The sequence below is a fragment of the Cavia porcellus genome, unplaced genomic scaffold (genome assembly GCF_034190915.1).
Source record: "Cavia porcellus strain 051 isolate PalLab524CR breed Dunkin Hartley unplaced genomic scaffold, mCavPor4.1 scaffold_7, whole genome shotgun sequence".
In the NCBI taxonomy this organism is placed as follows: Eukaryota; Metazoa; Chordata; class Mammalia; order Rodentia; family Caviidae; genus Cavia; species Cavia porcellus.
In genome coordinates this window covers 55,366,151-55,438,239 of record NW_026947490.1, presented here as the reverse complement: position 1 = coordinate 55,438,239, position 72,089 = coordinate 55,366,151, and the positions used below count along the sequence as shown (strand labels likewise).

At 42.1% G+C, this 72,089-nt stretch overlaps 2 protein-coding genes across 4 annotated transcripts; one reads left to right on the top strand and one right to left on the bottom strand.

Moving 5' to 3' along the window:
* Positions 1–9,691: 9,691 nt before the first annotated feature.
* Positions 9,692–12,067, top strand: LOC100714756 (lymphotactin). Its single transcript, XM_003468683.4, has 3 exons — positions 9,692–9,841; positions 10,810–10,924; positions 11,708–12,067. The coding sequence occupies exons 1-3, from the start codon at positions 9,781–9,783 to the stop codon at positions 11,874–11,876; spliced, it is 345 nt and encodes a 114-aa protein (XP_003468731.1). The 5' UTR covers positions 9,692–9,780; the 3' UTR covers positions 11,877–12,067.
* An 18,462-nt stretch (positions 12,068–30,529) lies between these two features.
* On the bottom strand, positions 30,530–54,678 carry Tbx19 (T-box transcription factor 19). 3 transcript variants are annotated; one of them, XM_003468709.4, is made up of 8 exons: positions 53,586–54,677; positions 43,815–44,079; positions 42,397–42,531; positions 40,480–40,541; positions 39,080–39,141; positions 36,234–36,422; positions 32,453–32,588; positions 30,530–31,818 (listed from the first exon to the last, which is right to left on the bottom strand). In XM_003468709.4, the coding sequence occupies exons 1-8, from the start codon at positions 53,786–53,788 to the stop codon at positions 31,524–31,526; spliced, it is 1,347 nt and encodes a 448-aa protein (XP_003468757.1). In that variant the 5' UTR covers positions 53,789–54,677; the 3' UTR covers positions 30,530–31,523. The 3 variants fall into 3 exon arrangements, with proteins under 3 accessions (XP_003468757.1, XP_063109695.1, XP_063109694.1); XM_063253625.1 differs by lacking the exon at positions 53,586–54,677 and adding an exon at positions 52,765–53,549; XM_063253624.1 differs by lacking the exon at positions 36,234–36,422 and having other exon boundaries at positions 53,586–54,678.
* Positions 54,679–72,089: the final 17,411 nt, after the last annotated feature.

Below are 72,089 nucleotides of genomic sequence, written 5' to 3'. Positions count from 1 at the left end.
CATGATGGAGTTGCGAATTACAGCATAGAAGGGAACTAGAAACTTCAGGAGCTAGGAGGGGCTGACGTTTGAGAGGCAGCAGTGATGGCAGGCCTCTCAGAAGGCAACATTTGATTAATTTGACTCCACAGTCAACGTAGGGTCTCTTTCAGATATCGTGGTACACCCTGTGGGGAGCCGCAGAGCTAGTGACCATTCACATGTGCAAAGCCCAAAGCCCAAGTGCCCAAACAGGAGTGCCCCAGGGCATGGAGTGCCTGAGAAACACACTGAGGCTGCCGAGTGCTGGAGGGGAATGAATGGTCCAGCCCCCTGAACAGGGGAAGAATCAAGCTAGTTAAGCACAGGGGTGTCATAAGACGAGTGTATAAACAAATGCACTGCAGTGGTTGAGCGTTCTCTTCCATCCAGAGCAAGGGCTCCACCTGACCCCAGCTTCCTGTCTCTGTCTTTATTTTCTCCATCCTCTCATCACTCTCCCCCTCTACCCTCCCTGGGAACTTAGCTCTCACAGCTGCGACAGCATCCTTCAAATTGATACATGTGCTCTAAGAATCCAAGGGTCTGGATACTCTATGATTGACCCAAGACATTAAAACTAAGGAAGCATCCGCCATCCAAGATTTCCATTTTTTCAGTTCTGTTCTACCGCAAAAAATAAATATTGAAAAACATCTGTAACAATTAAAAATTTTAAAGCCTGATTTTAGTCCATCTGAAAATTGGGTAGGCCACAATATTCTGTACCTTCATTACTCTGCAGTCAGGAGACATCGCCTTTGTGACTGGTCATTTCACTGGGAAGATGGGAATGTCTTCCAAATGCAGATTAAAGGTGTCCAGTGAGTTGCCTGTCTCATTCTCCTGCTGCGTCAGGTATGCACAGGAAGCCAGGGAGGGGAAGCAGAGAGTCAGGCTTCGCTGGCTCCCAAATCATCAGTAATTATTCATAAAAATACCATCAAAGCCCTGAGGAAAACTACACGTTGCTCCTTTTACCCCAGCTTCACTGGCTGTTTGGGTCTGATGGTTGCAGTGTCTGTGGTTTGATTACAATCACTGCCATTTCCCGAGTCCCTCCTGCCATGCTGCTATTCTGACTCTAATTTGGAGACTGTGAGGCAACAATGCTTGCGATTCTCCTTCATGCCATCTGTCCTTTCGTGGATGAGTCAGGAGAGGGGTCTGGCTGACCTGGTCCCACAGCTCCTGGGTCCCAGTGCAGTTCATGGCTTCTCCAGAACAGGCCCCTTGCACAGCTCTCAGCCACTAATGTGATGACTTTGTGTCTTTCAAGACAGCTTGAGTCTCACTGGTACCAGAAATCAAAAAATATACCTTGCACCACAGGCATTTCAAGTTTATGGTAGACTGTGGTAAAAATGGAAGTCCTGTAAAAAAAGTATTTCTCTACTTACAGTATTAATGTTTTGATGTGACTGGTTGGACATGAAGACATTAACCCTCACCAACCTAATCTTCCATGAAGTGTGCATTCCTCAGACTCTATCACCTGTTCAGATTCTCCACTGCTGGTGAGCTGTGTAACTAAGACTATTTTTAAGCAACATCTCTGTAGTGGTCAGCACATAGCATTTCTGCCATTTCCTGAGTCTGTGTATTCCTGGCCCTGTTTTCAACATTTTGATAACCACAGACCCTTTTAGAAATTTCTTTGAGTTCTATGTTAGTGATCGCACACCTTTTATGAAGACACCTAATAAGAAGATGCCTTCAATACTTTCACTCCCAAGAAATAAGTCACTAAGACTGCTAATACATGATGTGAGAAGCTAGCTTTGACTGGGCTTCCCCTACCCCCCCAAGCCTCACCTTGGGCATTTCCTAAGGGAGTTCTTAGTTATAAATGTTTTTGTGTATTTGTTTAAATCCTTCTCTTTTCTCTGCATCTTTTACATAGCTGATTTGCTATTGAACATAACAAGAATCAGCAAACTTTTTCTATATGAACCAGATGGCAGAAATTTTAGGCCCTAGAAACCATGCAACTAATCATCTTTGTTATAGTGTACAAGCCATAGTTGATCAGTAAGCTAATGGATTTATGGCGTTCTAATAAAATTTTATTTGCAAAAATTTGGGACTAAAACTTATTTAAGTATGAGCTTATTATAGCTATCTATCAGATACAGATATTATCCCTTGATTTAAACAAACCCAGTGACACAACTCATTAAAAGTAAATTTATAGATTGGACTCTTGGAAGTCAACGTCTATGACAACAAAATTGTTTTTTGGGTTTTTGCTTTTTGTTTTTTGTTTTTCTGTCTATACAGCTCTTGATTCTTCTTTTGGTGAAAAAGTTCATTATCTTTTCATGGTATCTTCTGCAAAAGTAAAATAAAAATCAAAGTATAAAATGCAATCATTTATTAATATCAATTTCTGGAACTAAACAGTCTCAGTTACTATTATAACTGCATACAAAGTAAAATTAAACATTTGTTCCTAAACTGTGAGATAAGAAGTACAAATACACTTTACCTAGCATTAGAAAAATGAAAAGCAGAATAATAATAATGGAGAAAAGTACCTCGGAATTAAGATTCATCCTTGGCCTGGGGAATTCCACTGAAAAATATATAGTGCAGCTGAATTTCTCCCAGATAACAAGCCATCTCTGCTGGTGCTGAGTTCACCATCAGGCTGTCTCTAATTTCCATTGCTCCAGGCAGGCCCTGCGGGACACTACTGTGGTTAGCGCCCCACTCCATCCCACGCAGACTTTTAGAGCCACCATCCTTAGACAGAGCCCACACTCCAAATAGGTGTGTCTGAGATGTGTCTCCAGTTGACGTCGTCCATGTAAACAGGCTCTGTCATCAATAACATTTAGGAGATGCAGGGTTAGCCAAAGTTTGATACATAACTTCCCAGGGCTTTGAACACGCTTACTTCTGCCATGCGTTCATTCATAACATACATGTCCTAAATTTCTCAGAAATGAACTCAACCCACTGCTTTTTCATCAGACAACTTGTAGAACTGGTCTGTGGTATAAAACACCTAGGAAAGGCTGACAGACCCACACTCGCCACTTCTTCCTGCAGACCTTGGCTTTCCCACGTCTGTCCTTAGGTACCGTCTCTGTTTCACAGAGTGGCAGTCTATTTTTTTTTTATTTTATTTAAAGAAAGACTAAACAAAACAGAAAACAGGTAGAAATAATACATACGTTCAGAGAAAAAAGTAAACAGTAAGAAATCACTAGTTGATGTTTACATATTGTTTTACAAATAGTTGTTCAAGATACAAAAATGGAACATGTAAAGTGGGAATTCAAACGGCGAGACTGCAAACAGTTCTGTTCAGCTTCCAACAAAAACTTAGAAATATGGTTATCAATCCTATACACTTAAACACATATGCAGTTATCGATATCTTCATTTATGTTTAGATTAAACAAACTAAAGTAGGTTAAAATCGTTCTGAACAAAGAATAATAGTATTGCTGGATTTCACATCATGACAGAGTGGCAGTCTATTATCCAAGTGTTAACCATAGCCCAGTGTCAGTGCCCAGAAGTGAGCCTATGCTTTGTCATCCCAGAACCACTTGTGCTTCACTGAGATTCAGTGTTTCATTTCAAGTAATCAATGAGCTACCAAAGCATTTATCACTTTACCATAAACATACATGCATATAAATATTATTATATGTTTGTGATCTATATTATAGCATATGTTAATATATGAGATATGTATGTATGTATATATGTGTGTATGTATGTGTACACCCCTCACCAGAGCATGAGTCATGCCATATTTTTTACTCTAAGACAGTATCTTACATATATTTCACGGGCCCCTTGCTCAATTCTTATCAGATCATATTCTCTTCCCTTCCCTCCCCTCCTCTCCCCCTGTCACCTTTCCTTTTTTATCCTGAAATTGAAAATAAAAATGAATCCACGAACCACCCAATTTTCTTACTTTCATTTCATCATCTACCTGATACAGTCTGTGGTCTACTTTACACGGCAAAAGTGAAAGAGCATGGTTATAAATTAAATGTATTTATGTGTTATCTTACTACTGAGTATTGTGCAGACACAACATTATGAGCTTTCACTTTCCATGAGATTGACAAATGCTGTTCCCAATGTAAACATGGGACCATGAAACCAGTGAAAGCCAACTGATTGGCTGATTCCTCAAAGCCAGATTACGGTAGAACTTTCCTGGTATCCGTGGCAGAGTTTCTTACCCTCCCTCTACGATGGTATTTCTTTGTGATGGGCCATCTAATGACACACAGGAAAAGGGCCTTAGTAAATAAGTAACTTTCTATTTGTTAGTGATTACATGAGAGTCCTCCCTGAAGTGTCAGAGATGCAGGATACTTTTCTGATTTACAGAATTCTCTAGTCTAGATCTGAGGCCAGAAATAAGAAAATGAAAATATTTCATCTATTTTTTTAAGGTTGAAGTTCTCAGAACAGACATTCTTGAAAATAAGCCTAGTGTGTGTTTACAGTATGTAAGACTTTGTGCTAATTACCAATAGATATCAACCTGTTTTGTTCTTAAAACCACATAAGAAATTAAGTAGAATTACTGTCCACATTTGGTAAATGAGAAAGCTGAGGCTTGATGGGGTAAAGAGATCAGGTACTTCACTCACACTCACAAAGCTTAGTGAAGACAGAGTGCTAGACAGTGAGGGTAGAGTGAAGATTTGAACTCAGGACTGCCAGACCCCAAGGCCAACATTTCCTGTTTGCAGGACATGTTTGCCTCTCCTGGTGAAGGTCAGAACTCCATAAGCGTGTTAATGCCTAGACCTTTCCTTTTATGTACTGCTAGCACTGCTGCTGTTGAAAATTTAATAGAAAAATAGTTATCGTGAAAAAGAAGAAAGGACAAACATTACAATGAAAATGGAATTCATAATACACTTTCAAAATTATCTACTTTACCAGTAGCCAAAGCTTTTAAAATTGAACAACAATGAGATGCATGTTATGACTTAGCACCCAGACACTGGCAGTGGGTTCAATGATTGTCAAAACCATGTATTGGTAAAGATTTGGGGAAACAGCTTCTTTTATTTCTTACTGGGCAGACTGGAAAGTAGGTCCTATTTGACCTACTGTAAACTACAATTTTTTTCAGAATGTACAGCCAGCCAGCTTCATTCTTACACATTCAACCTTTTCACACTTTTTTTAAGAAAGCAATATTGTGCAGGAAATAGATACCCTGAACAGACTTCCTGTAGACAATTTACAACAAAGATATGTACAGATAAGTATGAAAAGTTCAAAGAAATGGTATGCTAAGTGCTGTGTGGTTAGGACTGACAAAAGGACAGAACATGAGGATTCATCGTTAGGGGATTAGACGTGGACCAGAATACACGCTAGTACAGGGCTTCTTGGTTCGGCCTTGGTGTGTGCACTCCTAGTTCAAATCTTCACTGCAATTCACTAAACTTCATGAGCGCGAGTTATTAAAATCTCATAACTGTGTCAAGCCTCAGGTTTCTCATCTACCAAAAGTAGATGACAATTCTACTTAATTTTTACATCGTTTTAAGGATAACGCCCATTCGTCATTAGTGCAAAGCCTCAGGCACTACATACACACAACTATGCCCACAACCATAAGATGCTGGAGAAAAGCACAGGATGAAAGATGCACAGAGAGGTATTTGGGAGAAGAGCCATCAACAGTGGGTTTGGAACTGGAGAACAGGACTTAGGTGAATGCCACGTTTTAAAAAATGTTTTGTATGGTGTCTAAACTTCTTTACAATAATCACACTGTCAGAAAAAAAGCACAATAAATCTTTTCATTTATGGATAAAAACTAACATATTACCTTACTAAGATGTACTATATTGAGGCATGCCTCAGAGAACAAACCAGTCACAGTAATCTTTCTCTCATATTCATTCTTTTAAAATTGAACCCCCAGAACATAATTGAATTAATTATAAATATTCAGCCATGGTAGGGCATGGGGAACCTTATTTACTCCTTGCATGAGACACAGATCTAGATTACATTTCCCTGCTTCCTATCCTCCCATTCTGTCCTTGCTCCTCAGCTACAGCCCTAGCACCCTGCACCCACCCCGTCTCATCTGTCCTTGCTTGTCGATGGACCTAGATCATTGTTTCTCAATCATAAAATGTTACCAAAGAACACATCCCACCTCTGGGTAGTAAATAGAGGGAGAGTTGGCAAGTTGGAAGTTTTGGACTAAAGCAAAGAGAACCTCAGGAAGGAGGCTGGTCACCAAATACTGGGAAGGGATTGCTGTAATTCCTGTGCTTCACTAGATCAGCCTAGGAGGAGAGGAAAAAGCTACAGAGAAAAATGATCCAGCAAGCTGATTAATCCAGGCGCTACAGGTGTGAGCTAGGAACTGACAGGGCTCAGAGGAGATGCCATGATGTGCAGTCGTTTAATCAAGTGCTTAAAATCAGGAAATTTATTAGGGTTGAAGAGCTAAATATATAATTAAACCTCAGTACCCCATGTGCACTAATTTAAATTGAATACAATCTTCTTTATTTGTACTGACAAACTAAAAGTGAAGAATTCACACTGAGAAGTTATAAAATTTTCTTTCAATATGCTAAGTAAAATCTCAGCATTTAGTCAAATTGTTTACTTGATTGAAAGCCTGAGGAGCCAAAGGCATTATCTCTTCATTTTATGTTTCTTTTTACCATTTATGTTATTTATTATTTAAATAAATGGACAAGATTGTGTTCACCAGGGGCTGGGGATTTAGCTCAGCGGCATAAACTCCTGCCTTACAAGCAGGCAGTCGTGAGTTCGATCCCCGGTACCGATAAAAAAAAAAAAAAGGATTGTATTCACCATGAACAGCATAATGTTTTAAAGCATATGTACACGGCATTTGTAGAAAGACTGTATTTAGTTAATTAACACACTCATTGACTCATTTCTTTTTGTGCTGAGAACACTTTATATCTCTTAGCAGTTTTTAAGAACACAATATGGGGGCTGGGGATTTAGCTCAGCGGCATAGGCGCCTGCCTTGCAAGCAGGCAGTCGTGAGTTCGATCCCCGGTACCGATAAAAACGAAAAAAGACAAAAAAAAAAAAAAAAAGAAGAACACAATATATTGTTAAGGTTTTGAAGGCCTATAATGCCTTCATTATTCTGTTTTGATCAGTTTTATACCACTTTGTTTTGTACAAATTCATTGTGTGTGAAGATATAGACAATTATGTAGAAGAAAACAAGACATTATGGTAGCCACCTATTGATCTCCTGTTGTCTTGCTTTGAAATCTGTGTCACTTACATTTTTTTCTTCTGATCTGCTTTGTTATGTTTAGTCTTACCCTCTTTAAAATAAAAAAAATTGTTAACATAGTTACCTTTTGTACAACAGATCTCTTGAACTTACTTCTGTCCTAGCTGAGGGTGGTATTCCTTGACTAATATCATCACCCTATTGCCTTCTCCCTGCCTGGCACAACCCCTGGAAAGTACTATTTTCTCCTGTGCTTCTGGAAGAATCACTCTTTCATGTTCCACATCTGAGTGAGAATATGTGGCATTTGTCTCTGTTTGTCTGTGTTACTTCACTTTACACAGTGCCCTAATTGTTCAATCACAACATTGCAAAAGTCAGGATTTTCTACTTTGTATGGAGGAACGTGTTCCATTGTGTACATAGACCACATTTTCTTTATCCATTCATGTATGTGAATGTATATTTAATCCATTAATATGTATGTGAATGTGTTTGCTGCTAATACTTAGGTGGATTTCACTTTTGTCAGTTATGAATAGCAACACAGTAAGACTGGTCAGACTGGCAACTCTTTAGTGCATTTTCTTTGCTTTGAAGATATACCCAGTAGATCACATGGGTATATGGATCACATGATAGTTCTATTTCTAACTTAATGGGTTTTTTTTTTGAGAAAATTCCATGTTGTCCTTCATACTGGCTATAATAACTTCCATTCCTAACGGCAGTATACCAAAGTCCTATTCTTCAACAAGTCTAAGATGACTCCCATGTAAAATCAGATTTAGAAATTGGATGGAAGAGAGAACATTATGTCAAAGAGAAGCAGCAGTTTGCAAGAAAGATGTTTAGAGATTAAAACTCAATGCCACAGAGGTAGGAGTACTTTAATTCTAAAGTTCAGGGTAAAGACTGGTTGGAAAAAATCTCTGTATTTATCATGGAAAAAAGAATTCGTATATTCATACTAGCAATGGCAAATCCTTTAACTATACCTATATTCAATAAATAGATTTATTAATATTTATGTGTAGTGGAAACAGAAAAAAATGAGTGCCAGGAAGGTTGTGGTGCACCTGATGTACTGAAATCCTGCTGGAGAATTGCAAATTCTACAAAACTATATGTTGGCCAGACTCTATAGCAAACAGAGGAATTACAGAGATAATTATTTGATTTAACCCAGGACTCCTGATTATTATTAAAGGGATATAATCCAGTACATAATAATGAAAATTGATCCCACAACTGTGATGCTTATTATAACAACAAGATAGTTTAATATGTATGTGGATATATTTGCGCTAAGTGGAAATATAAAGGCTGAAAAAACATGGAAAGATTTAAATTGTTGTTAAAACATTTGTAATGATCATAATAATGTAAGTGTAATAATAGATAAATCTGGAAAAGTATTAAAAAGGAAATTGTCAAAATAGCATAGCTTTCTCTTTTTTAAAAAAAGTCAAGCACTTCCCCTCCCTGGTAAGCAGTGGCAGTGTGGCAGACTGCGGCCCTTCCAGGGGGAGAACCAGCAGCAGCTCCTGAGATCCACACCATGTTGGAACTTAGGACGCTGTGAAACCAAACAAGCAGCCTGCCTCCCTGCTAAGAATAGTGAACCTACTGATGCACGGCCTAGAGTCAAACATCCCACTTCCTCTGCCCCCCTTCTCCCCCCCCCCCCGCCCCCAGCCGCTCAATAGTAAATGGGAACCAGAAATCTGAGTGTCTCCTGGGAGGTTGACCATAGCAAATAAGGGGACTTCCTTCTACCATCTCTTTGAAGGTAAATATTTTTATTACTATTTTGCTCTTTTCTGATTAATGGTACTGCTCTATTCAATATTCTGTTTTGATAAGTTCTATAGTGTTCTATATTTCATCTCATTTTGATATATGTGATTGAAAGAACAACTATTATAAGGATAACAAAATATACTGTGATACCTATTGCTGTTATCCCGGTAACTTGCTGTGAAGTTTTGTACCAATTTCACTGTACGATCTTAGTTGGCTTTATTCTGTCTTGTTCTGTTGTATACTTTCAAAATAAAATTTTAAAAAAAGTTACAGTGCAAGGACAACTTTTAATAGTGCCCTTAAAGAGGCAGAGGAGATGGGCCACAGTGACCACTTCTCTTCATGTCCTTTACGCTGTCCCCACGCTGGGCAGTGGCACTGACAGAGCTGTGGGGCACATCTACAGTGGAAGGTCTGACTCTGGTGGCTGGAGATGAGACTATCACGTTTTCTTTATGTATAAATTTGGTTTCGTTGACAGGTTCACCACAGAAGAGGAAAAGACCATAGTGTGGTGGGGTTAGCACGAACAGGGCAAAGGAACTTTTTTTTTCTAAGAAAAAAGCATCAGTGTTGCAAAGACTTTCCACTATTCCACGCCCACCCCAAAAGCCCCCTCTCTCCCCAGGAAGTGTATTGACCACTGCAGGAATAAAAGAGTCTGTCGAGGAGGCCGACGATCACTCTCTCCTGACAGAACTCAGCAAGACCCCAACATGAGACTTCTCCTCCTGGCCATCCTGGGCGCCTGCTGCCTGGCCGCATGCACTGTGGAAGGTAAGTGGAGAAGCTGCTTGGGAGACCAGGAGCAGGGGTGCAGGCGGGTGGGCACACAGGTTTGGGGTCTAAACAGGGTTTTGACTGCAGGAAACTGCAGCCCCAAGCTGAGCACAGACTCCCTATATGCAAACGGAGAGGCGATTTAACCCCAGGGCAGTTGGTAGACTCCCCAGACAGGGAGAACTGGGTTAGTATCTGACTTCAGTTCTTCCTAATTGGATGGTCTGGGGTAAATTTCCAAACTATTCTGGGCCTATGTCCATCAGTGCTTAGAAACTTGGATCTTTGTTTACCACACCCTTAATATTATTAACTCTCCCAAGTTACTTTTCCCTTCTGCAAAGTAACATGGTTCTCTAAACTGAACAATTTAATTTCTCTTGGCCCATTCCTTTGAGGATGACATTCAGGAAACCCACCCTTCATACAGTTCACATTTTATTTACCATTAAAATGAAAAGACTAGTCAAAAACGAGCTGCTTCTTCCATTGAATTGTCCCTCTCCTAAATTTCTCTCCATCACGTTATCTCTTTTACTACAGCATGGTGACACTTACACTATGTGAAATTGTTCCCTCTTTTCTCCTGTTTGTTGCCCTGACTCCCACTAGAAGATGTGATTCAGGAAAGCAGGGTCTGTGTCTGTCCTCTTGAGAGCCTTCAGCACTAGGGTCACAACAGGCAGGGGACAAATAGCTGCTGTAGAAATGGATAAGTGTCTAAGGCACAGATAATGCTTTGCTATGTTGTCTCACTATGATCAGGTGCCTGAATCTATATGCTTGATTTAAATTTTTAAAATTAGTTAAATATTTACTAAGACTACACAATGTACAGGAGACTAAAGTTGCCAGTAAGGACCATCTCCTCCCAAAAGGAACAGTGGCCATATGTTCCTAACGCATTCTTGGAGTAATTCAACAGGTGATTATTGACTTACAGTTTTATTCATTTTTTTAACCAGGGGTGGGGAGTGAAGTCCCCGAAAGCAGTGTCTGTATGAGTCTAAGAGTCCACCCACTGCCACTGAACAGAATCAAGACCTACACCATCAAGGAGGGCCCCATGAGGGCAGTGATGTGAGTGTCTCCCCGTGGCAGGCTTGGTGTAGAGAAACAGAACCGTCAGGAAATACAGGTCGGAGTGGAGGGAAGCCCCCACTTCACCCTCAGCCCCCTCATTGTCCGTATTTACCATGTCTTCATGCAGCCCTTGTAAATAATGATCATTGCCAAAATTCAGCCTCCAAATAAAGAATGTAAGTCGTCTTACAGAAGAGTCTGGCTGGAAACCACATGAGTGCTGAACCCAGCTGTACAATTGAGGGTTAGACATGACGGCCCTGGGCCAGGACTTGCCTGCAGAGCCCGAGTAAGCATGGAACCAGGCAGAGGACCGAGCACACAGTGTCAGTGAGTGGCATCGAAGGTCACTCTCTCTCCAGATCTCATTTTTCAGAGTAGCAGTTCCCCTCCCCCAACACATATTTATAGGCTTTACTCTAAGAAATTAAAGAAATCACCTTCAATCCAAAAAATAAGTGTGTCTAGGTTTGAAAAAGAATAGGAGATGTAATAACTGAACTAAAGGGGATTTAACTAGGGGATTTTAATTGTCCAGTTTAATTATAACATTTGACCGAACTGGTGGCAAAAAGTCTGTACATTATGGGGGGCAAAGGATCCAGGATCTACCTAGAGACATTCCTCCTTTATGTTAAAGCAATGACAAGAGAACAGTGTGCCTTGCAGTCTGTGAGTTCTTAGTTTATTTCTTTGGTTAATGTCTAGGTAAGCTTCCTTTGTTTGGTCTGGGGCTTGGAGACTGCGGCTAATATCATCTCTGTTTTCCTTACATTGCAGTTTTATTACCAAACGTGAATTGAAAGTCTGTGCTCACCCAGAAGCCACGTGGGTGAAAAAGGCACTCAAAAGCATTCACAGCAAGTCCAGCACCAGAAGAAACGTGACCCAGATCCACCCAACAGGAGCCCAGCAGTCCACCTATACGACAGTGACCCTGCCCCAATAAAGGGCTTCCAGTACCCTGTCCCCTCCATAGCTGGCCAGCTCATGTCCTTCCACAAGCTCAAGGACTTGTTAGGTTAGACTCATCTTTTTGAAAGTGCTGCATGAGTAAAATTATATTATTGTATTTTAATTTTCATGTCTTTCGTGTTCATTTAGATGCCATAATTAATAAATGTTTATTGTTCAAAATTATTCTGAGGCCTATTCATTAAACATAGGGAACAGTAATATATTCCTGATGCTGTGTTCATGACCTCACAGGGTCTCTCTTCAAAGATGACCAAGGTGGGAGAGGTTCTGGCCCGTGTCCATCACAGATGAAAGCTATGTTCATCGCTCTGAGGTTCCAGGTTGTAATGATTCTCTAAACTTGAGTTAAAGGAGACACAAGATCTATGTCAACCTGTTATGTTGTCCTCATAACAGAACAAAGTTCTACTTACATAATAAAGAAGGAAATCATCCAATTGTCATTGCCTTCCTATTATGAGGGTCCACTGCTCAAAAAGTGACTTTACTCAAGTTCGATCGCAAGGAAATAATTCTCTTACTTGTTTATTTCTTGTGATCTCCTAGCCAAGGAGAGGAAGACAAGACTTGTCATTTCTTTCACTTTTCAGTTAGTTAAAGTCAGACTTTTGGTGTAAAAGTATGTATATGTATTCAGACAAAAATCAATGATTTTTGAATTAGGCAATACCTTACCATCTTATGATTGTTTCTGTGATTGTCACTACAATGTAATTATCAAGGAAGTTAGGGTTTTAACACTCCCCAGATACATTCAAGTGGAATATTTCTTGATATAATCGCAATTTTCTTCACATTTCTAATTAAATTTTCTTTCAGTCACTCAACACCTCAGAGTCTTGTTGTCTTGTATTCTCACTAAACTACTGGCATGCTTCATGTTTATAGTTCTGCTTTCCAGGAAGCTAAAGAGACAAACGCTAATCTATCTGCCTCTGAGTGGGAAGAGCTGGCCTTCTCTTGATAGTTCCAACAGCAGAGACATCCCAGCCATTCTCTACACCTGAGGAGCTCTCAGCAATAGCCACAGCCATTGTGGGGTGAGTGAGGGGGACCTGTTGGAACCAACTCACTTCTAGTCAAATAACTAAGAAGTCAGGGTGCATTCAATTAAAAAGTTGTCCCCTTGACAAAGATGGGGTCACCTACCCCATCTCATTGCCATTTGTCCACAATAACTTTCAAAGATGTTTTAAAGAAAATAAGCTCTTAGCAAGACTATAACTCGTGCTCTACCGGGCTGACAGTGAACCAGGTCACCAATAAGGAGTAAAGGGTTTCCCGACTGGCTTTCTCTTCCCAAGTATCTCCCTGACCCCTGGGTTCCCATGATGTAACAGTAACCAGCCTGCAGGAGAAGTGGGTAGCACATACTTCTCATTTTGTAGCACCTCAACTTTTTGGTAGTAAATACCTAGTTTTTATTATGCAACCAGAATTATTTTGTGGCTTAACAGTATTAGCTCATTTAATAGCATTCATACTTCAATTTTGGACAAAACAACTGAGGCATGAAAAAGTTAATTGATTTTCTTAAGATCCCTGGTTTGGCCAGGGGTAGAGCTCAGATCTGAGCCCACAGAAGCACAGCCCCCAGTTAAGGCTGTCAGTAGTCATGTCCTGAGCCTTCCTCTCAGAAGACAGGACCCTTCAGACCAAAGCAGATCGAAAGACTCATAAAGAGACCACTCAGGTTGGCAGAGTATCCCCCTCGCTGATTTCATTTCTTCTTTGGTAAATGTGCACTGCAGGCCTACTACATGCCAGAAGCTGGAGATGCAGCAGTAAACATAAAAAAAAAAATCCCTTCTTCGTTCTGAAAATCTCCCCCTTCCCCTTTTCCCTGTGGACCTGACAGTTCCCTTCCATCTTCACCTGGCTCACATGGTACAGGTGCTCGCTGTGTGTCTGCACCGCCCAGGTGCTGTGCTGGGGAATGCAGGGTAAGCAGACCCCTAGCCTTCATGTCCTCCAGCAAGCTCACACTGGGGCAGAAGCAAAAGCAGAAGCAGAAGCAGAAGCAGAAGCAGAAGCAGAAGTAGGCAGACAGCAGATGCTTCAGCAGAGTAGAATATGAGAAAGGATGGGGCTACAGAACATTGGGCACACAGAGCAAATCTGTGCCCATTGCATGTGTAGCAGGGATCAGGACAACTTCCCCTCAAAATTGACCTGAAGGATGAATCAGAGTCACCCTATGCCCATGCATCCCAGGCAAAGGCGGCAAGCAGCGCATACGGAGGCCTGTAGGTGAGAAAAACCGAGGTGCTTAAAGAAATGTGAGTAGTGCCTGCGACAGCGGGACAGGTGGGGCGGACCGCAGGAGCAGTGGGTGAGGGTGACTGGAGGGGCAGAGGCCATGACCTGAAGGTCCGTGTCTGATGGACCAAGGAGCGTACCCTTGGTTTTAAAGAACAAGGGAAACAGCATCAGTTGCCGAATAGAAGATAAAGCATAGAGAACAAGACAAGAGCCATTTAGGAGGAGGCATGGATGTGGTGACTTTTGAACCTGACCTGGCATGGAGCAACCCAGAGTTCCTTTTCCTGCTTAGTCAGGGAGCACAGCAGTTGTGGAGGACTTTCCAACTGGCAGTGTGGCCTGGGTGTGCATGTCACATGCATTGGCCAACACTCAGTTCACTAATTTCTTTGGATGCAAGGAACCAAGACTGGGGTGAGGTGAAATATTTATGGGACTTCACTTACAATTTGCATGATTTCTTTATTAAACTCATATCAGATCTGTGGGAATAAAATTAGAGTCACTCTTCCAGGAGAAGTAGGAGGTGGGACTGAAGAGCAATGAAAATGCATTAGTGCAGTTCTCAAGCTCCACGGATCAAACCCCTTCTGATTATTCAGTGTCCTGAATATTCATTGAGCACCTACAGAGTTCCAAGGGCACAGGATCCTGTCTGTATCATGAAGCCTAGATGGTATCAAAGCCACTCCCATTCGGATGTTCCAAAGGGCCCAGCTCAGGGCTCAGCTCCTCTGGGAGAACTTCCTGATGTCCTCCGCCCACATGAGGTGACTCTCACACACCTACTCAGCCTCTGTGTTCACCTCTGGTATTGCTGCTGACACCCTAAAATACCATTTTCTGTGCCTTGTTTTCTGTCTCACTTAGAAATTGAGGTAGGGACTATAAAGAAGCAATTAATTATATCTATTTGCTCTTTCTTGTGAGCACAAACCTAGATATTCCTGTCCCATCTTGGGCCTGGGACAGAGTTCTACAGCAATATGAGAACAAGCAGTGAGTGTTGATTCTAGCTTGGTCTGGTAAGAACATCCACCCACAGTCAACCATGTACTTCCCTTTCTGGCTGACAAGAAAGAGAAAAAATGTCCAGCACCACTGGAAAGTTCAAAGCCCTTGTTAAAAATGACTTCTTCCAACCAAAAGCCACAAGGGACTGTCACATAAATACATAAAACTGAAGCCTTTTTGTACAAAGGCATTGAGAATCAGGTTTCCATCTATCACAGCAGGTAGGATGCTTAAAAGAGATATATGCATGTATGAAATAGGAAAATTTGAACACACTTTAGATTACTTTTTTCAAAAATCAAAAGTAGAAGTCATATATACAATGTAGTAAAAGTTAGTTAAAGAAAAAAATATTTTCTTTGTCATCAAAGAAAGCTCCACGGAGCTGAGCACAGTGGTACACACCTGTGACCTCGGTACTCTGGGTGTCTGGGGCAGGGAGAGTGAGAGTTTGAATCCAGCCCAAGCAACTTTGTGCCTTAGTGAAGTGCTGTTTCAAAATACATTTTTTTTTAAAAAAAGTGCTAAGGATGTAGGTCAGTGAAGGTGCTGGGTTCAAGTTCTAATGGGAGGGTGAGGTTTTAATAAGAAAATATTAAGAGAGATAGTTCCACATGGAGAGAAAAAATAACACCCACACCTAAGAGGTGGAAAGGATAAAAATACATTAATTGGAGCCTGATTTTTGTAACTGATAGGTTTTCTCTCAGGGTAGTGAAAAGCAAGAACAAAGAAAGAAAAACAAGATAAAAGTCTTTATTGCAGGCACGGGAGGGCTGTGGAAGAGTACAAGCTCCCCTGAGGACAAAGACGCTGTGAGCTTTTATTCGGTTTGACAGAGGGTGGAGTTTGAAGGGGTGGGCAGACTGACATTATGACAGCTGATTGGGGGAATGTTGGCTCTCACACGAAAAATGGGAAGTTCGATTTTTGGGTTTGCAAGAACACGGAAGTCAGTGTTGCAGGGATGAGCTGGCCAGTATCATGTTGGGCAGGCACCATGCTGAGCCTGGCAGTGTTTCACATGGGCAGAACCCATCAGTAATTCCTTCTTTTTTATTTTTATTTTAAGTGTTTGCAGTACATTATGCTTACATTCATTATGGAGAGTTAATACGTGTGCAAATCTTAATTCATACATAACATACTTTAATTCTTTTTACACCCCTTCTCTCCCCTCCCTCCATCACTTGGTCCCCTTTCCATTTGCAAAACAATCTATCTCCCTGTTCCCTATTATCTACTTATTGTCTTGCAGCTTAATTTATTTAGTTTTATAAGAGAAATCATACAATATTCAAACTTGTGTGTCTCTGGTTTACTTCACTTAACATTATGGTCTCAAGGTGCATCCTTTTTCCTACAAATGACTCAAATCTGTCCCTTTTAAAGCAAACTAATATTCCATAGAGCAAACATATTATATAGAAAAAAACAGGAAATTAAATTGGAGTGGTATATTTTCAAATTTGAAAAGTTTTAAATAGACTAAGGAATTCAGCCTTGGCCTTTGCAGTGCCCCAAGTGACTCACTGTAGGTTTTGAGCAGAACTTTAGGAAGGTGGCAGTAACACCTGAACAGCAAAAAAGGAACCCCATAGCCACAATCCAAGACTGTGTCAGGAGTATCTGCACAAAAACTCTCCATGGGCCGCTTACATCTCAGCTTTCAAAGTAACGTGAAAATGTTGAAACACCAAAGTACAATACAAGTGGCAGCTATTATTTTGATTGCTATAGACATTATAAATGTGAAGGAAGGGTTTGAAATTCCAATAAGCTGATGTCAATTGTCTAATCAAGCAGCCCATTTAAAGAAAAGTTGGAGGTGGGAAGCAAAACGCTAAACTAATACCTAGAGTGAGGTTTGTCCTTTTTCAAACTTTTCTGCGCCCTCCCTGAGTCTGTAAATTCAGAGCCAACCACTTCAGAGCCACAGGGAACGTGAGAAGTTGAAGACAGACATGGGCCAGATAAGCAGAGGACTGTTGAAAGGAAGATTCTCCCACAGATAACAGTGCCTATATCTTTAGTGATCATACAATTTTCTTTAAAGTTTCTTACCTCTCCTAAGCCCACCCATCCTCCTCTTTCTTCACTTTTGAGATTCACAAGTCATACCATAAAACACCCACTCTGAGGTTTTGCTGAAATGGAGGGAACCACTCTATGTCCCTAACCCGGGCACAGTATTGGAGGCTCAGCCTTTTTACTAGACTTGCAGTGTCTATAAAGGGTAAAATGGTAGGAGGGTGGAAGGTGTGTTTTCTTTTGTATTTGAGCAGAAACAAGAATGGAAACATTCATTCCACATGGGGCACAGAAGTAGGGAAATGACTCTCTAATCTGCCGTCTTTAAAGTCCATTACACTGAAATATTTATGCTTGCTAAATTGCAAATAGAAGGGATCCTATAAATGCTAAACTCATCACATTATTAATTTATTGTACAATTTTGGCCTGCATCTCCTGGAATCACAGGGTGTCCTTAAACAAAAAATGACTTTAAAAATAATTCTGACAGCAGAAGTAAATGAACAGAAACAGGGCATCAAAACAGGAGAGAGGTCGATTCAGTTCAGTGTGGACACTCACCAAACCTCTGCTGTCAATGGGTATGCTGTTTACTTGCTAGAATTTAAAGATGAAGGCAACACATCCCTGCCTCGAGGAGCTTCATCCAGTGAGAGAGAAAGATGCCTTAAAAAATAACACTGAAACAATCATTTTATAAACCAGAATGTTCAAAAAATCTATATTGTTAATGAAAGACTCTGACACACCTACAATTGAAGGCAGAATACACACACACACACACACACACACACACACACACACACACACCCTTGAATATGTGTGAGCTGTGGCCATGACAGACATGACACTATATCTCAGGGCCAGGAGATAAAAGGCATGACAGCTTTTTTCTGGCTCTCCTCCGCAGGAAGCACTCTCTTCTTAGAGCCCAGCCATCACTTCAAGAGGACACACACAAAGATTGCAACCAACGTAGACAGTGGTTAACATTCAGTGTCAACTACCACATATGGGAGGCAAAACCCCTCCAGAGGTTCAGGCCCAGCCTCTGACTCTTCTCCATCATGCAATGCTCAGTTTGCTTGTACCCTGTATTGGATTGGAGCGCTTGAGTAATGTTCCCTCTTCCACGTTTTGCAGATGTGATTAGTTAGAATAAGCACATACTAGAGTAGGATGAAAGGATCTTCTTCTAGAGCCTTCAAAAAGGCTCGACCCTGTCAATGTCTTGATCTCAGACTTGTAGGCTCCAGAACAATGCTGGCACAGCTTTATGGCTTTCTGTTTTGTTTTGTTTTGGCTTGTTTTTTTGGTACTGGGGATTTGAACTCATGATCTAACACTTACCAGGCTTATTCCACTGAGCTAAAACCCCAGCATTCTATTATATTAAGCCGTCTAATTTGTGGAGCTTTATGACTGAAGTCCAAAGAAACCAACACATACTCTCCTGGCCAGAATTTAGTTACATGGACACAGATTTTTGCAGGAGAGGCCTTGATTCTACACTGCCAGAAATAATATAATATTTACATTAAGTATCAATTTTTTAAGTTATAATCTCTGATTGCTTCTTCACACAATGATTTTTAAAATATCATAGGTTTCTATAGAAAACCTAGAAAAATAATCTTTTCTCTAACATGACTAATCAAAATTTTGCGTTGGGGTTGATATTTATATTTTAGACCAGTTTCTTCCTGCTTCACAACTAGTTACCATGTAAATTTCAAGAACTGTCAAACTTATAACAATTATATCAATCTCCTTTTACATCTGAGTCACTTCACATGCATTTATTGTTTATGGTACTCCTACATGCTTATGGGTTACAAACAGAAAATAGAACACATTCCATTTTGACAATTTCCATCAAAAGAGAAATAAACTATGGTGTGTCTATGTGGCTATATTTGCTGCTCTGTTGGGTTTCTTCCTGGCAGGAGATAACCTCCATTCTGACATGGTGTCAATGATGTTTTAGTTTTCAGAGTTACACACTGGTGACTATGTCAATAAAATTCCTCACTGCAGCCTTTGGGCCTACACAATTCCACCTTCTCTGCTTAGACTCTTCTGATCCCACAGGACCACATCATGAGAAATAAGAATACCCCAAAAGACATTGCTACAGGGGAAGAGCTATTAACAGCATGGACAAATTCCACTAAACCCAAACTAAATGCATTTCCAACCCAGTTCCCACCTAAATCAAGTTCCAAAAGTTCCAATAACCAACATCAAGAGGAAAGTATGAGCAAAAAGAAAGTTAATCTTGGGGCTGGGGGTTTAGCTCAGCAGCATAAGCACCTGCCTTGCAAGCAGGTTGTCATGAGTTCGATCCCTGGTACCGATAAAAATGAAAAAGACCAAAAACAAAAAACAAACAAAAAAAGAAAGTTAATCTCCACTAAACAATGTTAAAACAGCTCTGTTTTGCAAAAGAAAAAATTTAAATATATAATCATATAAGCATATCGCTGTGAATCCCTCCCAGGACATTGGAAGAATTATAAAAACCAAGAGACTCTGAAGTTGTTTCATTGGCTTTGCAATGGATTCACCTCTGCCAACAAAGAAATATCATCCACAACCTGTAAAGAAAGATGTATGGCTCATAAAAATTACGACCATAAGAAATGAAGAGGCTTCTGAGAGAACCCAAAGGCCATAAAGCTATGAAAAGATATTCAACCTCATCTGAGATGAAAATTAAATCAACCAGATAAAACTTTATACCATTCAGATTTTAAAATATTAATGGCTGAGAAATACAAGATATCAGCAAGGTTGGAAACTTTCATATTACTACAGGGACTACAAATTTACACAACCGATTTAGAAAACAATTTATCAACACTTGCAAAATTTGGACCTAAATACATTCTAATTCTGAAATTCTGCCTTGAGATGTCTGTGCTGCAGAAAATCACATACTGTCACCACTGACAAGAATAAGGATGCCCCTGCAGCTGTTTATAACAGAAAACACATGGAAACAAACTTTTTAGGAAAAGGAATGATGAATACACTAAGCACATTCATAAAACAAAAAGCTAACCATAATTCTAGAATAATTAAAATGAATTAACTATCCCAAGGTGTATAGACATGAGTATAGGTGGAAAACATTTGATGAATTAAAAAAAATAAGTTTAACCAAGATATTTAGAAGTTACCACTTATCAGAAACCAACTCAGGTCTGGAGGTAGCAGCAAGCCCTGCCCCTGTGCACACTCCAGCAGCCATCTGGGAGCCAACGCAGGCTGGAAAAGCAGCAGCCAGCCCTGCACCAGTGCACCCAATGACCACATCAGATACCCACAGCCAGCACTGGCCAGGAGAGCCAGTCTCACTTCAGAGAAATGATAGCCAATGCAGGAAGTTCCTAGGACCACTGCCCACTTGTCCAGAAGAACTCAGGAATATGTCAAGATGAAGACGCAAATGACAGTCTCTGCTCTCTAACTCAAGCAGAGCAAGTCCAGGAGATGTAAACGTGGAGAAGACTGGGAGTCACACATGTGAGGTTTCTGCAGAGATGGCAACTGAACTAAAGAAACAACTTCATGAGGCTACAAAAGAAATTAGAACAGAGATACCATCTCAGGTAAAAGAAGAAATGAAAAGCATAATAAAAGACTGGCTTAGTATCTCTAAAGAAGACATAGATTAAAAAAAGGAGCATAGGAAAATGAGGGAAACCTTGAATGAACAATGTAAAAAAGACTTTGAATACTTTGAAACAAATTCAAAGAGTTATCCAGGAAATTCAAAACTCCAATGAAAGCTGGAAAACTGCTTGAAAGAAACTGAGGCGAGGCTTTCAAACCTTGAAGACAGGTTTGCTGCTTGTGATCCCAAAGGAAAGCTCTCTTAAAAATAACAAGGAAGGGGCTGGGGATTTAGCTCAGCGGCATAAGTACCTGCCTTGCAAGCAGGTGGTCGTGAGTTCGATCCCGGTACCAATAAAAATGAAAAAGACAAAAAAAAAAAAAACAAGGAATTGGGAAGTAACAATTCAATAGCTGCAAGATAGTGCAAAGAAACATAACTTAAGAATAATAGGGTCAGGGATTTAGCTTAGTGGCATAAGCACCTGCCCTGGCAAGCACGAGGTCATGAGTTCTATCCTCAGTACACAAAAAAAAAAAAAAAAGAATAATTGAAAAAGCAGGAGTCAACACAATGACCTTAAAAGTCTATTACAGAAGTAATAGCAGAAAACTTCTTGAGCATGGGAAAAGGATATGACATTCAGATAAGTGAGTCATATAGAACTCCAGCTAGCCATAACCAAAATAAACCTAAACCTAGAGGGTGTAGATCTGGGATCTTAATAATCAAGATCCCAGAAATTTAACACAAGAACAGTATATTAAAAGCTGTTAGAGAAAAGAAACAGATTGCCTACAAAGGAAAACCCATCAGAATCATGACAGACTTCTCAACACAAATCATCAAGTCAAGAAGAGTCTGGAGTGAAGTATTGCAACTCTTGAAAGAAAACAACCTTCAACCCAGATTGATGTACCATGAAAAACTGTCTTTAAAAGTAATGGAGAAACAAGATAATTCCATGGCAAAGAACAAGTGAACGAATTCATGACCACTAAACCAACCCTACAAAAATACTTACAGCCATTCTAGAGAGAGATAAAAATGACCACGATTCCAGGAATAGTGACAGAGGGGAATCACCAAGCAGGGCAGACAGTTGAATGGAGGGGAAAGCAGGCGGGAAAATAACATGGTACAGACAAGCCAGTGCATGTTGGTCATAACCATTAACGTAGATGGCCTCAGTTCACCAATAAAAAGAAACACAGGCAGAGCAGATCAGCAGACAGGATCCATCAATATGCTTTATACAAGAAACACATTTAACTCGAAAGAAAATTCGTAGACTGAAAGTCAAAGGAGAGAAAACAATGCTCTATGTCTCAGGGAACCAGAAAAAAGTAGGGGTAGCTTGCCCATCAACTACAGAACAGATAAGAAAGACATGGCATTTTTATACAATGGAAAGCTCCTCAGCTATAAAGAAGGATAATCTCAAGGCTCTTGTAGGTAAATGGGTACAACTTGAGATCACGCTCATGGGTGAAATGGTTCAGAGTCACGTGGGTGAACATTGTGTTGTCACCATAGTATAAAAACCTCAAGGAGTTAGTGGGATCCAAAATGCACAACAGATATTGTGAAAGTGAAAGAGTAGGAAACTTCTAAAAAGGAAAGACAGTGGCCATAGTGAATCTATTATCATGTCTTAAAACCGTGTATTGTTTTCATTGTTCTGCTTAGTTTGGTTTTATTCTGTTTTGTTTTGTTTGATTTTATTATATTTGAGGGCATGGACAACTATTTCAAAGATAAAAGAATATATTATGGTAGCTATTATTGATTTCCTATTACCTTGTTTTGAAGCCCTGTATTGCTTTCATTGTTTAGTTTTATTTTAAATGATTTTATTCTGTTCTATTTTCTTTGATTTTATATGCCTGTTCTGTTTGATTTTATATGCCTTATTTATATACAGTTATTTTGAAGATAACAAGAGGCATTATGATAGCCATTACTGATTTTCTTTTATTTTGTTTTGAAGTCCTGTACCACATTCATTGTTTTGTCTTGATTGATTCTATTCTGTTTTGTTTGGTTTTATTGTCTTCAAAACTAAAAAAAATTAAAAAGAAGTCACAATTTACCAGTAATTTAAGATACAATTATGAATACTGATTATAGAATTATATGTACTAAAATATTTACAAGAGAATTATATGCAGCAACTTCAGAATTACAGTTACTATTAAGAAGTATGAAAGACCTAAGATTCTTTGCCCTCCTTCCAAGCTCATAAGTTAATCTGCCACATTTTCACAAATCTGGTAAAAGATATGAGACTCCTGGGTCAGAGACAAAGAATCTGATTATTAACAGTACACAGGCAAGATGCATTTCAGGTTCACATTAATCCCTTTTCAAGTCCCACCTGGGTCCTGCAGAAAGAGTAAATAGATGCTATTTGCACAGTGTATTTATATCAGAACTGAGAGATCCCAGGCTTCTTTAAAAGGCTACAAGAAAACTTATCCCCTGAGACACTATCTTCATGAAAGCAGACAGTAAACAAACCTGCACTCTGCTCAGAGGGAGAAATTTAGCTCTGCCTTCCAAGGCTGAGAGCTCTACAAACACCCTTGAGATGACAGTCTGCAACACAAGTCACCAGGGTTTCTCTCCTGAGACAGGCAGGAACATGAACGACCTCCCCAACAGTTAGCTCAGGGAAGAAAGTTGGTGAAAGGTATTGACATATGCCACCTTAGCTTAATCTGTACATTTTTTTAACAAAAGAGAGAAAAAGCTTCTTTTAAAAAAAAAATAAAATGATTTGAAGATTGAAGTAGGTATGACAAAATGTTAATACCTACTTAATTTTAGTGATAAAGATGGATAGACAAGTTTTAAGTGTTTGATAATTTAAAATATTTCCTAAAAAAATTTTAAAACTTTGTATAGGTGACATTCATTGGAGCCAGTTGCCTTCTAACTCTAAATCTGGCTTCTAACTCTAAATCATATGTCTGTTCATTCAGGACCTTTTGCCCTGGCATTTCCAGAATCTTCTCTCCTTTTGTCAAGAGAGCTTCCCTTTCCAGCATCTTCTCTTTGGCTCCAGGACTCACAAAGGAGCTGAGAGGTGGTGTGTAAATAAACAAAAGTTTCACCCATGTTTCAAAAGAAATTCTGATTCCTCTTTCCTTGGAAAGGCAGACAACTGTTCAAAATATTTTCCTCAGTTGAGGTAAGAAGCCATAAAGGTTATGCCTACGGCTTCCATTTCTGCTTAAATGAGGGTAACGGCAGGTAGGATTGAGAGAAGGATGTGAAATGACGGGGTCAAAAACATTTCTGAGGTTTCATAGAGCAGGGGTATTGGCTTACCAGGTGTGGAAAATGAAAGAAAAATTTTCTCTAATAACTGACAGTGTTATGGCTCCACCATCTGGGTAAGTGGTAATGTCACTCATACGGATGGAGAACAGTTGTTAGGAAAACAGTTGTTAGGAAAAGGAGCAGTTGTTAAGCTGATGACGGAAATATTTGCACTGAGGCACACATAGAACACAAAAGTAGAGATGCCTACAATACAGTTGTGTATGGGTCTGGAGCAAAGAGAAGAGGACTAACCCAGAGAAATGTTAGGCATGAACAGAGCACATGACTCAACAGGTAAATAGAGCAACAGATCTTAACTGGGAGGGGGAGCCTAATGGAGTACATGGGAAATCTAATAAAATTAGGGAGCCCTTACTTTCATCCCATCCTTCCAACTATCAAAAATTACCTATGTAAATCACCTAAAATTCTGCCTACGCCAAAGTCCTTTCTATGGAGTTCTTGGTGCCCCAGGTTTCTGTACAACTCTGAGGACGTCCAGCAAAGAGAGCCTCAGCCCTTATCCTAAGAGCAGCTAGCACACCATCAGGCACCAGAACCCCAAGGCAGCAAGTCAGGGCTTTGGGAAAATGCTTGCCACACTTTCTCTACTTCCTATCCTCCTCTGCAGGAAGCTGCTGATGTGGTCCACCTCTTTAACAACAGCCTAGCAATTAGTCCTACACAAAGTCATTACTGCCAACCCAGGCTTCGACTGGAACACCTGGGGTCTGAGCTGGTGAGCAAGTCTAACCCTATGCAGTGAGCCTTTCTGACTCATCAACTCTGACTCTGTGAAATCTCACCAGTCCAGTCCTGGAATTTTCTAATTTGAGAGAATAAATCTTAACATCACTTGCAAAGTGGCTAAGTTTGGCACCATAATCCAGCATTTGATCGCTCAAACTAAGACAAAGTGGCAGGGTTGTCTGCCCTGAAACAAGCAGATGTTTGCACGGTATCCACCCATTTAGCTGCTAAAGGAAGCAGCACGGCTGAACGACAGCACCCCCTGCAGGACACGGAGAAAAGTGAGGCAGTAATGTCTCCAAGTGTGAATCACCTGTTAGCTTTCCTACTCCTCGCTGCAGAACACTCATCCTCCACATGATCAAAACAGCTGGATCCACAAACAGATGTTCCCGTGTGACAGGTTGACCAGCGCATTGTGGGAAGTCCAGGCTGTCCTGGTTTCACATGGAAAAGGCAGCACCTGCTTCTCATCCCCTGCCTGCGGCCATTCTGGTCACAGGTTCCCAGCACAGTGGGCTCCTAGGTACAGACCCAAAAGTCTCTCACTATAAATACGAAGTCCTTCGCCATTTCATCACACTTGTGAATTTTTTAAATGTAATATTAATTCATGGACTTCTGAGGATTTTGGCTCCAGCACATTTTTATTTTATGTCAGTAAATGCACTTTTTAAAAAAATCTATCCTAAAATCAATCATCTCTTTTCTAATTACAATTAATATTTTCCAGGCTACATTAGGCTTTGAGAGCACATTTCACTAATAATCCAAATTATAATGGACTCAACCCCACATTTTACTACTTTAGGAATCCAGTTTTTCCCAGAATCTATGCTAAAGGGTTTCTGGAAATCCCTTCGATTGTTTTACCCACCACCTAGTCCTTCCTGGAACATCAGCAATTTGCTGCCAGTCCCCTGATACTCTGTGAGCCCCGTGTGGCACTGCTCTGACTGCAGTCTCCCTGTCCTGCCTTCCCTGCCTCTCACTGCAACAGCACAGACCCTCCCCATGATTGCCACAGCAGTCCTGGACAGCTGGTGTGGATGCAACCAGATGCCAAAGGAGGCACTGACAGAATAATGTACCTACTCCACCAGCTCCGGTGTGGTACGGGGTTGTGGAGGGTGTGGCTTTATCATCAGAGAGGTCTAAATGCTGCCCCCTAGCAATTGTGCCATGTTGGAAACATGGTTAAGCCCTCAGAGCCTTTCTCCTCATCTGTGAAACAGGGATAATGATAGTATCTGACTCACACAAAGACTTGCACACAAATGGTTAAAAAACAGGAACATCCCAAATGTCCATCATCTGATGAACACGTAAAGAAAAAGCAATAAAGCCCACATGAGTGCCCCAGTCGCTACTCCCATTAAAACTCACAGCTCCATTAAACTGAACTCACATTCTTCACAAATGTATCCATTTAACTTGCTCATATTCACCCATGTTTATAAGAGTGTGACAAACACCTACCTATGGGCTTCCAGAAAGACGGTAAAGTGGTAAGGGGCAGAGAAACAGCTTTCCCAACATCTGGTTCTAGACGCTGGAATGTAGCAATGTGGGGAAGAGAAAAGAAAACAAGCGGGTCCCCAAGACCTAGAAAGGATCTGAAGCAAAAATTGAAGCACAAGGGGAGAATGAAGAGAGAGACTTCAACAAAGAAGGAGGCGGCAGGTGGCACTTTCTCTCTGAACCTGGACTCATTGCATGAGACGGGCAGCTTAAAAGTACAGAAGCATGGTGACAACTCACAGAGACATACCAGTGCAATGGAGCCCTGGGCAAAACAGACTGCAGTGGTTTGTGAGTTACTCAGGTTCAGATGTCCCCCAGTACAGGGCAGCTGACCAATAGCCATCCTGGAGAGGAGCCAAGTGAGCTCAGAACTCAGAATTGCTATAGACTGGCTCTATCCTACTGGCTCCCAGTGACAGCATGAGGCTGCCAAGTTCAAGTCAGCAGTAGGTCAGGGAGCTGAGATCAAACTGCAGGAGTCACACAGACTGCTACAGGCTGAATAACACTGGTTCCAGCTTCACAGCCAGAAACCAGCCTAAACGTCAGTGTAACTAAAGATGCAGGCAGGATCCCTGGGGTCATGCGCTACCAGTATAAAGCTACTGGGATTAATCAACTTGGATCTGGACTCTGTCTGCCCACATTGTCTACAGTGACAGTAGAGACACACCTTGAAGTGGACATTTTTAAAATTTTTTTCTTTTTTGTTTTATTTCATCTTTTCTAAACTGTTTGGTCTTTTTGTACGAATGTTAACATAGTTTCTAGTTTTTTGTCGTTCTTTTCAGTTCTTGTTTTTGTTTCTTCCTTCTCTCTTTCCTTCCTATGTACTTCAACAGTTTCCCAAATTTTCATGTCTTCCTCTATCCTATATTCTTCTAATCTCTTCCTCTTCTTCTATTTCTCTATTTTCTCCCTAAGCCATTTAAAATTTTCCCACTGATGATAAAGCTAGGATATTGAGGGTTTATTTACTACATACAATTTTCTGGCTCATTTTAGATTTTGTAGTTCATACATTTAAAGGTGGCAAATTAATAGTTACCACAGTTTTCTAGTTTGTGTTTGATGCTACTGTTATTGCTGGTTGTACTACTTTAGGCAAGGTGACATAATTGTTCTAATCAGTGTTCTTGCAGGTATTCTAAGACTGGAATTGCTTATGGGTCATAAAAAGTAGTGCCAAAAAACCAGGGACTGGTTCAACTAGGTAGCAACTTCTCATCTCCAGTAAATTGAAGAAGTGGTGTGCTGCAATAGATTCAAAACCCAAAATCCAGCTACACCTGAAAGACACCTCTGAGAAGTAGTTGTTTAATAAAGGTTCTCAATACTGGCAATAAAACTACTATAAAAATAAGCATCTGAAATGACTAGACACTTGTCAGATGAACAAGTAGAAATGGCAAATAAATACATGAAAAAAATGTTCAGCATCAATGGTAATCTGAGAGATGCAAATTAAAACATGCTGAGATTGCATCTCACTGCAGAAAGAATGGTTATTATTAGGAAACCAGCCAACAACAAATGCTAGTAGGGGTGTAGGGGAAAAGGAATCCTTCTCCACTGTTTATGGGGTACATCAATCTGGGATGTTTCCAAGATTTAGCTATTACAAACTGTGCTGCTCTAAACATGGGAGTGTATATATTACCAAAAAGAGGAATAGCTGGGGCAAATGGAACCTCCGCTCCTAGTTTTATGAGGAATCTCTGCACCGACTTCTACAGTAGTTACACCAGTCTACACTCCCACCAACCATATGAGAAACCATGCGATATTTAACCTTCTGTGTCTGATTTATTTTGCTTCACAAAATGATCATATATAACTTGAATTTCTCCTTCTTTATGGCATACAAGTACTCCACTATGCAAAAATGCCACATATTCTTTATCCATTCATCTATTGATAGATATACAGACTGGCTTCCAAGATTTAGGTATTGTGAATTGTGCTGATATAAATATGGGTATGCATGTGTCATTGTAATATGATGGTGTTGGAGAACACTACGAAGCAGCTCTGAGCAGGATTTAAATTTTACTAATTGGCTTTCTATGTTTATCTGTGAGTCTGTCCTAGGCCTCAGCCCCTTGCCTGGTGATGAGAGCTGATTCATAGTAAGTGAACCTCTGTGAATCACTGGTCCTGGCTGAGGCCTGTAGTGGCCTGTGAGGCTAGAGATACCTCAAAAGGCAACATAAGGCCACAGCTGTGAACACTTGGCTCCAACACCAATTAACAAGATAAAGACTGCAGCTGCAGAAATTATTCCTGCAGTCTCACTCCTACCATAAATGTCAACTTGGAAATAGGACAGTTCTCCAAAATTGGCATAATTTACTACTTGGAGAAGTCTTTGAAGTGACTCCCAAGGTCCTGCTCATTTCCTATGCTTTCCTCAGTTTCCCCAATTTTTGTCCCTGGTTCTAATAAAAGTGGGCTGATCCAGAGAAGTCTTTGCATAGCCCTCGAAGTCTTGAGCCCAACTAACGGGTTTTGAGCCTCCTGGAGCCCTAAAACCATACAATTTGTCTCTTTTTATATAATCTCCACCATGCACTCATTTGGGAGATTGGAGATCTAGGTCAGAACCCAATGTGATGGCTTGAATTCTCTAGAAGATACCTAGAAGGGGTATAACTAAGTAATGGTAAATGTTTTGATTCAATTCAGAACATCAAGGTATTCAAGACACCGCAACTAATGACACTCATGAAAGAGAACTTCCAGAACTGCTTCAGAAAATGACAAGAACAGTGGGGTGAAGCTGTTCCAAGTGAGGAGGAGTGGTTTGAGGGAGAGAAATAGCAATGTGCCTTTTCCTGTTTATATATTTTTATTTAAACAAAGGGGTACCCTTTCATGAGCGTGGCTGATGAAACAGTGGTGGGAGCAGTGTTTGGAGAGCTGCTCAGCGCTCCCAGTCTGGAAGCCTCCCTCCATGGTAAGAAGCACATCCAGTAGCGGTGAAAAGGAAAAGCAAGATGGAGGAAACAGTAGTTTGGTTCATTGATTATAGCAACAAATTTGGATGGCACAGAGGCTCAAGCACATCTGAGATAAGGTTCCTGAATGTCAGCCCCAAATGTTCTGGTCCAACAGGTGTGAGGTGTGCTGGGGAATCTGAGTTTCTATCAAGCGTTCCAAGTAATCCCAGGTCAGAGGGTCTGAGAAGCCACAGTGAGGAATAACACCGTTAGCATACCCTATCTCCTTGTATCATCATCAATCACTGAGTTAGGTGTGCCACATGACAGACCAAGGTGACAGCAGCATGTCTCCTGGGCTCCCACACTGGTATGCTGCCATGTCATGGGGCCTGCATCTCTGAATTCACTCCATGTTGTCCTGCCCCTCCTCCCATCTCGTGTGATAATTAACTGTTGTGTCGATTTGAATAAGAAACACCCAACTGATTGGCTTAGCATAGTTCTGGGTGTGGCTGAAAGAATTTACTAAAGAGTGAAGATCCACCCTGGGTGTGAGTGGCACCAACCAATAGGCTTGCAGCCTGAAAGGAATAAAAAGGGAAAGAAGAAAATATGGCTTTGATTTCTTTGGAGGAGCTCCAGTCCATGCCTTTTCCTTGGACGTCCATCTTCTGGCTTCCAGCACAAACTCTTCAAACTCCTGACATGGACTGGCACAGAACTCCACAGTGAGCTCCAGGTTTGTAACCTTTGAAAGGACCCTTTGGATCTCTAGCACACAGATAGCCATTTGTACTCTTCCACCTCTGACTTTGTGGGTGGCCATTGTAAGCCCACCTGGTAAATCCATATACATTTATATGTCTATATTAAATCTATTTCTCTAGTGAGTGCTGGCTGATATAGTAGGGGTAAAACCCTGGGCCACTGCACTGAGCTATATTTCTAGCCCTTTATTTTTTACTGAGACAGGCTCTTACTAAGTGGCTACAATGCCCATGCTGGGTTGAAATTCATGATCTTCCTGCTTCAGCCTTCTAAAGTTCTGGGATTATTGGAGTCCTGCTGTCCAGCCATATGTCCTCTTAAAACACACATGCACATGCACATGCACACGCACACACACACACACACACATACACCCCAAACCAATTCAGCTCAGCAAATATTTATTGAGCACCTACAACAAGGCACAGTGCAAAGTGCTAAGGGGCACAAAGATGGGAAGGCCAGGCCTTCTCCTTGAGAAGCTTATAGTCTAGTAGACAGACACTCCTTGTGTTACTTCATGGGTAACAAAAATGCAAAACAGAAGGAGTTAAGCTTTGTGACAGGGCAAATACATAGGCAGAGCAGGCACTGGGGAAAGGTAGGATTCACCAGCTCTGAGGATGCACAAGTGTTGTTCCCGCAGGACCCTGGCGGGTGGGTAGAGACACTGGTAAACTAGGGAGAGAGGACATTCCAGGGACAGGGGGAAGCATCCAGAAGGCAAATGACAGTGAATACAAATGATTTTAGTGAAATGGGAAGTAAAGGTTGACGGGGAGCCAAAGCTGGGAAAAGGGTGGGAGCCAGAATCTCTAGAGGAAAGAGATGGGAAGGCAATGGGGAGCCAATGAAGTGTCTGAGCAAGGGAGAGAGGTGGCCTCATTCCCTCAGCTCCAGGCACACTGCGGTAGCACATGGTCAGCTGTATCGTCTCGTCAACTTTCCAAGCTTGCATCAGTCTTGGTCCCAGAGCAGAAACCAGCCTGGACTCTGTGGCCACAAACACTTTCCAGGGCTGTGCAAAGCAGGAGGCAGTGGCCATGCTGGGTGAACTCTGAGGGCATGGCTTCACATCACATCCAGGGAAAAGGAAGGGAAGCTTTCCACAACCACTTGCAGGAAAAGGCAGGGAACTGAGAAGTGATCTGGTGGAGTTTTATAGCCTAATAATGGCAAGGTTAAGCCCAGAGAAAAAGGGGTGCAAAGGAAAATGGTGGGGAGACGTGAGTGCCATGATAAGTATCCTTCACATTGACCTATCTCCAGAAAGACTTCCAGGACAAGTTGACCCTGGAGGCCCTAGGATCAGCAGATGAGGTTTTCAGCGCCGCACACATCCAGGGTCCTCTGCCAATAGGAGTGGCTCAGATCCTTCCTAGTTGTCCAAAGGAGAGGGAGAATGGTGCCCACTCCCACCCGGGCCACCCCAGCCTGGGAAAGGATGCGAGGCCACTGCTGTCCAGGTGGACACCGCAATGCTGGTGAGCGCAGGCTCTCCCAGGACCTCCACACCTGCTGAAGCAGGTGCCTGTGTGGGCAGTCCTGAGGGGGATGAAGTCACGGCTGGGTTTCCGAGGAGAAAGGCCCCAGGGCCACCGGCATGCATCTCAGGGCCCGAGACTGCAGGACCTCCACCTCCATTGCTGATGGTCCACAGGCATGGGTAGGGGCTGCAAGAAACATGGAGAGAGGATTCTGATGATGCTTTAAGGAAGCAGGGCCAGCAGGTAAGCAGGGACATGGCACACAGAAGGGCAATGGTAAAAAAGGGGCTTCTGTCCTGCTAGCAAAGACAACACAGGCCCTGTTCCTGCAGAAAAGCCAAGAGAAGCAACTCAGTATTACAGGAGAGAATAAAACTACCTTCCCTGTCACCTGGATTCCAGGGCTGGCCCTGCCACGAACAAGTTACTCGCTTTTAAACACAGCATTTCACTTTCCTGTAACATCACTCTCCCAGGCCATATAAAGTAGATAAGGCAGTGAAAGGAAGATTTTTGAACCACATTTCTGTAGTTTAATCTCTCCCTGTCCAAGAGAGGAATAAGAACTGGAATTTTGGTGTCAGAAGCCCTGGATTTGAATCCCATCTCTGACACTTGTTAGTTCTGTAACCTTCCTCAAGTCCGCTCATCTGAGACTCAGTTTCTTCAGGATCCGGAGTGAATTTTACAGCCTTAGCGACTGTGGAGAAGGTGAAATAAGAGGTGAGTATACAGTTCCCGGAAGGTGGCACTCAGTCGATGGAGGGACTACGGGAAGCCTCCGGAGCCATCTGTGAGCAAGTTGCTAGTGCGATCTTACCTGGGCCCTGGATTGATTGGTCCATTGGTGTGGGGTACAGACAGGATGCTGGCGCGGGGAGTAGAGGACAAGGAATTCCAGCTGTCAGGTCCTGAGAAGACTTGCAGATTACTGCTCGAGCTTTCTATCAAGTTCACTTTAAGGAAAATAGCAACAGTTCAACTGACAAGACACAAAATGTATAAAGGCAGTGACCAACAGCATTATCCCAGGACAACACATAGCAATGGCTGGTCTACAAGCACCAACTGTTAGATAGTTCTTTTGGAGGGAAATGGAAAAGAGAAAGGAGCTTAGGCGCATGGAATGCCAGCCATGGGCCAGGTGCTGCTCGGAGCTGAGGCTGTACAAAACCTTCCCATCTCTAGCTCCCACTCGAGGCTCAGGCAAGGAGGATGGTTGGCTCTCTGTGACCCAGATCTGTCCAGCTCCTGCTGCCACATTCTCTCCCTTCTAAGAATGGGCTATAACAGCACCCCCTCAAGCTGAGATGAGAGCCACCAGTCCCCAGCCGAGACTCCTGAAGTCCAGGACTTGATTCTCCCAACAATCCCCAAGTGGATTTAAACATCTCAAGAGGGGTTCTTCCCACAGGAAAAAAGGACCACAGGCTCTCACCTGTATGTGGAATGTAGGAAAGCTGAATTCATAGAAGCATAAAGTGGAACAGTGGAGGGTGAGGTAGTGAGGAGGTTGGGTGTGGGATGAGTAAATCTAGAGATGTGGTATACAGCACGAGGAGTATAGCTGATAACATTGTACTGTAGAATGAAATTGCCCTACGAAAGTGAGTTTCAAGTGCTCTCATCTAAGAAAAAAAGAATTACATGAGAAAATGGATATGCTTTGTGGTAGTAGTAATCTCAGTAAGATGATAGATGACACATAGATAGATAGATAGATAGATAGTATTAACAGATGACAGACAGACCACGTAATACACATAAATGGAGGGAAAGGAATAGTATTTCCTATTTCTTTGAACCTCTATTTGCACAAACAGTGCACATAAAGAGAAAAGAAAGAGGAAAGAAGAAGAGAAAAAGAAAGAAAGAGAAAAGAGGAAAGGGAGCGAGAGGAGGAAGGTCCCCATGGACATCCCTGGTGCCGGGATTTTAATGTGTCCCTAAAGTTCACATGCTAGAAACCAAATCTCCAAGGAAACAGCATTGAGAGGAGCAACCCTTAAGAGCCCAGCGGTGGATTAACGGCATTGGGGGTGTGCATGGGAGTAGATTTCCTATAAAAAGATGAATTCAGCTCCCTCCCTCTGCCATCCTACTACCCAGCAGGAAGGTCCTGACCAAATGCTAGACTTCCTCACCACCAGAACTGTTCTTTACAAATCACTCCATCTCCAGTACTGGGTTATAGCAGCACAGACTGAACAAAGATGCCTGGCCCTTGTCATGTTTCTGTCCTGGGGCACTTGCCTCCTCTGCAGTCATAGCTCCCACATCCTTCGGCACCCCTCTTCCTCTGCATGTGTTCTTCATCTGTTCCCCAGAAAACCCAGGCTCTTCCATCCTTCACCTCTTCACTCTCTCCACCTGGGGTGCCTGCACCTCTCCATCTGCCCCTCTACTCCTCCTTCCAGGTTCAGTTTAAATACCGACCCCCTGCACAGCCTTCTCTGACCCACCAGCCAGATCTAGTTGCTCTTTTTTCATTCCCACAGTGCCATGGCTTATGTGTGCTCTAGACTATTTCTCTAACTTTAATGTACCTCTAAGTCACCTGGGAATGCAGCCTCTGGTCCAGGACGAAAGCCCGAGAGTCAGTGGTTCTAACAAGCTCCCAGGAGGTGCTGCAGGCCACATCAGAGAACACTCTGCATGATATGATTAATTACATATGTATTTGTGTAGCCCCAAGACCCTCCTGGGAAGGAACCACAAGGGTAATCGAAAAATACGGTGAATGTTTAAATTTATTACAGTAAAAGATACATGACAGGAATCCCCTCAAAATACTCCACCTTGTTTCAAACACATTTATCCCAACCTTCATTATTGTCACTTTCTTTTTTCTTTTTTCTTTTTACTTTCTGTTTTGGGGGGGTTTTTTTGACACCTTCCAAAGTGGTTCTGGCAGTCCACTTTCATAAGTGCCTTTATGGAATGTGATAAAAAATAAAATACAGTGAATACTGCTGCTGAGTGCCATTCAACAGAAAGACAGGCTGCAAAAACATCACTGCGTATCGTGACCACCTTATTCACCAGATCTGGCACTGTGGGACTTCTGACCCCTCCATAAAATCAAAAAGTAAAAGTTTTGAATCAGTTCAGGACATCACAGCCAGCACAATGTAACTAAAGACACTCATAAAAGAGGACTTTCAGAACTGCTTCAGAAAGTGGCAAGGTTGATGGGAATAAGTAAGTGTACTTGAAGTGAAGGGAGTGTTTTCAGGGGGATTCATGGCAACGTGTCTTTCACTATAAGCCATCGTGTTTTTAACTTAAACTCACGTAGTATCTTCCATTCATCCCTCGTACATCTTAATCACTTCCCTATCCCCCAGCAGGTGTTCAGGACAGACACTTTGCATGCTAAAGATGGAAAGAGCATCAAATACAGTAAGATGCCTCTGAGTGGCCTCTCTCATGAGGCTACCACCTGCAGAGCACAAGAACAGGGGCCCAGGAGACCCTGAGCAAATGCAGAGCTCAGGGTGCCACAGAGGAAGGAAGGAAGCTGGAATCTAAGCACTCCCAACCATCTCCCATGCCATGAACTTTTTAGCTTTGTTTTATTTAGGATCAATCTCTCTGTATTAGAACAGGATCTGCAGGGTATTAGGGTATTTGAGCATTTTGCTCATGTACCTCAAACTAAGCCTGGTCCTCAGGAATAGTTGTTGCATTAATTCTTTAATAAAAAAAAATTTATCTCTGCATCTCTGTCTCTGTCTCTCTGTCTCTCTGTCTCTGTCTCTCTCTTTCTGTCTCTCTCTGTCTCTCTGTCTGTCTGTCTGTCTCTCTCTCTCTCTCTCTCTCTCTCTCGCTCTCTCACTCTTTCACTCTCTCGCTCTCTCTTTCCCTACTGAACCCAGGCCTTCAAGTATAACAGGAAAGTGCTATACCACTAAGTTTATATGTGATACACCATATCATATACCCTTAGCTTTTTGTTTGTTTATTGTCATTTTGGTTTTTTAAACAAATCTGATAAACAAGCAAGGACTGAGCATACACAAGGCCAAGGGAGATAAAACAGCAGTAACTGAGAAACAAAGCATGCAAATAATAGCACCTATATAAAGAAAAAAAAAACAGGCCACCTAAATTACAAGGCTGAGTTACTCCCACAAAATCAAACTAAGACCTAAACCTACAATGATATGGCTCCCAAAACCTTTCTAATCATGCTCAAACCCAGCCACAAATGCCATGTAGGCAACGGCCACGTGTAAACAGTGAGCTGGCATTTCAGATTCCATGGCTTCCAGACTTCAGTTTTGAAGATCAGCCTGCAACTGCCCTGCACACCAGCACCCTGGGATGGAGTACCCTCATCATTAGAACCCAGGAGACTGCATGGTTCAAGAAATCACCACAAACCAATGAAACTATGACAACTAGACCTTCAAACAGCAGTACATAAATAACAATGAAATAAAACGAAAACAGTGCCATACAATGTCGTGAATGCGTACTAGATGAAAAGGGTTCTGTCTTCAGATACTGTTTTTCACTGGCTGTTCCTTTCTTCCCAACTCCCCCACCCCCTTGCAAGCCCAGCTCATCCCCAGGGCTTAATTAGCAGAGCCACACACCTGAGGGGGAATGGCTCCTGTGCACATAGGCCGGCGGGTAGGGCACCTGCCGGCGTCCTCGGAGGCCAGCATAGTGCTCACAGCCATGGTGCGTGTGGGGGGCAGGCAGAGGCAGAGGGGCTGCATACTGGTAGCTGCCGTTTCCTGCTGTGCACACACCATCTGGGTTGGAGAAGATCCAGCCTCCCACTAGGACAGACAGAGAAAGACAGAGAGGCTTCTGCACCAAAGCCAGGTGACCAGTTACCTTGTGCAGCTGTTGCTTGTGACATCTGCCTAGTTAGAGATACCACCGCAGCCACCACCATCCTGCTGCCGATTCCCTTCCCTTGAGCAGGTGACCTTCAGATGGACCATACATAGGCCTTTAGTGGAGTGCAAGAAACTTATTACGAACACTAGAACATAGACAGCTACATAAAATAGCAGCCTCAATGCTGGCGTTCATAGAAATGCAAAAGTTTCTTCTGGCTTAATTGAAGTAAAATTCAGGCCAGGAGGCCTTCGATGTACATATGACTCACAGACACACAGCAGCTAGGGGCTGTTTACTGTGTCACACAGAAGGAATGAAGGCCCTTCTATTTCTACCTGATTCTATACCCTAATATCATAGAAATAGTTTCGGGGTTCTGTGATGATTTCATGAAATTTGCAATCCCCTGGGTTCTAATGATGAGGGGATACCCCATCTTGGGGTGCTGATGTATAAAGCAGTTTCAGGTTGATCTCTAAAAGCCAGGTCAAATCATGGGGTCTGAAATACCAGGTGAGACTGTCCTGCTCCAACCCACAAAGAAGTTTCTTGAAAGCACAGAGAACAAGAGAGTTGGCCTCACAGTTTGACAGAAAACATTCTGCAGAATGTTTTAGAAGTCTTACAAAATATCGCATAGGAATTAGTGACGATTCTGAACAGAAGAGTCTTCAGGTAAGCTCCTAGGAAAAGACTGATGTTTGTAATGCAGGCATATAAATGCAGACTGGTAAAACCAGACACATGGTCTTCTACCATATGTCAGCTGAGGTGATAGAGAACGAGTCAGACAGGACCAGGACTGCTACAGAATGGTCCTTTGGACCTCAGCAATGCAGAAATGGAGCTTGGAGTTAGAACCCACTGTCGTTACTTAGATAAAACTGTAAAGAATTCATGTTACAAAGTGTGGCTTCATTCATTCCAAACAAATCCCCTTGTATCTTTGTTTTCCTATTGTAATATAAACAAAGGACCAAACTGGTCCCTCCTGGGTAAAGGAAATCAAAATGGGCAGCCAGATGTAGGAGGCAGAGAGGTTTACAGTTCAAGTCCAACATGAGTAAGTTAGCAACTAGCAAGACTCTGTCTCAAAATAAAAATCTTTTTAAAAAATATTTTTCAATTTTTCAAAAGCACTGGGGAAGTAGTTCAGTGTGAAGGCCCTGGGTTCAGTCCCCAGGGCCAAAAAAAAAAAAGGTTCCCCAACATATACTTCAGCTTTTGATGAGACGGCTGCTCAGGCTGCAACACAGGTGTAGCTCTGAAAAGCTTGCCTTTCTCCGGGCAGATTTGCATGCCAACAGGCAGTCTGAAGCTGGGCTTATAGGCCTTATCTGGACCCACCCAGAGATTTCCACGCAATGTCACATAGTCTTTTCAACTTCATCTGCATAATTAATGACCTCAGCACATCTTTCCCTCACTCTTCCATAATTCACAGCACAGACTCCCCCGCCACCAGCAACCTCAAGACCCTACTCTTCCTGCATCTTCAAGATGCTATTTAACCAGCAATCATCTGGCACTTGCTTCGAGTATCATTTGTGTATGGCTCTCTTGTTGATGCACATTTATAAACAGGGATGCTTTTTTTCTATTACTCTATTGTTAGTTTATTTCACAGATTAAAATAATCAAACTTCAAGAAGGAAAGTAGAACATTTAAGACTTTCATAAACTGATTGAGAATCTCAAGATCCAAGTGTCCAATGGGCAAAACCAGGCAAGAGGTCCCAGAACCATTTCCTGTGCCACATGCAATGTATGAACCCCAAGAAGTCTGCAGAGAAAATTGCAACAGATGAGCTTAGAGAAGGGGTGTCTCGGCATGTGATCCTACCCTAAAAAGGGGGGATTGTCCTCCCAGGTCACTTTAAAAAGGGTTCTTCTAGAGCTGATTCTCCGCGTGATTAGATGGCCATTCCTGGTATGCAAAATGCATGAAAGATTAGGAGAGGAAGGAAGTGAAGAATTCTGTAGCTGGAAAACTGCAGCCGGGATCTTAGCAATACAAAGGAGAGTGTCGGATGCCAGGGTTAACCTTGCTCCTCTAATGTCACTGGCCTTGGGCTCCTATTGCAGCTCCAGGGGGCTGCCTCCCCCAGGAAGGTATGGAGAAAGTGGAACCTGCTGGGGACATTCAGCTCTGCCTGCAGAATCCCCAGTACCGCTCCAGTTCTCCCTGTGGCCTATCAAGTGATAAAGGCAGATTCTTCCTACATGCCAGCCACAGAATCCCTGAGGCATTGCCATGGTAACCAATGCCAAAATTTGCAAATACTACAAGCAGGGGGAAACCCAGAACAGTGAGTGTGAAGGTAGAAGAAAAGCCCAGAATGCACTTTTGAGCTCTCTTATCCTCACTCACATGAAAACAAGGCCAAATCAATCACTATCAGTGCTGTTTCCTGCCTAAGATGCATTAGAACCCCTTAAGCCTAGGAATGATATTGGCTGTCTCTGGGAACTCTGGGAAGGAAGAAATAACTTGTGAAGTCTTGATTTGGTCTAGGCCTTAGCAGTTATGAAGGTAAAAAGTCTGAAGGTGGAGTCCCACACACCACCCATGGAGGTCCCCCAAACTCACAGTGAGAATAGGCCACACGCTGGCCCTCAGAAACAGCCTCCGGAATGTCTTTTAGGTGATTTCTGAAAAAGCAATGAAGTCACAGCTTATTGGACAAGTCCAGTATAAAGCACACCCCAAGTTCTCTCTGGAGAGTAATAAATCATGTGAAATAAGAACACCAGACACTTTATCTCAAAGCTACCACCTTCCCACAAGACAGCTCCTACTTGTGCAACTCCTCCATGAGCTGAAGAGTTACTGTTACCTTTAGGCCCACATTTATAGGTGCCTCTTTCTACCTTGATCTTATGAACCCATGATTATTGCTCCCACCTGACAAGATTCAGCACTAGTAACCATAGCTAAGATTTGCATAGGACTTTGGGAGGCAAAGGTGATATGCTAGGTGCACCAGTGACCCAAAAGGGAAATACTGCCACACCCACTTTGCAGATTAGCAAAATAGATCTCACAAAGAAAAACTGACTTGTGTAAGGTCAAACATCTGGGAAATGGCAAAGTCAGAACTCATATTCGGGACACCTTACGCAAAGCTCTGAGCTCCTGATATTATATCATGCTATTATCATTTTGATTCCAGATTCTTTCATCTCATTTATGCACTTGTTCTTTACAATTTTTGTTATACACAAAAAATTTTAGGTAAACATTGTCTGTATTTGTTAAAACACTGAATAGTACAGAGTCCTGTGACAACTTTTTACAAACATCTATTAAGAGTCTTTCAGACAAAAAGAAAGATTAGAGAGTTATAAAAATAAGTGAAAAGATTCAAAATTCAGGCAAAAAAAGTCTAAACATTACAAAGTAATCATATTTACACTCTAAGTCTTTTCAAAAAAAAAGTCAACAATAAGCACCAGTATCTTTCATCTTGCCTTAGAATGAGAAAGAAAGCTAGAGAAGGCTGTCACTGGCCCAAAATGGTAAGGTCACCATTCATACCCCAGAAGTCTCTGCTTTCCTCCCAGAAGTCTCTGCTGTCCTCACCCTGGGAAGTAGGAATCTCCTGCCACAACTCACCTTTTCTAGGCTAAGTGTTGGCTTAAAAAAAAAAAAAACAGTTATTAAATCCAAATTACTCAGAGGCAATGGAGAAAGGATAGGAATTCTTAAAAGTCTAAACCATTTTTAATGTAATTGTGTGACTTTCATAAATCTGTAGAAAAACAAGACTGACAAAATATTGCCAGCTCCAAGTTCCAAACCACCGTCATTGGCAACATTTATAATTTGGTTATAATTTTGTTAATTCTGTTGAGTATTAAACTGAATTCTGAATCAGATTTCAATTAAAATCAATGCAAGCACCAGTAGGCTAGTCCTTTCTAGAGCAATCATAAATTTCATACTTCAGAGGTCAAGCCATAAGATTTTCCTGAAATTTCTCTACTCACCTTTCCTTGGCATCCAAGAAGGCCTTGGCAAAAGGGTTGTACTTGATTTTGAGAGCTGTGATCTTACATTTGCAAAGATAAGAAATGTTAGTGAGCTGCAACACTTATGAGCAGACAGAATCCTACATCTTCATCTGTGAATTTCTATAAAATAGAAATTCCTATAAAATTCCTATAAAATAGAAATTCTCCTTTTTTTCTTTCTCCCCATGTTTCTTCACTTACTCTTGCACTAGGTCACTAAGACACTATCTCTGGCAAAGGACATTTTATTATGGCTCATGGTGAAAATGATAAGTGGCACCAAGCAGGGCAGCACACGCCTGTAATCTCAGTACTCAGAGGCTGAGGCGGGAGGATGGCTGCAAGTTGGAGGCCAGCCTAGGCCACATGGTGAATCCAAGGATACTGAACTACAAAGTGAGACCCTGTTTTAAAAGACCAGAAGATGCTAAGTGGCATGTATAGTGAGCAAAGAATTTTCAAAGCATTAGAAATGAGCAAAGCCTTCCTGTATGAGCCCAGCATTGAGTCTTTGATTCACTTTTTATTTTTTTCAGTAATCACCAAGCACTGACTAGCTCCGTTTCTTGTCACTTGGAACACAGTGGAAAGCAGTCCACTTGTGATCTCGTGCCTGATGGAGAGCACAGTCTGACACTGGTTCCCTTGCTCTTAAATCACCACCCACTGGACCATTCATTCAAAGAACAGATCACGACTCTCATGCAGCTAAGGTTAAGGTTAAGCTCCCTTAACCTTAGCCTGTTCATTTCTCATCAGAGCTCTCTGACACAGAGACAAATACAGAAACAGGGACAAGAACAGAACAAAGACTGATGTGGAATACTGTTTTCCCTCTGCCCTCAATGGGATAGAAATGCTTCGAGGACAGGGTTCATCCATCGCAGTCTTCCAAGCATCCAGAAAGATACCCAACAAATATTTGTTGAATAAATAAATATTGAAGAGAATATTTATGTCAGCAAGATCCTGAGATCTTTTCATACTTTTGTGCTATTAGTCTATCATATTCTTTTTAAGTAAACACATATTACCTTTAAGTTTTTAAATTTAATCAAAAAGAATCCAATGCTCTCCTGATGTTCCTAACAGTCAGCAGACCTAGGAACCCAGGGAGGTCGTGAATTAACCCAAACCAGCCCACAGAGAGGCAAGAATATGAATTTTGTTTATTTGGTGTCAACTGGGGATTGAACCTGGGGAATTCACACTGAGCTATCCCCCAAACCTTTTTATTTTTTTGTTTGGAGAGAAGGTCTTGCTAAATTGCTCAGGCTGGCACAAATTGATGTAGCTTGCTGCTCTCTGGGGGGCTCTAGAAGGAACAGGTGGGGCTCTGACCCCATCCTCACTCTTTTATATGGGCGTGGGGACATGTTCTGTGTACTGAGTTACAGCCCCAGCCTTTTTTTTTTTTTTTTTTTGAGAGTCTCACTAAGGTGCCCCCGGGTTGGCCTTGAACTTGCAATCCTCCTCACTCAGCCTCCTGAGTAACTGGGATCACAGACCTGCATCACTGCACACAGCCAATCCTCATTCTTCCCTACCCCTTGGCCAGAAAGTGAGTGGTTTTGCACCTGTCAGGACGTGCTGCCTCACCATAGCCCCAGAAGCAAAACTGAGGGTCGAAATAAATCTTTTCTTTCTCTGAGTTTATTATATCAGGCATTGGTGGTAGTGATGTAAAACTGTTGGACAAATGGGTCTTTGGCAAACTGGAAGAGGAAGGGAGGAGCACCTACCCCGTTATTTAACTTCACCACTGCTGACAGTATCTAAGTCCTGGGAAACGTATCTTTCATCCACACTCACTTGTGGCAGTAAAGGATCTCCCTGTCCCTTCTGCCATGCTCTGCCAGTGGTGCACACACGCACACGCACACACCCCCTTACCTCCTCGTTCTGATAGGCAGTCACAGCTATGAACTGGGTTTCAGGGAACGAGCAGTTCATTACCATGCGGTGGGCACCTCCGACACGTACTATGTGAACCTGGGGTTCATATTTGTGCAGAGAGTTCAGCATTATCTGTTGAAGAACAGAATGAAGACACAGATAAACCAAGCCAAGCCTGGTATATAGCAGGTGACAGACTCGCCAGCACCAGGGTGTGCTCCCAACTATCTGTCAGGGACACACAGGTGAACCCCGAGGTCCCCTGGGCTGTCTCCACACCACTGAGAAATAAATGAGGCTCATTTTTCAGAAGTTCCCAGATCAGAGCGCTGAGGCTAACGCAGGGGTCGAGGCAGGTTATCAGAGAGGAGCTTCCCTAAGTGCTCTGTGTTCTGCCTCCCATTTTCGTCCTTCCCTGTTTTCAACACAATGTATTTCAATCCATTAGACCATGTGTTCTATTTCACATGAAGAGTAACTCAAAATACTGGCTGCCTTTCACTGGTGGCTAAAGGGGATCTGACACTCAGTGGTTAGATACAATCCACCCTTTAGGATTCAAACAAAAGGCTACTGAAAGTCTCATGTGATGAAGTCTGGTCGGCAATTACAAACTTACTTTTCAATTTCTGTTTTAATAAAGAGCTACTAGAACCTTCTGGAATCACAGACTCCTGGCATTCTTTGCCTCTCCCTGACATTTAAGCATCAAGGGAACAGGGAAGCCGGGAGAACAGTCCCAAAGGAGCCAAATATGTGGAATGCAGAAGAGAATCAAGAGCTTTCTCCAGCCAGGCCTCCCATCCCTCAATAGCCTGCATTTTGTAAGGAAACTAACAACCTGGATGGGAGACTGGTATCCACACCGCTGCCACCGAGGCCGAGGGAAAGAGCTTCTGCATCACGTTTTCTGCAATTAGAGACCTTTAATAAAACCTGACCTATTTAAGGGCTGTTTGGATATTTTTTTTGAAAAACCAAAGTTGATCCAATATTCTATTGATAATTATCATAATGCCCAAGCGGAGGAAGTAATTATTTCATTTAGAAGCAGCTTTTTATTAAGGTAGTTGTCTACTGCCAACATGCCACTTACACCAGAAAAGGGGAGAGAGCATACAAAACCCTGGTACCCACAAACATTTCCCTCCGAGGCCTGGTAAAAAGCACACAAGACAAAACTATGAAAAAAGGCCTGATGATTAAGTAAACAACTGCAAGCTCTCTCTTTCTCTTCACATCAGGAAGTCCATTAAAAACTGAAAGCACCAATTAAGAGCTGTTTATTCCTGTTTACATTTGGACTCCAGGGAATAATTGGCTTCTGTGGGAGAAGAGGTTGGTGAGGACCCCTCTAATTGCCTAAATGCACCCTTGATATTTCTTGATTGGTGCTGTGGGGAGGTGGCTCGTACCTGCCCACCTCCATTCAGCTTGTTGGTCAGCTTCACTTTGCTGAAGGAGATGGGGGCCTTCATCCAGTGGGCCCCGAAGTTGGGAGAGTCGGGGTGGATGTAGACACAGCTGTGGCTGGAGACCTCTGGCTTGCCCGCGGGCACCCACTCCCCATTGACATACTTCCAGCGGTGACTGTCCGTAGGGACAAAGTCCAGCAGGAGAGAGTACATGGCATTGGGGTCCAGTCCTGTGACACTAATTTTCAAGACAGGGAACATCCGTCTAAAAGAAAAGGCAGAAACTTGGTGACCAGTGAGATGTTAGAGAACCTCCACACCTAGCCCAGAGGCCGGTTGTCAGGGGAGCTTCCATGGAATGACCTGGAAGGCCCACAAGTACAGGGGCCAAGGCCACAGGCCAGTTCTTTCTCTCCTGGGGTTCTCAAGGCTTTCATATACTAAAGGACACCATGCATGTGGAGGGAAGCTGTGAAATTCTGCATCCCCTAAACCTGACAGCGTAACTAGCTTTTCTCTGAGCATTTTGTGGGAATTTGTGTTCAAGAAACACACTTCAAGATAGACAGATCTGGACTCATTCATCCTCTGCTACCCTCTAGAATGGCACCAATAAGTCCTTGGCACAAATACTTGGAGCTTTCCAAATAGCTGGTTTCTGATTCAATTCTGTCACCCCAAAAAGAAACACCCCAGCCATTAGCAGGCACTCCCTAGTCTACCTAGACTGCTTCCAGAAAGCAAAGCAGAAGTAAGTGGCTCCAGCCGGCCACACAGGAGAGGGGCAGGTCAGCCTGCTTTGAACTTGGAGTTTTCAAAGTCACTGCCTAAGGTAAGACTACAGGACAGCAGCAGGCTGGCCATCTGAAGGGCAAGATGCCACCAACACCTACAGAGCACTTTTCAGGTGTCAGGCTACAGCATCTTAGAAGAATTAACTCACCGAGTTCTTTCAACAACTTTATGAAACAATCTCAATGCGTTCCAAGAGAGAAAAGCAGTTTAAACAGAGTAGGCCACGTCTGTGAACTGAATGAAATTTCCAGGAGAAAATCTGCACCTGCTGATTCCTTCCAGATTCAAGTCCCAGCTGAGAGCGGCATCCCTCTACATTTCCTTCCCTACAGACGGGACAGGATCTGTAAGGGAACTAAGTGACTCCGGTCCCTAGGGAGGCTGTGTCTCTAACACAAATCTCCTCTTGGATTTTGCTGCCATTCTTTTTCAACAGAAGGATTTTTCTGTATTGTTTTCTCATTGTTTCATGTGAGACTATTTCCTTCTGCTGCATATTTTAGCATTTTCAATTATGTTAATAATATTAGCCAAATGTAAGGCAACAGAAAACCTCTGGACAAAGCAGCACCTTTTGCAGTCAAAATGCAGCCATCAGAAACCGTCACAGAGATAGCCTGGGCTCATCTTGGTGGCCTGGTGCCTGGCTTGTTTCTAGGCAGCACTCAGGGAAGCGGTGCTTGTTTTCAGCCTCATGTTTATTCTAAACTGTTAAAAAGTTACTCCATTGTTATTTTACTTTGCAAAAACACAACAGCTACCCAGATATAATTGCCATGTACACATAAGCTTAAAAGCATCAAAAGTTTTCTCCATGAAAACATGTAGTGCATTTAAACTTTTACAAAGGAAGCTACAAAAACATGCCTGTTCCCCAGGCAAGAAGCTGCCAGCATGCCAATGTGACTGCTCACGACAATAGCAAGATTGGGGTCTTCATGACACAAGTGCTGGCAAATTTCATATGGCTCTGACTTCATAGCTAAGAGATGGTTTAATGCAAAACAGTTTTTCTATGGTAACCCTTTTATTCTGTACCTAGGACTTGGCATATGTCACACCTCATTTAAATCATACTTTCTCCCAAGGAGGCAGATACCAGTATACCCATTTCACAGATGAGGACACTGAGACTCAGGCAGAACAAGCACATGCTGACTTTCTCTGCCCTAGTGCCTCATCTTCTATTACAGTCACCATATTTTTTTTGTCTCCTGTTTGAAACTTCTAGGAAGTTAATATAGTTGGGCCACAGCAAAAGGAAAAGTTCCTTCCATGTTTTCCCAAATCTCACTACCTGGAGATCCATTTACTCATTTAAAGATGGATTTTTTAGTGCTTGCTCTATTGTCAGAAATTTTTCTATGATGACTAAAATGATCACAAGTCCAGTGTCTTCTTGCCCATGAAGCCGGCATTCCAACAAAGAAATCATACAACAAAAATGTAAATGAATTGTTGTTGATGTATAAAATAGTTTGTGTGTGTGTGTGTGTGTGTGTGTGTGTGTGTGTATCTGTGTGTGCTGGGGATTGTACCATGGCCTTCACTCTGAGCTACAACCCCAGCCCTTTCTATCTTTTATTTTAAGGCAGAGTCTCACTAATAAGCAGCCAAGCTAGTCTCAAAGTTTCATTCTTCCTATCTCAGCCTCTTACAGAGCTAGGAGGATAGTGCACCATTATGCCCAGTTTATAAGACCATTTTAGTTTGCAAGAGTGCAAGAACTCTTTCGTTAGGAATCAAGACAGGTGATGTCACAGAGAGGAGCTACGTGAGCAGAGCAGAACAGACAAAAGTCAGGGAACGACACGGAGCTCAGACCTAAATAAGAAGAAATTTCATGCTGGCTGTGCTTACAGGCAAAAGGAATGGCACACGCAGCAGGCTGCGGGTCTGCAGAGAAACCGAGACATGGCCAGCGGAGAACTGGGACCACAGCTGTGCTCTCCCACATCCTGCTGACACTGTATGTTTTAAAGAAGCCAACACCACCTGAAAAGATGTTCAACATCACTAGAATCAGAAAAACACAAACGGAAACTGCAGTGAGTGCCACTTCACAGCATGCAGGATGGCTATCAGAGAAAAGCCAGACAATACCAAGTGCTGGCGAGGATATAGAGCCATTAGGACGCTCAAACCTTGCTGTGTGGGAATGGAAAGTGGTGCACTCTCCTTCAAACAGCCTGGCAGTTCCTCATCTTATTAAACAGAGTACTGACCCTGAAATTCCACTCCTAGACAGGTACATAGGAAAAATGAAAATACAGGCCCATACAGAAATTTGTAGACTGCCAAGCATGGTGGCCCAAGCCTAGAATCCTAGCACTGTGAGAGGATGAGCTAAGAGGACTGAAAGTTGAAGCCCAGCCCAGGCAACTTAGTGACATGGTGAGAGCTTGTCTCAAAATAAAAGAATTAAAAGGAGTTGGAGATGTGGCTCAGTGTGAAAGCCCTAGGCTCAGTCCCTAGTAACACACACACAAATATTCATAATAGTCAAGAGGCAGAAAACTGACAAACTGATAGATACAAAATGTGCTAGACTCGCTTGATGGAATATCATTCAGCCACAAAAACATAATGAAGTCCTGAGACACACTGCAATATGGGTGGACCTAGAAAATATTATACTAAGTGGAAAGGTGACTCACAAAGGGTCACACATTATGTGATCCCCCTGAGATGAAGTGAACAGAATAGATACAGAAAGCAGGTGAGAAGTTCTGGGGTAGGGAGAGACTGGTTAAGGGAGGCAGTGCTCCTTTGTGGGGTAATGAGAATATTCTAAAATTAATCATGGAGATGGACGCATAACTCTGTGAAGACACTAAGAACCATTACTCGTGACATGATGCGAATTATGTTACATTAATGGTATTAATAAAAGCAAAAAAGTCAGTGTTCTGTCTCCTGGAAGAGAACATATCTGAAAAATAGAAAGACAGCTAACGGCATTATGTCCTTTGGAAGTCCATCTGCCAAGAACTTAATTGTTCTTGTTTTTTTAATCACTACATGAATGAACTAAGAGATGCCATGTACTTTTTAATATTCATTATGCCAATGAAGAATCAATAAAAGCCTGTAAACTTGCCAAGGAACTGGGACTGGGTGAGCCCAAAACCAAGTTCATCTCCTCCTGCTGTACATCCCCCCACCCCGTCTCATCCCACAGTGACCTTGACACATTGTCTAAGGATGATTTGTCTATTTACCAGTGGTCACTGCTCAGGGCCAGGCTTTGGACAGAACAACTACACTTCTAGTCAACTTGATTTTCCCCCATTTTCTTCTCCAAAGTGTGGCTAACCACAGGGAAACCCAGACAAGCTTCATTTCACCCAGCCTTGAAAGAAAGTCTTAGAGAGAAAGAAGGTAGGGGAGGTCAGGAGGTAGGAAGGGAGGGAGAGAGAAATGAAAACAGGGAAGAGGAACAGTTCCTTCCCAAACAGGTGTGTTCGAAGAGCCACAAGTGGTTGAGTTTTCCGAACAAGCTTGGTTTGCTGTGAGACTAACTGTCCAGTTTTATTACAGAGACAAGGAATCTTGGGAGCCTTGCTAGAGGAGACCCTGGGAAGTGAGGTATTCAGGGAGAAAGAGGGCAGCTGTGCAGCAGATGTTGTAGGGAGGGGAAGAAGAAAAGGTAAAAGCAAAATCCAAGAAGTTTCACTTTAAACACTCCACTTCCCAGGAAAAGTACAGCTGCCATCAAACACTGACGGAGCTTTCAGAGATGGGGGTGGGGGCTCAGAGTATGAGGAAATGCGTGGTGTTTATATGGTGGCTTCAGAAAGTGGCAAGAAGGACAGGACCAGTATGTTTGAAGTGAGGGAGAATATTTTAAAGAGGATTCATGGAAGTGTGTCTCTTATGATCATTTTTTAACTGAAAGGTTCACAGTAGCTTCCAGTCACACCACATGTGTTTGTGAAATGTGTAACACGTGGGTGTGAACACGGGTGAAAGGGAGCAGGCATAAGCGTAGCTGCAGGCACCACTTAAAAGTAAATCAAAGAGGGAGAAGGAGAGTAGCCTGCGGGGTGGAAGCGCCCTGGTCAGAAGCACATCACACTGACGCTTTTGACCTTCTTGAGTTGTAACTGGAAAGTGATAGGAAAAAAACATCCATGGTCGCGATGCCCGGGATGGGAACTCGCTGGTGTGCACCTCACCTTTCCTCCCGTGGTGCTCACGGCGCCCTGGGAGCCTCAGCTCTGCAACTCTGCACCAACACCCTTAGCTGTCAGCGGACTCAAAGCCAGGGACTCCCAGTGCTTTCCCATGGCAGGAAATGGGCACCACAGGTACATCAGCAAAGCCAGGGACTCCCAGTGCTTTCCCATGGCAGGAAATGGGCACCACAGGTACATCAGAAAACACTGCCCACGTCTTAAAACCTGCGCAAGGCAAAGTTCATCAAACCAAAATTATTTAACTGATGAAAATATACATGAAATAAACATTTTATCCTCAGGTGAAGATGCTATAGGTTTTTAAAATATCAGAGAGCAGTCTCTGTGGTCAGAAATGTATTTCTCTGCAAGCTCAAGTATAAGTTCCTAGCTTAAAGGATAGAGATAAAAGAAAATACAGGCTGAACCTCTGAGAATAAGTCAGTGGGCTTTAGGAAGGTACTGTAACTGTTACTCTTACATCTGAAAAACACTGAATGGGAATAATTAAAAATTTTCAGTTATTTTAGTAGAAGATGCAGAAACAACTTCAAGTGCACTCATCTAACTTATCTTTGAAAAAAGGGCCAAACACCTGGCTGGAAGAAAGGCAGCGTCTTGAATAAGAGGTGCGGGGAAAACTGGCTCTCCGCTTGCCCGTGTGCCCATGAAAGATGAATGGATAGAGAAAACGTGGTATTCATGTACAGTGATGCACTCCTCTGCCATAAAGGATAAACTGGAATCATCTGTAGGACAATGGATGCACTTCGAGACCATCTCTTGTTTTGTTTTTGACAGGGTCTCACTATGTAGTACAGGAGAGCCTTGAACGTGCTTGTGTAGCGCTGGCTGGCTTCACACTCATGGCAGTTCTCCCACCTCAGCCTCCTGAGCACTGGAATTACAGGCGCGTCCCACCATGCCCAGCTAAGACCATAACAGTAAGTGAAATAGCCTGGACATACAAGTTAAATATCGCATTCTTTCTCTTGTGAGAAATGCAAAGGCAGGAAATAGAAGACAGATATTGGGAAGTAGAAAGAACTTGTTCAAATGGGAAGGGGAATGGGGCAGGGGGAGAGAAAAGAAAAATGGAAACAAAACTTTTATAAATGAGGAGCGAAAGAAGTCACGAAGGGATGGAAGGGGACATGATATCAGGTACAAACTCCCTATGACCAATGGGATCAATGGGTATGACACGTACTAATAAAAAAATGAAGCTGAAATTTTTAAGTTAAAGGAAGAGGTGAAGGAAAGGCTAAGCAGGGGATGAGGACCTGTAATTCCAGCTACTTGGGAGGCCTCAGCAGGAACATTGCGCGTTCCAGCCAGCCTGAGCACCAGAGACAATAGAGAGACCCGGTTTCAAAAGGGGGCAGGAGAGTAGAAGACCAGGAGGTTTGAGCGAAGGAAGGAAAAGACGGAGGGAGGGGGGAGTGGGGAGGAGCTAAGGCCTCCATCAGGACCCCAGTTTTGGAGGATGAAGAGTTCTCCAGTGAGAGCCCTCTGCACTGCTGCTGACCAGTGCTGGAGAGACCCGTCCTGTTTACATACCTGGAGGTGAGTCTACACTGGACAATGAACGTTAACTCTCACCGGCTCATCCCATGACTTCCGGGTGTGCTGCTACTCAGCACAACAAGCCAGCAAACACACACGCCAGTACCTGCTTACGCCAACTGAAACTTCTGAGAAAACTCAAAAAGCCATGAGGCCTAAGAAGGAGGGAAAATGGAGATAAATCTTTTTTAAATAAGGAGGGTTAAAGGGAAGATAGGGGAATGGGAAGAAAGAAAAAAGGATCAAGATATCCATCATGTACAGGCACAAATTCCCTGTGATGAATGTGATCATATATACCTAAAATGCATCAATAATCTTAACAATAATAATAATAAAATCATAGGCCTAAAGGGCCAGGCAGGCCATGGGAATGGGAGAGAGTGGGCTGGCTTCGGTCTTCTTGGCCGAGAGGGCCTGCAAGCTCCGGTGTGGCTCAGGCTGGGCATGGAGAGGGGGTTTGCAGTGGACACCGCAGATCCCAGGATGGAGGGGATGGGTGAGAAGGTGACAGGGAATACGAGGAGAGTAAGGATGGACTAAGGAAGCAATGTCATCCTCAAGAGCAATACAGTACTACTATGGCTTAATCTGAGAAACCAAGGAGACTGAATTCCAGACTGAGCTCACTCATCATTAACTGCATCCATTGCGTACGGACTTGTCTCCCCTCTCCATCCAAGTGATGAGTGGAACTTTTTAATCTTCTGGCAAAATACTGATCCTAAGGGTTTCAGGAAAAAAGATTCCTTTAAGAAAAAGATCCTGTTTCCCTAAAGTAAGATCTAATCAGAAAATAATCTTTAAAAGTACAGATCAAAACTGTCAGCCCCAAGCAGACCCTTGGCCTGCCTGCCTCACTTTGGCTCTTCTGTAGGCAGGAAGGGCAAGGGTGAGCTGGTGGGGGCTGGCATTTTGGGTCTCTAGTTCTCAAGACTGGTTATTTTCCGGTTAGGTCTTGTTCTGGGGGAAACGAGGAATTTCATTTGGAGGAAGGGAAGACAGCCATAGATACCAAGAGCAAATTTGACCCCAATTATACTGTTTCCACAGGAAATGTTTTTCACATAGTTCACATAAAGTTATTTTAAATGCAAAAAATTTTAAGTATGGGGAATTTTTTTTTATTTAGATGGTAAATGGGGAGAAACACTTTTTAAGTAGTAAAAGTGCATTCTGATCTAACTTAGTATTAAGCTGGGTTTAGAATGTATTGGAAGATTTTGTTTTTACTTTTTCCTTGTTGAAATTGATAACATGTACTTTTAATTGGTGATTTTACTTATTTCATCATAATACACAGCCACTTTGACAGGCAAATAGACAGCATGAGGCTAGGTAGTAACATAATTTCTAAACACAAAGAATAATACACAGAAAGTTTACTCATGCTCAAACATAATAAAGTTTTAACAACTGTATCATCACTCATCCTTGAAAGAAAAGAAAGTAAATCCAATTAAATTTAGCACCTTATCAAGACCCAGTCTGAAAGCAGGGAGGATCTAGAGACGTGGCTAAGCATAAATGCTGTGGGTTCAGTCCCCAGTACCACAAAAAGAAAGAATTTCTTTCCTTGAAATTAAAGACATGAAAGTAATAAGAACTATTGGAGTAATAAAACCCAAAATGTGCAATTGTCATTGTAAAAAAGAGAGGAAAAGAAAGTGCTCTAAAGGATATAACTGCATGTATATTTAAGCGTATAAGATAGATATCCATGTTACTGAGTTTTTGTTAGATCATTGAACAGAACTGTTTGCAGTCTCACTGTTTGACTGTCCACTTTATATGCTTTGTAACTTGAACAACTATTTCTAAGATGACAATATATAATCTATTAACTAGTAATTTCCTACTGTTTATTTTTTTTTGAAATTCTGTATTACTTGTACCATTTTTTTTTCTCCTTAAATAAAACTAAAAAACAAGAAAGAAATTAAAGACATGTTTTACATTTCTTTCTACCAAAGGGGCAAAAAGTGATGTGTAAATACAGCTCAAGCAGAAGGAACACACATAATTATAATGATAAATATTACAAGCAATAAATCTTCTATACAATGTAAGTACAGGACCCAGTTAAAGAGAAAAATATAAATATCCAGCCAGGTTGAGAATCCTACTACCAGTCTAACCATAAGTTATGAAAATCCCTCACTCGAGCTACAGCTCTCACTTACAGAGCACTTCAGTGTCACCTGACAGCTCTCAAGTTTGCAATTCTCCCAGACGGACAAGGAATAGTGCACTTCCTGTGCTGCGCTCTATTCAAAACAGAAAGCCAAACACCAGGAGCAGGAGCACTTTGTCCCCGGTCAAAATTTCACCACAAATTCAGCTGGCCTAAGCTTGCTTTCTTAGCAAAATTTCCTTGAGAGTATCCTGAGGAGCATCCTGCCCAAACTCACCCTGCAGGAAATGCCTGCTGTTTGTACTCAGGTGTCCCTGGGAACCAAAAGATACGTGAGCATCAGCTGAACGTTGGGACCCACCGTGGTCAACCTGCAGGAAGCGAGAAGCACAACCTTCTAATATTACCTGGACAACCAATTAGCAGACTAGATTTAATAGAATTTGAGAAATGTCAAGAGTTCAGTTTCCATTAATCCCTTTTGTTGCAGTAAGGAAAAAAAAAAAAAGAAGGCCACTTCTCTCAGGCAGTAGACTATGAATTCATTCTCTGTTCCCGCAACGGCTCTCACTTCATGGCAAACACAACTGCAAATGAACGCTCACCCCAGACACACTGGAAAGCAGACAGAGTGAGAGGCAATGAGATTAAATCTGCCCTTTTGCTCCCAATCTTCAACCAGCCAAAAATTTCTGGCAGCCCTTAGAAGGAAACCATCCAGTTTCCAAGCGGAATTGACGCTCACATTATCTGAGCAGAGCAGGGACGTGAGTGTGCTCCAAGGTAGCCAGTCAGTCAAAATTTAATATTGTTTTCTGACATTTGAGTGCATTTTCCCAATCCACGAGGTGTGCCCTCCCCTCTTTACAGTAATTTCCCAGAATTTCTCCACTCCAAATGTATGTAAGACAGCTGGCTTCATCTTGCACTTCTCTGCTGATCTCAGAGAATTAATTGACAGCCATGTGAGACCGTCCTGCGCATTAATCAGACCCGGCCGCCAGCCCAAGTAAAGAGCGGCGGCCTCTTCAATATTCAAGGGGTCTCATGTCCCTTGCCGAGCCGCCCCAGCCCCACCAGTGTGGCTGATAAACTCACCTGCCATTCTTGGTCACGATCATTTCATTCGTGACTTCCTTGAATCTCTGCCACAGGGGTGCATCCTCCAGGATGATCTGAAGTTGCTTCTCTGTGGGGTCACCTTTTTCCCTCCCGGCCTGAAGCTCACTTTCCACCACATTGAGCAGCCGAGAGACAGCGCCTTCGCTGGCCTTCTGTGCACCCAGCTCACTCATGGCCATGGGCCCCTCTCAAACTTTGCTTAACACCGTCACCCACCTCGCCTGTTTCGAGCTCCTTCCTCCTCTCACCTGCCTGCTTTCCAAATCCAGCTGGTCCAAGCCTGGGGAGCCAAAAGAAGATGCCCTGGTTCTTGTCTAACCTCCCACTGTGATACCCCTTGAAGTCTCCAAATTATACCACCAACCTGTTAAGCTCCAGTTGGGGAGCGGGGTGGAGGGAGAGGAGAGGTAGGGAAGAAAAAGCCCTCTCTTAATTACTCATTGGATCAGGTGGGAGAGAGCCCAGCTTTCCCATTGGCTGCTGTGCCTAGAGTAGACGTTTAAGAAGAGTACTCCATCCAAATTATCAGGCTTTTATCTTGTTGTACCTGAAGAGGTCTAATCGGTGTATTGAGGACCATTTTCCTGTTAATTAAAATTATTCCAGGCCCAGACTGCAACAATCAGGCAAATCATGTTTGTGTATAAATCAGGCACATGGCACCTATAGAGAAGAGGTTCTGGGGAGAACTGACCAATGTGGGGCCAGTCCAAGCTGTTGCCAGATAATAGAGAGCCTAGATCCTTCAGTGGTGCTCAGTACCTTGGGCCAAGGTTAAGATCCTGAATGGAATTGCAGAGGTTACAGGTCAAAGGCACTTCACCAAAAAACAAGACCTCTGAGCCTCAGAATAAATTAGGATGCTCGATGGGCCATGCTGTGGGGTCCAAGCTCAGGAGAAGAGGAAGAGTTAAGGACCTCCTTCTTCCAGAGTAATCCCTCTGGTCATCTCTGTCCTGCACACACACACACACACACACACACACCCTACTCTTCTCAAGGACTATATTCATCTTCAATAATCAAAAGAGCTTTGAGCCTTATCCTTGCTCCCCAGATTCCACTGCCCAAATTTTTCTTCTTTCCAGTCTTAGCCAGAGAGAGAAGGAGAAAGCAGTCAGTATGATATTATTCTCTCAGCAACGACAACAACAAAAATTAAATTAAATTAAATAAAGCACCCTGCTCTCATTGGGTAAAAATTAACTTTTTACACAATTATGCAAAGTAATTTTAATCTCGGCCTTAATTTTTAGACATCCCACAGTCTATTCTGGCCTTCAGGGGTGAATCCCCACCTGTCCTGGGAAGATACAGCTAGTAGAATTCCACTTTCCCCGTGACACACAGCACCACTGGACAGGGAGCAGGGACAGATGTAGCTCAGTCACTGAGTCCTGAGTAAAGTGGGGATTGTTTTTCTCTTACTGCAGTAGAAATTTTTTTAAAAATCTGAACAAATGAAAAGTGAAAGCAAGAAGTTAAGGTAAGTTAGGGTGAGGATGCTGCAGAAATGTATTCAGTCTACTGGATGCCACCCTCCCCCCAAGGAGACACTCACGGTGATGAGCAAGACAGAATGTACCTTCAGAGAATTAGCGTCTGATGGGGAAAATGAATGATACAAAGAACAACTAAGTAATCATCAATGGGATAAGTCTAGGAAGATCACACCAGAGGGTGAAGCGGTGGTGGAAACTTTGTGGAGACAGGATGAGAGGATTCTCACTACATGGTGCTTGGAGAAAGGCTTCTCTGAGGAGACCTTTCACCTACGACCAAAAGCTTAGCAAAGATTCGGTCACAGAAAAGTTGGAGGAAGAGCATCAAGCAGAGGCGAGGCTTGGGAGAGGTAGAGACCTAGAGGAGACCAGAGCAGCCAGGATAAATAAACTGTCTTTTGCTTATCTCAGGTATCTTGTCACAGTGATAGAAATCTGACTGGCACAAAGATGTGTCCAGAATCTGCGCATCACTTTGTGGTCACTGCCACCCATTGGCTAAGCCACCTCTATCTCTTTTCTGAACTACTTCCATCAAGCCTCCTAATTTGTCCCTTTCAATTCTTGTGTTTTTGTAGTCTATTCTCTACAAATCGACCAGTCTTTAAGAAACACAAAGAAAACCATCCTATTTCCTCGCTTCATATTCTCCAGTAACTTCCTGTGTTATGTTGAAGAAAACCCAAATTCCTCATCATGGAGTCTGAGTCCCATGCTCTGCCCTGTTCCTCTCTAAACTCTCTTCACCATCACTTTGGCCACTCTGCGGGGTGTGAGGGTGTGAACCAAGCACCTGATGTGAATAAATAGCAGATGCCAGAGCTGCTCACTAAGACAGAGAAGGTAAGAGAAGGACAGGAGGGTGGGCAGAGGGACAGTTAGATTAAGAGAACCAAAATTTGAATTTCATACAGTACATATTGAATAGAATATGATCAACTGGATAATAATCCACTCAAAAAACATCCATGTCTAACCCCAGAACCTACATCTATATTATCTCACATGGTCCAAAGGGATTTTGCACATGTGAATAAATTAGGAATGCAGAGGTGGGGAAATTTTCCTGGATTACCTGAGTGGGAATAGTGTAATCCTCAGGGCCTTTGTAATAAGAAAGGGCAAGAAGATCAGAATCAGAGAGTAAAGTTTAAGGATGAAAACAGGAATCACAAGGGAGAGAACTTGCTACACTGCTGGCCCCAAAGACAGAGGAAGGAGCCACAGCCAGTGAGGGCAACCAGTCTCTCAGCACTGGAAAAGACAAAAAGATAGGTTCACTTCTTCAAAACAGAAAAAATATATGTATAGAAACTATCCAGAATCTCAACTCACCCCTAGACCTCTGGTAGAAACAGAAAAAAGCCTGACAATCAATGAATTTCAGCCCACTGAAACTGATTTTGAACTTCTGATTACCAGAGTGTAAGATAATAAATTCTTGTTATTATAAGTCACTAAATTAGTAATTTGTAACAGAAACAGCAGGAAACTAATGCAAAGACCATAAGACATTTAAGTGGAGATTTCAAGAGGGCACTGCTTAAAACTGTGGCACAATTATGGCTCTGGGCTTCCTAGTAGCTAGTTTAGCACACTTTCTACTGTATTCCTAGAATAAAAACAAGCCATTTGCTTGTGGGCACTTTATCGTATGAATTTTTACATGAAAAACACTGTGGTACAATGGGTTAGCTCTCCTTTTCTATAACAAATAACTGAGATAAATGAACTTTAAGAAAAAGGTTTACTTTGGCTATTTCAAAAGTTTCCATCTATGGCCACTGGCCCTGTTGCAATTTCTTTGGCCCAGGCCCTTCCACCGTGCCCTTCCAGCCTCAAAATGAAAATGCGAGTCAAAATAAACCTCTCCTCTTTTAAATTGGGCGTGTTGGGTATTGTGTCCCAGTGACAGAAAGTGACTAAGACATCCTGTTAACCGGGTTAGCACACGAGTCTCTTCAACCTAAGACCCAAGAATAGTCCACAGAGACCAGCACAGACCCTGACCATGTCGAGAGAACCTTCTGGAAACATGGCTTGGCCTGTGCGCTCTTCACAGACCGGCACTTTGAGTCTGGCCCATCTGGACACTGGCTGTACTCGCCAGCAGCCTCACCTCTGGGCTCTGCACTGTATCATTGTTATGTTACATGAAGCCACATGAAATTGTGACACTCGGCCTATTTCATTCACCTGCAAAACAACACTCTATAGCGAAACTAATACCAACAATATGAAATCTGCTAATACATGTAGATGTTATCCTTTTACATACATGTTTACTTTACAGTTTATAATACCTCAGCATAGACAACATTGAAAGATATGAACAATAGAAGAAAGGTTAAAAAGAAAACCATCAGCTCAACACACAGAAATGACCTCATCTTTAAAAAAATTGACTTTTTTTTCATTTGCAGATCTATGCATGCTTTCTCCCTAAAAATATGAAATTAAAACACTGGGCTTCCGGTCAGGCATGGCAGAATAAATGCGTAATTTTATAGCTGCTCCCACTGCAACCTCTCTAAAATGGCACTAAGGCAATATGAAATGTAAACCCGTGGAGCTGTAGAGTACAGGAGAGGGAGCGTCAGCAGCTAAGAAATGTCAGTGAGATTGTGGAAAGTGACAGACCAATGGGGAAGTGCTCACTGTGAAGCAGACCATAGAAACCAGGCTTCAGGAGAGAACCTGCTCAACAGAACTCCAAAGCACCCCAGGGAGTAGATGTATCCTACAGCTCTGAAAGAGACAGGGTGGCCAAACAGCAGGACCACACAGATGACTTGACGTGCTACACACTGATAGGAAACAGCCTTTGAGATCTCTGTCCCTCAGCCAAACAGAAACCAAGGGACTGCATCAAACCTGGGGAGGTTTGAACTCAGAAACAAAGGAAAGGGAGAGGATCATACTAAAAATAAAAAGTTTAGACTGTCAGTCATGTTCCCGCCACTGGACACAATACCTGACACCTACAGTTTAAACAAGGAGAAGTTTATTTGACTTACAGTTTCAATCCATGATAGACAGAGTCTAAGACAGAAATTGCATGGCAGAAGGGCAGAAGGAAACGCAGAGAAAAATGTGCTCAGCCCTGAAAAGCCAGGAAGCAGAGAGAAAGAAGGAACCCCGACAAGAACACACCCTTTAAGTTCACATCCCCAGTCACCCTGGATGACCCAGGGCCATCCAGGCCCCACCTCATAACAGCACACTGGGCTACTGAACTCTTCAGTGCATGAATCCGTGGATGAGTACGGAGACCACGGGATCCAGTCACCTGGCACACACATCAGATTATGGGGGTGGGGATAGATCTAAACCTTAACACAGACATGCTCCTGAGGCAAAGGATTTGAGGGATTCTTAGTGAACCAACCTCCCCCACAACTACCACTCATGTAGGAAAAGCTAACAATTATAAAGACTGCTCATTCCGGAGGCATTCCATGCATGCTTATACGTCTTAGCCCTAAACAAGGTTCGCAGTAAGACGTGGTCAGAGATCAAAGTAAACAAATACACTTTAACACGAAATTCTGAGAAAACACAGCCCTCACGGGAAGCAGAAAATAACAAGAGAAAATAAGAAACTATAATTATTATCCTTTCAGAGAAAAAAAGAAATATTGCATTTATGAAATAAGACAAGGAAAGGAAGGGAGGGGGAAAGAGAATAAGACAAGAGGAAAGAAGAGAAGAAAAGAAAGGAATTGAAGGACAAATAGAGCTCTTAGAAATTAAAAACATTAAAAGATGAATTAAAATTTAATAGATGCTTGTAAGATAGAGTTGAAAAAATCTCTTTGAGAGTAAAACAAATTGACAAAGAGCTACAAAAAGAAAAAAACAAAACAAAAAATAAAGAGGTAGAAATAATGTAGGGATAATGAATAATGAAATAATGTAGGGAAAGTTTCCAGAATTTAAAAAAAAAAAAAAAAAAAAAAACCTAAGTTTCCAGATTGAGAAATTCATGAAACGAAAAGTCCAACACAATGAATGAAAAAGACCTGCTATTCAGTACTTACACCACCATGAAATTTTAAATGATTAGTGATAAATAGGAACATCACAAAATGTAAAGAAAAAAATCACAGTCTGATGAATCATAAAGTCTGATGCTATCTGCCTTCTTAATAGCAGCCTGAAAGCAATCAGAAAATTGGCTATTTTGACAATTTTGAGGGGGAAAAGATTTTAGTCAACCCCATTGCCTGGGCTGGGGATCTGGCTCAGTGTCACCGCACTTGCCTAAAAAGCATCAGGTCCTGAGTTCTAGCCCTAGCACCACCGCCACCACAACAAAAATGGAAAACTCTACCAACCCAAACAACCAAACGTGAGACTAGAATAAAGACATTTTCAAACCGACAAGCCTCAGGAGTGATTATAAAATGTTTTTAAACCTAACTGATGAATGGATAAAGAAAACATGGTCATATACACAATGGAACTCTACTCCACCATTAAGAAATGAAACCCCACCTTTGCAACAAAACGAACGGAACTAGAAGTCATCATAGTAAGTGAAATAAAGCCAGTGATTTGAGTGACTTGCTCATGTGTGGAACATAAACAGCTGATCTCATGGAACCTGAGAGAATGGAGTAGGGGAAGGAAGGCAGCGATGGGGAAAGGGTGACCGATGGGAAGCAAGAAGTTCATCGCATACGCTAAGGTAATAATTACGCACTGTGTGTTTTAAAAAGCTAGAGGGAATGATTTTGAATAGAAAAGAAAAGTAACAAATTTAGTCAGAAGTTAAAAAACAGAACAAAAACTATTGCAGTAAAAATCATTAAGTAAAACAAGGTATAAGCTGATAAAAGAACAAAACACGATACCTAAGAAACTGGAGACCCAACACAGCATAAAGTGAAGGGAGGCCTCTTCAGTGACGACTGGGTGACACTGTATGGACCATGTCAGCACTGGGCAAGGATTTGTGACATCAGGCACTGAGTCCATTTGGGCACAGCAGTCTCCCTACTCATAGTTGCATTTCCCCACCCTACCTAGAATCAACCATGGTCCAGAAATATTAAAGGGAAACTTTTAGAAGTAAACAATTCAAAAGTTTTAAATTGTATGCCATTCTGCTCCTGCCCAGCTCTGTCCCTCCTGAAACATGGTTCCTCCCTTTGTCCAGCATGTCCACACTGTATGTACTACCTGCTGGTTAGTCACTCAGCAGCTGGCTCAGTTACTGGTAACTTGGTACCAGGGTACTTAAGTGCAATAACCCATATTTTACTCACTAACGGTCTCAAAGGGCAACAGCAGTAATTTTATTGCAGTGCACTGTAATTGTTCTATTTTATTATTAGTTATTATCTCCCACTGTGTCCAATTTTTAAATTAACTGTATCATATTTGTGTATGCATATGACAGCCTAGCGTATACAGTACGTTCAGGTACTAGCCACACTTTCAGGCACTCACTGGTGGCCTGGACCATACGTCCCACAGATGAGGGGACTGCTCTAAATCAAACACAATTTATCTTGAAGTGATACTGAAGAAAGTGAGCACATGGGGTGGAGAGATCAGCAACATTTCCCAGAACAGACAGGAGGCCAATGTCGGTGTAGGCAAAGCTCCGCCCCATTAGACACAGTGCTGACACAGGGTATGAGGGAGTGAGGATCCCAGCTTTGAGCCTATTCTCTGCTCACAGGGGTAAAGCCGGAGAAGGGTCACCTGCGTGGGTAGTGGTCCCAGGGCACCTCACACCATGGTGACCACACAGCAGCACTACAGTGGAGCGTGGGGTCACCAGGATGACCCAGCACCACCAGGCTCATGTAGACACCCAATGAGATTTTCACATCCTCCACAGCCCCAGGCTGACCAACTCTGAGCAAAGGACAGTGGAACTAGAACCGGTTCAGGACCCTAGACATCCCTGAGGATCCCTTATTAATATTAACTGACTGCACCCTGGCATAATGCTGCATGCCTACAATCCCAGCTACTTAGAAGGCTGAGGCAGGAGAATCACAAGTTCAAGACCTGCCTGGACAACTTAATGACTTAGTGAAACCTCAACTCAGACTACAAAAAATAAAAAGGGCTGGGAATGTAGCATAGTGCAAAAGTCCAGGGTTCAAGCCCCAGTACCAATAAATAAATTAATAATTCATAAAATGAAGAAACAAAGTTGGCCCTGAGAAAAGCTCAGGTCCCCCCTCCACTCCAACAACCGTGCAACACACCTGCAGCAAAGCAACCAACCCAGGCTGAAGTGAGGAGACGGGGTGGGGGAGCAGACATCGCTTTAAAATGGAGCCGCTTAATCACGGGATGCATTTGACTCGATCAAGATGTACACAGCTTGCACAGATAGTGAGCAGTTGGGTCAGTGACAGACAGATGCAGTCTCTTTCCACTGCTCCCTGAAGAATTACCGCAGTATCGCAGCTTACATCACGGTCCCGTGGGTTAGAACTCCTGGCCCAGGGGCCTGCATCTAGGCCTCCCCAGCTGCAATTAAGGCGCTGGTCGGGGCTGTGCTCCCACTAAGGACACTGGTGGTGAGGAATTCCACTCCTCTGGTACAGCACAGGCTCTCTTGGTTTCTAGAGGCCACCATCTCCATGACAAGTTCAGTCTGGCCACTCCCTTTCTCCTCTCGAGTAGGAGCCTCCTCTGCCTCTGCCTCTGGTCTCTCTTAAGGTCTCACCTGGGCTTTGGGCTGACTAGGAAACTTAATGATGTCTGCAAAGTCCCTTTGGCCACGTAATGAGTGTAACAAAATCACAGCAGGGATGTTCCACACAGTTCAGGGAGCCTGCCAGCCCTAAGGGGAAAGGATTATCCAAGGAACATCATCAACACGCAGAGATGGCGGGCACCACCTCAGAACACTGGTTACCAAAGGACATTAAAAACAAAAGGTCAGTGAGAACACCGAAGCAACTGCAAAGGGAAAAACAAGCTTTCCAAGATAGAAAATGTGGTCACAGTATACAGCAGTTCAACTATTAGAAACACAGTTGTAAAAATAACAATGTAAACCAGGCGTGATAGCACACACCTATAATCCCAGCACTCGGGAGGCAGGAGGATTGCTGTGAGTTCAAGGCCAGCCTGAGCTGAATTTCATAGTGAAACCCTGTCTCAAAAAGACAAAAATATATATATTTATATATATATATATACATATATATATATATATATATATATATAATGTATATATATAATGAAAGAAGAGAAAGCTTACACTGCAAAGAAGAATACTAAGTTCCTATCTTCCATGGTGGGGAGATAGTAAATAATGTCAAAAATGGAAAAATAAAGAAACAGCAGTGTAAGAGCTGGGCATTGGTGACATACGCCTATAATCCTAGTACCCAGAAGGCTGAGGCAGGAAGATTGCTAGGAGTTCCAGGACAGCCTGGGCTACAAAGTGAGTTGAAGGACAGCTTGAACTGTAGAGCAAGACCTCGTCTCAAAAAGTCAAAAAAAAAAAGGAAAAGAAAAGAAATAGCAGTGTAAATATAATGTTTACAAATCTAAAGATAAATGGCAGAAGTAAGAACAAAAAGAGAAAATTGACTCTGAGGGACAGACAAATGCTTCTTTTCTTACAATAAGTTTTTTTAACAATATATGTAAATTAAAAACTAATCAGATTTATTATATTGCAATCTAATTTTTTAAATTTAATGATAAAAACTTTTACCATGTTATCAACTAATTTTCTACACTGTTATTCTGACATTTGAATTATGAATGGATCAGTTTCATTTAACCACTCTCCTATTCTTTTACATTCTCTATGTTTATAATTTTAAACAATTAGGTAAAAACTACAGACAACAAGTATTTGGGGAGGAGCCCAAATGCCTGACTCCCATACTCAGCACCGAGTTTTACTCCTGTAAAAGCACAGCTACTTGGAGGAACATCCAGCCTGCTTTTTCAGTTGCTTATCCTCAGAGCTCCGGCCAGCAAGGGGCAGGGTTACGGCAGGACCAGGAACGGCCACGTCCTGGGGGCTTCACCTCCAGCTTGGGCCTGCACATGCCCACTTGTCACGTGAAACGCTGACGTCCACAAGAAAGGGTGAAATAACAGGAGCTCTAGCCTTTGCCACAGACTACCCGTGTCCGTTGATGGCACTGTCTGTCCTTCACGCTAGAAGGAGCTCCAAGGACACACTTGAGGTCCCTCAAATTAGTCTGGTTTTATAGTGGGTCTCGGATACTAAGGATGGGAGCCTTCTCTGATGTCACTTCACCCACTCACTCACTCACTCATTGATTTCTTAGGGCGCTTGTTCTGGGCAAGGCGCAGCATCCAACTGCAGAGAGAGTCGAACCTGCAGGAGACAGACAAGCTCCCTGCAGTGGCGGATGGAAAGTTAGGAAAATAACTGGGATAGGGGAAAGGAGAAAAGAAGGAAGGGAAAAGGAAAAAGACATAAATTTGTTCATATATACATAAAATAGCTAAAATGACTATACTACTAATTCTATCACTTCTTGGAAAATAACAGTGAATATTCATATATTACATCAATTGTGCATGTCTGTAACTGGTAATTATGCAACTCTTTTAAGGATAACAATATGTGATATTACAACCATTGTTAAATTCCTATCATCTTGGTTTGAAAGCCTATTTTATTATTGTTGGAGGGGGTTGCTGTTGTTGTAGCTGTTGCTTATATGTCTCTTTTTTGTTTTTCTTTTCTGGTTTTTTTTTTTCTCTCTTTAAAATAAAATAAAATTTTTAAAAAGGAAAGCAAATTGTCTAAGGAGGCACAGAACTGAAAACGTCTGTTCTTCCCTTCAGGAGTCACAGACTCTCTCAAAGAGCAGAAAACTCAAGCAATTTCACTCTGCAGACTTAAGCTAAGTTTCAAAGGAGCACAGTTCAACCTGTTCACAGGGAGGAACCATATTCCAGACAGAGAAAATTGCAAAGAAGTCAGAAGGCCCAAAAGTGCTGGAAATTCGAATAATAGCATGCTGAGCCAAGGAGCAGTAGTTAAAGAGGAAGCGATGAAGGACCGAATGTTTGGTGTTTCCCACCAGGAAATGATTTCAGGTGGCGTATGGACTCACATGTGTTAATGTTGTTGAGAAATGCCACTAGCCTGTGTGAAACCCAAGCCCTAAAAGATAGCATTGCCTAAGACAACGTAAACAATGAACCTAAAAAAGAGAGTTGTTCAAATTAGAATGCTAATCAAACAATAGTGGAATAAAACTTGAAAATCACAAGAGGTGTGCAGGAGACAAGGGGGATTAGCTAACATCTTTAGGTGGTGAGGAACCACTGGATAATTTTAAACTCACAACCTGATCAGATCTGTATTTTAGAAAGAGCCCTCGGCAGGCACTATGGAAAACCAGCAGTACTGACCCTGGAAGGGGTGAGAGGAAAGCGAAGGGGACAATCACAGCAAGGTAGAAGGTGCAAGAATTGTGACCACTGGATATGACTTGTAACAGAGACCTCTGAGGTGATTGCTCAGGTGTCCAGTTGGACAGATGACAGGACTATTGTCCAGTAGAAAGAATAGAAGGAGAAAAAAAAATGCTGGGAGAAACTACTCTCCCTGTCCACCCCAAGCAGAAGTATTCAGTTTTTGTTTTGTTTTGAGACTGAATTCAAATCCAAGGCCTCATGCATCCTGGGCAAGTGCTCTACCACTGAGCTGTGCTAGGGGCACCTGACCTGATACCAGTCTGTAAGTCCCAGGCCGGCTTCAAACATACCCAGCTGAGAATTTGGAATCGGAAGCCCAGGAAAGAGGTACCCAGTTCTGTGACCACTGGCCTTGAGCATGCAAAAGGGATTATAAGGACTAACCGTCCTCTCATTGCTGTCTCACAGCTGACCTGCTGCTGCTTGTGAAGAAGATGGGAAGGCGGGTGTGGGCTGTTAATTAAGGTGTGCAGACTAGCTGACACCTGAGAACACTGCCATGTCCTCTGGCACATGGTGACCCACATCTCCAACCTAAAGGACAGAAATTAAAAGCTACACCATGTGAGCTTCCAAGCTTAAGCTCCCAAAGCCGTGGCCGGCTCCTGGACACATACAGGACCGCAGCCACATAGGCACATCCAGTTCCCACAGCCTGCAGAAACTTAACACCCCTCTACCCCCTCAGCAGTGTCACCAGGAAATTAACACCATTCTGGCCCTTGGACATAATTAAACTGAACAAAAAGACAGCTGCTCTTACCTTTCTTTCCTAATCACACTCATGCAGTCCAGGAGATTACTAGCTTTGGGGTGATTTAGGGAGGATTATTCTTTCATTAATGTCTGGGGTCAGTTCCAGTATGATGTTCTAGCAGCCTTTTAAGACACCTCCCATGCCAACACCACGTGTTTCTCTGCGTCTGGGTGGTTACACCTTGCATGCTATTTGTCAACCTACTTCTCAGGCTCCCAAATGGCTATTTTTTTTACCACAAACATCACATGAAAATGATTTTGTACAAAAATGAGTTTCTAGGTATCTATGAGAATATCATTCTAAACCCCCAGCTCAGTGTGTTCTCTAAAAATGAAGAACAGGAACTGTGACAGAGTTAAAAGACCCTTAGCTTCCTCAGGGTTATCCATCCTACATCATCATGCCTTCCTGTGACTAAGCACTGACCACCAAGTGGTGACCACACAGGTCAGAGGCTGCAGAAAAGGCAAAGCGCATGGTCACTCGTGGACATCAGAAGTTTAGATACCACCTCTGCAGGCTTACGTCTGTCTGCTCACAGTACCTGTTACCTAGTTATACTTCCATTCATTCGGCAAATATTTGAGTGTCTGTCGTAGGTTAGGCGGTGTGTTGAGTGCAGGAGAAGCAGTGATTGGAGAGGACAGACAAAGCCTGTGCCCTCAGGGAGTGTAGAGTGGTGAGAACAGCAGAACTGAGCCAGGGAGTCAGGGAAAGACTTCGTCAGGAACCAAGCCTTACTCAGAAATCTAAAGGCTAAGTAGGAGGCAACCTGGCGGGCAGGAAAGGGAGAGACGGGTGAAGAGGATATGCAGAGACAACAGAGCAAGAAGAGGTACAAGAAAGACTACACAGGCAAAATGAACGTGGGAAGGTGGGAAGGTGGGCAGCGAAGACCATGGGGAGCCTGAGGAACACTTGTCTGGTGAGAAGGACAAGAGCATGTTGGAAAGATCACTCTGGCCTGCCACGATGAGGAAAACGGTCCAAAGGAGAGTTAGAATAGATGTGCATGAACCAATCGGTAAACAGTGGTGGTGAACTTGAACCTCCTATACCACATCGCAAAATCACAAATGTCATGTTTGCTTCCCTGCTGAATAACTAGCCTCCAAAATGACTCCAATTCAGGCTAGCCACAGAGGAGCCTGCCTGCAAATCCTAGCAGTCTGAGAGATGAAGGCAGGAGGATCACAAGTTCAAGACCAGCCTGGGCAACTTAGTGGGACTCTGCCTCAAAGTAAACAGTGAAAAGAAGTGGCAGTATAGCTCAGTGTGGAGCCCTTGGGTTGAATCCCAGTACTACACAATTAATCAATCAACCAAACGCCTCCTTTGGTCTTCAAGGAGCAGCTGCAGTTCTTGGCTTGAAGGGTCCAGGGCAGCAACCTGTGTGGCTTCCTCATATGGCTCCCATCCTCTCCACGGCAACGGAGTCTTCACATATATCCCCTTAGCTAACTTCATTTTTCTTTCCTAAAGACCCCCCAATTTTTTATTCATGAAGTCTTTGCCTATACCCATGTCTTCAAGAATTCTATCTATTCTCTTTTTTAGCAGATTTAGTGTTCCTGTTTTAATATTTAGATCTTTCATCCATTTCAATTTTAGTTTAGTGCATGGTGACAGATATGGGTCTAGTTTAAGTCTCTGGCATATGGAAAGCCAGTTTTTCCAGCTCTATTTATTAATGAGGCTATCTTTCCTTTAGTGAAGGTGTCAGGCCCATTTGTCAAAGATAAAGTGCCTGAGTATATTTGGAGTTGTTTCTGGATCTTCTGTTCTATTCCACTGATCTCAGGTCTGTTTTGTTGTTCTTTTGCCAGGACCATGCTGATTTTATCACAGTAGCTTCATAGTGTAATTTCAGGTCAGGATTGTGATGCCCTCTGCCTTGCCTTTGTTGCCCAAAACTGCTTTTGTTAGTCTAGGTCTCTTATGGTTCCAAATGAATTGTAGGACTGTTTTCTCTAATTTTGTGAGGTACAATACTGGGATTTTGATTGGGATTGCATTAAATCTGTGTAACAATAACAAGATATATTATAGTAGCCATGGTTGATTTCCTATTATCTTGTTTTGAAGTTCTATATCACTTTCATTGTTTTGTTTTGATTGGTATTACTCTGTTGTTTTGTTTGATTTTATTATGTCTGATGGTACGGACAGCTATTGTAAAGATAACAAGAAGCATTATGGTAGCCATTGTTGATTTCTATTACCTTGTTTTGAAGTCCTGTATCATTTTCATTGTTTTGTTTTGATTGACTTTAACCTGTTTCATTTTGCTTGCTTTTTTCCTCTTTAAAATTAAAAAAAAAAGGTTTCAATAAATCTATACAACAACTTGGGGAGTATGACCATTTTCACTGTGTTGTTTCTTTCTACCCATGAGCAAAGGACATCTTTCCATTTTCTGACATCCTCTTCAATCTTTTTTTTTCAGAGTACTATCCATAGTTTTCAACATAAAGACCTTTTACTTCCTTGTTAGACTGATTCATAGATTAATGTTTTTGATGCTTTTGTGAATGATGTTTACCTAATTTCTCTCTCAATGACTTTGTTATTCATGTACAGAAATTCTAACTTTTTTTTTCTTTTTCAATACCAGGAATTGAACTCAGGGCCCCATACTTGCCAGGCAGTGCTGTGCCACTGTGCTACATCCCTTCCCCTGCTATTGATTTTTGAGTGTTGACTTTGAATCTGGCTATTCTACTGAACTTGGTTATTACATCTAGAAGTCTTTTGGTGTCTTGGGGGTCTTCTATGTAGAGTATCATGTCATCCGTAAATATAATTTAACTTCTTCCTTTCCTATCATTACTCCTTTTATTTCTTTCTCTTGTCTAATTTCTCTGGTTAAAGTTTCCAGGACTGTGTTGAATAAGAGTGCAGACTGGGAACATCCTTGTCTTGTTCTTGATTTCAGAATGAAAGCTTAGTTTTTGACCAATTAGTAAAAATGCTATTGACTATTGGTTTTTCATAGATGGTTTTTGTCAGATTAAGATATCAGATCATCTATTCTAATTTTCTATAGGGTTTTTATCATGAACGGGTATTGGACTTTGTCAAATGTCTCTGCATCTATTGAGATGATCATGTGACTTTGGTCTATGGCTCTGCAAATATGTATATTACATTTGCAATTCGAATATATTAAACCATTTCTGTATCCCTGGGATGGATTCTACTTGGCCATCATGTATAATCTTCTTGATGATTTGCTGCATTGTGTTTGCTAGTATCTTATTGAGGATTTTTGCATCGATGTTCCTTAGGGAGATTGGCCTTTCTTTTTTGGTTGGGTTCTGTTCTGGTTTTGGTATCAAGGTAATGCTTGCTTCCAGGAATGATCTTGGGAGTCACTTCTCTTTCTGTCTGTCTTTCTGTTTCATTGAAGAGTTTGAGTGGAGAGCCGAGTGAGGTGGTGCATTCCCGTAATACTGGCACTCAGAAAGCTAAGGCAGGAGGATCTTTGCAAGTTTGAGACCATCCTGGGCCACAAAGTGAGCCCAAGGCCAGCCTGAACTGCAGAGTGAGACCCTGTCTCAAAAAGAAAAAAGTTTTTTCTTAAAAAGAGTTTGAGGTGTAGCAACATTAGGTCTTCTCTCAGTTTCTTGTAGAACTCAGCAGAGAATCTATCAGGACCTGGGCTTTTAATTACAATTTCAATTTCATTAGCGGACATTGGTTTATTTAGAGTTGTTGTATCTTGACCCCATTCAAAAGTCCTAGGGCGCTGTGGACCACTTCTAACTATATCCTTCCCTATAACCCCAGCATTCTGGGAGGCTGCAGGAGAAATGCAATTTAGAGCTTAGCCTGGGCAACTTAATGACTCAGCAAGACCTTGTCCCAAAACCAAAACACAAACCAAAAAGGGGGGGGGGGGCTAGAGATGTAGCTAAAAGTCCTAGGTTCAAACTCCAGGAAAGAAGGAAGGAAGGAAGGAAGAGGGGGAAAGGAAAGAAAACAAATGCAGAACATTTTCAGATGAATAACAACAACAACAACAAAAGAAAAGCCACAATTTGCTACCAGCAAGAATTGTACTAAAGGAAATAACACAGGGTATTCTTTGGATAGAAGAAAAATCATCTCAAATGAAAGATCAGATGAAGGATGAGCAGTAAAATTTTATATATATATATGGATAAACCCTGTTAACTGTGTACAATAATGCAATTCTCATTAGGCTTATGCATGATGTGATATCCAGGAAAACCTCTAAAAAAAAGTCAAGGAATACATAATTGTCAAGCTAATGGGGGGGTTATTTTTTAAAATAACTAATCAATATAAAATAAAATAAGAAAGGCATGCATGCTGACACACGCCTGTAATCCCAAGGGTCAGGAAGCTGAGGCAGAAGGATCGTTGCAAGTTCGAGACCAGCCTGGACTACAAAGTGAGCTCAAGGCCAGCCTGAACTCCATAGTGAGACCCTGTCTCAAAAAGACAAATAAATAAATAAAGCAAGAAAGGAGACTCAGGTGGGAAAGGAGGGAAAGAATATCTGTTCTATGTAAGTGAAATGAATGAAAGCAATGCTACAAGGAACAGGAGTTACTTTATTGTATAAAGTACCTACCACGTGACATGGTGTAGTGGTATTTGCAACTTAACATGGATCCACTATAAATATATATTGCAAACTCTAAGCAACCAAAAGAAAAAGGAGAAAGAAGAGAAGGAGGGAAAAAGGAAGAAAAGCAGGAGAAAGAATTTTAAAAAGCACCACTACTACCACTGCCATGCTAAGAAAGTAAGGAAAAGAGAACTACATGAAATATCAACTGAAAATACAAAAAGCAAAAAAAGAGAAAAGAAAAAAATAATAACAAGAAGTAAGTGGTCAGTGGTTATCCTATAGCAAAAGCATTAGATGGAACATAGTAATAAACATGTATCAATCTAACTGGAACAGTCATCACTTTTATATGTCAATGGCCTAAGTGGCCTAAATTAGAAGACAGAGATCACAAAAAATAATACTCAAGTAACTTTATAGAAGAAAACCACTTTTTTTTGAGACAAGGTCTCACTATGTGGTTCAGGCTGACCTTAAACTCACTATGTAGCCCTGGCAGGCCTTCAACTCACTGCAATCTTCCTGCCTCCGCCTCCTGAGTGCTGGGACAATAGGTGTGCATTACCATGCCTGGGCAAGGAAACCACTTTAAAGATCCAGAGACTATACCAAGTAGAAATTTGTTTCAAGATAGTACTAAAGTTCTAAATAGAGCAATTAGGTAAGAAAAATAAATACAAGATATCCAAGTAATTTTTTTCTATTTGCTGAGAAAATAGTCACATACATAAAAAAAACTAAAAACTGCAACCCCCCAAAAATATACCTATTATAACTGGCAAACAAATTCAATAGTAACCAGATACAAAATCGACAAGCAAAAATTAGTATTTATAACACTAACAATAAACTCTCTGAAGAAAGAAATTAGAAAAAAAAAATCTCATGATAGGATCAAAACTTAAAAGTGAATATTTAGGAATAAATTTAAACAAGGAAATAAAAGAATATATACTAAAGACTATAAAACACTGGTAAAAAGAAATTGAAGAAAACACACAAAAAATAGAATGATATCTCATGTTCGTGGGCTGGAAAAATTAGTACTGGTAAAATGTCTCTACTATCAAAAGTGACCTACAGATTCAATATAATCCCTATCAAAATTTCAGACCATTTTCTCAGAGAAATAAACAAATTCTAAAATGTATACAAATCTACAAAAGACCTCAAACAGCCAAAGAAATCTTAACCAAAAAGAACAAAGCTAGAGGCATCACACTATCTAATTTCAATTTTAATATATGGGCTGCCAAAGTGAGCACCAGATTTCAAATAAACTACAAAGCTATCATAATTAAAAGAATCTGACTGGCATAAAAACAGACATATCAACCAATGAGATAGGATAAGAGCCAGAAATAAACCTACATATTGGTGGTCAACTGATTTTCAATAAAAATGCCAAGCATACACAATGGAAAGAGGGCATTATTTTCAATAAATGGTGCTGGGAGAACTGCATAACTGCATGCGGAAGGATGAAACTGGACTGTTATCTCACACCAGATTCCACACCAAATCAAAACGCGTTGAAGACTTAAATATAAGATCTGAAGCTATGAAACTACTAGAAGAAAAGGCAGGAGGAAAGCATTTAGACTGGGCAGTGGCTTTCTGGAGAGGACTGAAAAGCACAGGCCAAAAAAATAGATGTAATTGTATCAAATCAAAAACTTCTGACAAGACCAAAATAGAAACATGTAAGGAGCTCACATAATTCATAGAAGCAAACTACTTGATGGAAAAATGTAAAAAGGATTTGACCTGGCATTTTCAAAAGAAAACATACAGGTGGCCAAGAGAATTATGAAAAGAAGGCCCACTCCCACTACAATCATCAGGGAAATGCAAACTGAGATCACAGTGAGATATTACCTTGCACGTGGTACAATGAATATGATAGGAAAGAAAAACTGTAGGCAGTGGGGTGGAAGAGAAGCTTTTTTACACCTTCGGTGGGAATACAAATTAGTCCAAGTTGAGAACACCTTACCTAAAATGCTTGGGACCAATAGTGTTTGGATTTCAGATACTTTTTAACTTTGAGTGTTTGTATAATCATGACATATCTTGAGGATAGGAACCAAATCTAGACATGAAACTGTAAGTAGAATTACTGTATGTGGCCACAGACCCCTTTCTGGGTGTTTACACACATCTGCTAG

What these genes read in the sequence shown, in the direction of transcription:
- Tbx19 (XM_003468709.4), bottom strand. Translation starts at nt 53,788, where the DNA reads ATGGCCATGAGTGAGCTGGGTGCACAGAAGGCCAGCGAAGGCGCTGTC. An exon ending in ATCGTGACCAAGAATGGCAG is followed by an intron (nt 44,080 to 53,585) that starts GTGAGTTTATCA and finishes CTTTTCTTTTAG; the next exon opens with ACGGATGTTCCCTGTCTTGA. An exon ending in CCAATCAATCCAGGGCCCAG is followed by an intron (nt 31,819 to 32,452) that starts GTAAGATCGCAC and finishes TGTTTCTTGCAG; the next exon opens with CCCCTACCCATGCCTGTGGA.
- LOC100714756 (XM_003468683.4), top strand. Translation starts at nt 9,781, where the DNA reads ATGAGACTTCTCCTCCTGGCCATCCTGGGCGCCTGCTGCCTGGCCGCA. An exon ending in GGCCGCATGCACTGTGGAAG is followed by an intron (nt 9,842 to 10,809) that starts GTAAGTGGAGAA and finishes TTTTTTAACCAG; the next exon opens with GGGTGGGGAGTGAAGTCCCC. An exon ending in GGCCCCATGAGGGCAGTGAT is followed by an intron (nt 10,925 to 11,707) that starts GTGAGTGTCTCC and finishes CTTACATTGCAG; the next exon opens with TTTTATTACCAAACGTGAAT.